We start from the raw sequence: 72,089 nt of genomic DNA on the forward strand, positions 1-72,089 counted from the left end.
AAAGGGCAAGGGTGCAAGTAAGAAGATGCAAGCCCACAAAGGGCAATGATTAGTAGATTAGGGGGTCTAGCCCCTTTAGAGTGGTTTTCTCTTTCCCTCTCTCTAAGCCTCTTCTCTAGAGCAGGTATTAGGGTCCCCCTCCATGTACCCCTTCTTTTATTTTCCCTCTCCTTGCTTGGGCCTTGTTTCCTGGGTATGATAATGTCTGTTTTACATTTTATGCACCTTACTGGGTCATACCCTTGGAACATTGGCAATGTCTTATTTACTTTCCCGTTCTGTGTAATTGCATTGTGCATGATGTATGTGTATATATATATATATATATATATATATATATATAAATGCCTGCACATGTGTGGGTGATTGTGCACTTTGTATGATGGACTCTTGTGGTTACGTGAGTGACCCTCTCTAGTCATGAGAGCTCTTGACCTTGTAGTGTGGGTATGCGCTCATGGCAATTGCTATAGGTGCATATTTATGCTATATTGTGTGCATGATCATCATGGTGTGATTATCTCGATCCATGTCACCAAGTGACATGGGTTTCCCCGTGTATGCAACACACATCAACATGCTTGATGCTTTAAAGGGCTTCGACTCGACACAGTACGAGCATGTTGATACGTGTTGTATACACAGATGCAAAACCTTGCCGATGCGCCATAGTGCACCAAACGCAAAACTCTGCTGGATTTTTGTCGTGAAAATGAGACATCGCCATTGCCATATTCTCATGTCAAAAGTTTGGTGAAAATAGCGTTTTGCGTGCTTTGATGAATCCGAGGAAAAGCGCTGCCGAATTTTAGCCACGAAAATAAGGCGAAATGCTGCTAGATTTTCGCTGCGAAAATTTGACGACGACTTCAAACACACTTAGAAAGCATCAATCAAGACCACACCCATTCCAAAATCAAACCTTGAAACCCAATACATTTAAAAGCGCTTGAAGCTAATGTCAATAGCCTATTTTCATTTGCCAATGTTTAAAAATTATGATTTTATCAAAACAAAGGACTGTCTACAGACAAGCGTTGTGGGGTGCTTAACACTTTCCCTACACGTAACCAAACTTTTGAACTCAAGAATCAAGATTTTTTTCCCATTCACATTAGATTAGGAAAAACGACATTTTTTCTTAACCTATAATCGGTAACAAAATCAAATAGAGTTAGGTGACCAATCACACCTTAGAAAAACTTAATGATTGGTAACAACTTCACTTACCCTTGGTAATATCCATAAAATCGACTTAAATTCTAGTCACACACCAAAGGTAAGACACACCTCCTTATCCATCCTCCACCGAAGGGAGGAAAGACGGGCAAGCATCGCCACGATGAGTGGTTGAGTAGCTGCAAGGCGTTGACACCTATCAACTAAATCCTTTAATAGACTAAGTTCTCCAAACTCTTTAACAATACCCAACTCCAAAATTTTCCTAAAAACGGCATTAGCTTTAGCTCTTCCCATACTCCAATCACAAGTGAATCAGCCAGGCAGAAACTATAAGGTAGCTTATTAAAATCATAACTCAGCCAGGCAGAAACTATAAACTAGGGGTTCTTTTAGAAGTCCCAGCAGGTGGTCAAAACCAAGTCACAACTCCTTCAAACTTAATTGTGATGCTACAGTTGAGCTGAGTTTCTCTTCTATTTTATACGTTTTTCAGAAATCGGAGAGAAAAACTGGTTTTTGCTAAAGCAACGAAGGAAAATACCAATGTCCCTCTTTAAGCAGAGACTGAGGCAATTATTTTGGCCCTTAATATTGCCACTACATGTCCAAAACATTGGACGTTTATACCTAACAGTGCGATTGATCATTCCCTCCCTATAATATAATGTAAACCACTATCATTGACTGAAGACAGTTTTCTTCAATAGTTTTAGAGTTTTGTTACAATTGTTACAGTCAGTTGAAGCCTTTATACTAATTCTTTATGTATTATTACAACAGATTGTAAAGCTATCAAGATTATATAGGTTTCAATATATAAATACAAATCAATGTACAACAGATTGGGTAGGTATTCGAATAAGATTGAATGCATTTTTCACTTCCTCAGTTTCTGGTGCATCCTTCTCCCTCACTCTGCATTGATTTCTTCCAACTCATTCCTTTAATGCTACAAACTTCATTTCAATCACATTTGCCATATGAACTGGTAAGTTGGCAAGTTCAAGAGAGTGCTCTTGATAAAGCATTTTTCAAACTACCACCTCTACCTCCATTTTAAAATTGCTTTAGCACAACCTCTAAATATAAACAAGGACCCTCAACAAACTCTTAAATAATATTTTTTTTGGATAAATAACAATATTTATTAACCAAAAAAAGGCGTGCAGCTGCTAATACAACCTAAGATATAGGCAACATTTCACCTTTCAACCAAGAATACCAGCCATCTCCACCTCCAACAACCTCCCCATTGAAACCATCTCATTCTTTACCCAAAATTCACTTTCAATCTTAACTATAGCCTCAAAGCAAGGCACATATTGAACATAATGTAGCAGATCAAGCTTCCCCCCCACACTCACACACACACCAAAAAACATGGTTTGGTCCGGGTTTTAAAACCAAGATTAACTGTCCTTGGACCAAATGACATATGCTCCCCTTGTAGGTGATGAGAGGAGGGTGAGGTTATATAGGTTCAATCCCATGTGGGTGCATGAGTTGTGCATTTACCCTTCCAGAACTAAAAATAAAAAATAAATAGAAGAAGAAGAATTACCTAAGCTGCTAAAGAAAGCCGGTATGACTACCAAATACAAGAGCAGCACGCGGATATATAGAGCTCCCTTCTAAAATTCAGAGATACTTATCCAAAAAAATCATAATAGAAAATCCAGTAAATCAGTAAAGGGCATTTACAAGCATCCATCACATGCACAAACGTCATAGAGAAAGAAGCTTCAACTCCAAACTAGATAATTCGTGATCTTCAAAAGTCCAAGCATTTTCTCCCCCAAAAATGCAGCAAACAACATAAAGGTTTCAATGTGGGCTACTAAAATTCATACCATCTGTCATCTGTTATATATTTGAGCCTTTAAGCTTGTTTTTGCAAGCCTCTTGTTGCCTCATCATTACGATATTAGTAAGAGAGCAGATTAGTTCAGCCATCAGGATGAAATTACTTTTAGTAAAATATACAATACTTGCAAACAATAAGTCAATTCATACTTGAGTTAAATATCCAAATTACACTGAAGTAAGTGCACACAAGTACAGAAAGTAATGCAATTTTTATTCTGCTAATTAGCAACCTAAAGTTTATAACTTATGGAATTTAATTAGCCGAGTTAACATTTTATTAGTGAAATCTAACTGATATTCAGGATACCATTATGTAATGGTCCTAATAAAGTTAGCATTCTCTGCAGTAAGTTCTAATAAACTTTCTCCAACTATAGTCAAGTGAAAGGCTGAAGCATTCACAAGTTTGACAACCTGTTTCAAGAATATAAAGCAGAATTAAATCATAACGTGGTGTTCTATAGGGCTGTAACTTCTCTCTTTCTGTAAACTAGCAGGAGCTACAATCCTCTTATCCTGCATTCAAGTGAACTACCATTCTCTTCTCCTAGGTTCAAGAGAATAATTTTCTTTGGCACTATCCCCTTTCTCCTGTCTATTATGTTCAACTCTCCTTTCTACCTTTTTCTTGCTTTGAGAGGACAAATTTATATTATCAATTTTTTATGGTTTGTGCTACATGTTTGACAAATATTCACGACGCTTTAATGCTCACCAGCATAGCCCTAAGATCAAGAAAATTAACACAATACAAGCAATTTTCGAGGTTTACTACCTTTTTTTTTTCGATTAGTAGTAATATCGCAAGCTCACAGATAAAAGAATGAAAAAGTACAAGTAGAGACCAACTGGTAAATAAGCACTACTCATGCATTCAGAGGTCTCTAAGTCAATGACCCATGGTGATGGTATGTAAATTGTTACGCAAGTAGTAGTAACTAGCAATAACATCAAGAACCATAAGCAGATGACAGCCTTTTTAAATATGTCTATTTTGAATTTGTTAGTAGTATAAACCATAGCATGTTTGTTTAGGATAAAGAACACAACAGTACTAACAAAAAAACATAATTTTAGCACCTAAACTTGTTCATTCACAGCAATTCACAGCCCGACAATAAACAAGTGATTAAGCAAGAGGCAATAGCGTTCCTTATCTAGATGCATCTTCTAACGGCCAAAGATAGAATGATCTAGCAAGATCACATATATTGGAACCAATTGTCTTTACTCTTTAGATCAAATTAGCTTCTTGTCGTCAATATTAAGGTTAAATGTAGTACACAAATCAATTTTATGCATTTCCACATAGCTAGAATATTACTCAAAACACCTAGCCACATTAACATAGTTTTTTTTTTTTTTTTTAAATCTCATTTGAGAAAACACACACAAGAATCCAAGCCTAGCTAAGTATTTTACAGTACAATCAACTTGTGAAATTAAGGTTGTCTTCCAACTTAATTTTAAACTAGTGCAGAAATCAAACATACGAGACCAATCAATTTCAGGTTACCAAGCACTAAGCACCACTCATGCAGCACACAAACCAACAAAGACCAAATCATTTTACCAAGAAACCACCATCAATATTAAGGTTTAATGTAGCACACAAACCAACAAAGACCAAGTAACTAAAATCAGGAAAGTAAGAACATGATATTGGAATGGTAACATGCTGACTAGACAAGCACTTGGCTGCTCCTTTTCAACATTCTCAGTTTTAGAGATTACATCTTCCAACCATAATTAGTTACGGAAACAGTAAATATATATATATATATATATATACATACCAAAATAGAGAGATATGGTTAATAAAAAACGGTCTTCCATTTACGGAAACTATTATATACCAGCTCTTCACTTTGAACCCAGCTCTTCAAACTAACCCAGCTCTTCAGCCTTTCACCTGCACCCAATCGCTCGCGGGAAATTTGGTACTGCGAAAATGAAGAATGATTTTCTCAAGCATTTGATGAAGAAATCTAAGGAAGGAAATGAAGGAGAGGCAAAGAGTGCTAGGGAAAGGGGCAAGCCACACCACAATTCCACTCAAAATCTGAACACTTCTTGCCGATCCTTTTCAGCCTTTCAAGTCTGCCTTTGGTCCTTCTCCTCGTGGGTAGATTGTGAACTTTTTCGACTACTCTAATCAAGGTAACAACCTCTTGCATCGATGAAATTTCGCAGCAATTCTGACGATATTATGGCTTGCCCCTTTCCCTATCACTCTTTGCCTCTCCAAGGGCTTCATTTCCTTCTTTAGATTTCTTCATCAAACGCTTGAGAAAATCATTCTTCATTTTCGCAGTACCAAATTTCCCGCGAGCGATTGGGAATTTGGGATTTGGGGATTTTTGGGGTTTCGGGTGTTTTAAGGTTTAAGGGTTTGACACTGAGATGGGGACTGTACCCTCTTTTATAGTTTTATTTGGGTTTAACCCTAAAACCCTAATGCAAAACTGTGGGTTTTTCTTTTTTTTTTTTTTTTTTTTTTTAAAATTTGGGTAGGGTCATCAACCTCAATTAATCCATAATGTGGGTTTTTCTTTTTTTTTTTTTTTTTTTTTTTTTAATTTGGGTAGGGTCATCAACCTCAATTAATCCATACTATTAATAAAAAGTATAAATGTATTTAAAATTTACAATTTGACTCAATCTTTTCTTTGTTATATATTCTTCCTAATTTGGAAAATCACATATTATTTTTCATTTTTTTAAAAAGTTTTTTATTAGTTTTTTTTTTAATTTACAAATTCAAAAATACCAAAACCACCTCATTTTGTGAGACTTACAGGCCGTTTGGTCAATGAGTTTAAATACTAGTGTTCAAAAATAAAAACACGCATTTAGCAATATATTTGCGTTCAGTGTTGCTTGAAAATTGTTGTTGAAAATGTGGTTTTTAAATGAGGCTTTTTGAAATCGCCTGTGACCGCTTTTTAAACAACAAACAACGTTTTTCAAACACTGTGGGGACCACCTGATGTGACATATCTCTTCCTCAAATCAGACTCTCTGCCCTCATCAAATAAAAAAAAAATTTATTTTTTATAAGTTGTCAGCTTTTTTTTAAATCAAACACACACATCCCAAATACATATTTATTTTTTTCGAACACTGAAATATGTTATTTAAATCATGATACCAAACACATTTTTTTTTTTGTTTTATAAACACTAAAACACGTTTTTCAACAATACTTTTTAAACCACAATTTTCATATCTTTTTAAACAATAATTTTTGAACTCTATGACCAAACGGGCCCTTAATAGCTATCTTTCTAAATTATGGTATTTTGAAAAGTGAGTACGCAAAATAGGGAGATAAAAAAGTAAATTTTTATAGATAAAAATGTAAATTTGGTCACTCACCTTATTACACATTCTTGTACATACTTCACTTAAAATTATGAGATGATGAAATCCCTTTTTTTTTTTTTTTTTTTCACAATTTTAGTTTTGACACAATATCAACCTGTATATATATATACCCCACACCGTGTGTGGGTGATGATCATTACCGAAATAGAATGCAACCACACATTTTTAGCAAACGACAATTTCCTTTTAGTACAGTAAAACCATACATTTTTAATGTGCAATGTGGTGGTGATCGTAGAACATGTTGGTGTTGTTGATTTTGCATAATGAAGATACCCAAACATTTTGTGAATAGCCAATTGGCGTTTCATCAATTTCACCGCATTTTGAGAAATAGTTACAATATTGGAGCTTTTAACTTCAGTGCACATTTGTATAATTTAGCCATAGCCTATAACTTACCACAGAAACACAACAAAAAATTTGAATATATATTTCATTAGGTAATTATTCTCTCTTTGTCCAAACAATTACATAAATCAGACTAAATTTACCATTTATTATATAGACAGGGTCCCTAATCCCCTCAGTACATCATAAGAAAAAAGTCAAAAACATAAATGCGACCAGCTAAGTAGTTACAATGCATTTAATGCGGAGGGAATGGCTACTCTGTCATTCCTTTTTCTTCTCTTCCTTGTTAAATACCAAGTTACCTTTGTTCCTCCTCAGATTGCACCGCCCCGCTTCTGACTCTACCCCTCGACCTTCTAAGGTTAGGCAAATGTCCTCAGCACCCTCGTCCATTATGGTTGTGCATGAACTTTGTTAGTCACTTGGATCCTCGTCCCCCCACACCAAGCTTTAAGGACCAAAGTGTACTTTAGTAAAAAAAAAAAAAAAAAAAAATTACATCCATATTTATAGAGACCGGAAAATTGGTTGCTTTCAAAAGAGACTCGTGAAATCTCTTTGGAGGTTAATTATTTTGTGGAATCGCTGCTTATTTTTAATTTACAAAAATAAGAAAAACTAAAATTTCATGAGAGTCCAATGTTTCACATTTAGAAAAAAAGAAAAAGAAAAAGATCACTGCACATCATTGGTGCGATGGTCACTCCATAAGTATAAGTGCTTGTGGGGAGTGGGGGGTAAGGGCCGATATTCAAGTTTCCAGAAGAGAGTTTCATACACATATACACTTAGATTAGGCTATTCATGAATTTTTATCTTGTATAAAAAAGAAAAGAAAAAGAAAAAAAAGTGGAATATGGATCTTGAAGAGTCAAATTTCATGAAATCTAACTCTTTAAGATCGTTAAAAATCCAAATTTCTCACTCTCCCAATTTGTTCCTTTCAAATCCTTTAACTTTAATTTATTATTTATTTTGTCGGTTCTAATTTTTTTACTGGCAAAGTTTCTTGCAATAAGAGATTTATGATTTGAGTTTCGCTTATGCAAAAGAGCAACATGTTTCTTGGCACCCTGCCAATATTAAAAATCAATTAAGGTTTGTTTGGTTGGGTGGATTTTAGGGAGGATTGAAAAGGGTGGGAGAGAAAATGATTTTTTGGGGTGTTTGGTTAGGTGGATTTTAAGAGGGAAAACTGGTAGGGCTCAGATGTTTTCATTTTATTTTTATTTTTTATAATTGGACATTGTTTTTTGATAATGGCATATGAGTAAATTTATACAAACTCTATTTTTTATACTCCCATTTTTCTCTCAACCAAATAATTTTTTTTTTTCATTCCTTTACTTTTCCACCTCTAACCAAATACAAATGAAAGAAACTAAAATCTTTTTTATTCTCCCACTTTTCTATCCCCTCCCAATTTTTTATTCTCCCATTTTTCTATCACTTTTTTATCCCTTAACCAAACGAAGACTTAGTGTTTTGACGTAATAATAGAAAACAATCATAATGGTGGGTTTAGTCAGCATAACTGATAAAGTCTTTTATAGTTGAATAAGAGATTCAATCTCCGTTTACATAAAAAACTAATTGGTGTCTTGATTTAATAATAAAAAACAATCATCATGGAGCACCATAGATTTGAAATACTATATATATATATATATATATGTATACAAGTTAATCATAATGGAGCAGGGGTCATAGGTGGAAAATCTATTGTATCTATTAAAAAAAACGAAATTATCATTTTGGATCACTGTTAACTCACAACAAAAATTAGTCCATGTTCTTTTTCGCTTGCAATAATTTGATCCATACTGTTGACTCACAATAAAAATTGGGGAAAAATGCCCACACTCCTAAACTTTGGACTAGTGACCAAGACATCCCTTTAACTTTTATATTGACCAATTTACTCCCTACACTTTGAACAACTACCAAACCAATACTTCAATTAGTTTACCATTTATGAGTTAACAGAATGGTCACTTGATGTTGTTTTTTAAAGTCTGTATGGGTCCCACATGACCATTTCGTTAGTGAATTAACAACGGATTGATTAAAATATTGATTTGGTAGTTGTAAAGTTTAGGTAGTAAATTGGTTAATATAAAAGTTCACATGTATCTAAGCTATTAGTACAAAGTTTAGGGGATGTACAAATATTTTTCCCTCAAAATAAAATGAAAGTTGAAAATAAGAGTGACCAAATTAACAAGACCAAGAATGGTATTTTGGTGATTTTGTTTTTTATTGGCAGTGTGCCTTCACAAACGTTTTTTTTTTTAAATTTTTTTTGGAAATTCATCACAAACGTTTTTAGCGCAACAACTGTAAGGGCAATATAATTATTTTAAAAAAATTTATTTATTTAAGGATATGGTTAAGCGGGCAATACAAAAGAAAGAAACAGAGAGTGAAGGAAGAGAGAGGACCAAATTAATTCAAGGTGGTGAACTGAAATGGCCGCAGGCCTCTCTTCTCGCGCGCTCTTCTTATCCATTAACAACAGCTATCATCAGCACCATTGCTCCCAAACCTTTCGCTTTAGTTTCGAAGAAAGAAGAAGAAGCAGAAGAAGAGTTAGTCGTAGACTCGTACACGCCCACTCCGTCCACTCCTTCGTAATAACACTTCTCCGACTTGTAAGGTAGACGGAGTGGGATATGGTCAGGAATTTGGTAGCGGTCCCTTATTGTGTTAAAGTGACCCTCCTTGATGGTCGACGTAAAAGCGTGGACCGTCCACTCTGGGGGCAAGATGAACTCCCTAAGTCCATCAACCCCTACGACGGACCCCACTATTTGTTCTTCGTCATCTGGAACCTCCTGGGCTTCAATCATCTCCAGGCCCTCATATGTTGAGGACGAGGAAGATGACGACGGACTACTCTCGCTCGAGACGCCGTGGTCTTTGGGACCTGACGGATATATCCCCTCGTAGTCCGCCCCGTCGGGAACGACCGACTGGTTACTTGACGCACTAGACATTTCCTACATATAATTAAAGAACCTAAGACTCTGACGGGTTGGAGATAACGACGGACTCATTAAAGTGCAAATAAAAGAAAAAAGGAAGGACGGATATAAAATAACTCACTAGGAGCTTGTAGTAGGATACGACGAATGACGGATGCTTGAGTGAACGGGTTGTGCTCTGACGGACTTAACGGACTCGCTCTGACAAATCTCTTCCAGCAGTAAGTGGAGAAATGAGAGGCGGAGGCCTGATATTTATACTGGAAGTGCACGGAAGACGAAGGGACGCCTCGTTCCAAAACAACAGCCACTAGCAGATTGACATTTGGCACAACGCATTAATGCGCCCGCTTCTGACTCAGCATCGTACGGATGAAAATTTGCAGACAGGCTACCTAGTTTTAAATCCGTCACCCCATGGGTCCGTTCATATGTGCTGACGGACCCATCGGGTGAGGGGGCAGCTGAAAGGGGAAAAATCTCTAAAGCCCGAATAGACGGATCCATCATTTGCACGGGCCCTATATGGACGGACCTGATGTGGACGGGCCGGACATGGACGGGCTGAATTATGGTGGGCTAGTTATCCATGGGCCTGCTGAGCCCCTAAGGAGGGATAATTTGGCCCATTCTCGTAAGAGCCCAAATAGAGTCCTTGCGCTAGTAGGACTTCGGGAATCTGGTATACTTGGTAAAAATCTTCCGCGTAAGGAGGAGACTTGTTCATCACGTCTTGGACTCCGCAAGAAGAGTCCTATAAGGAAAAGACTTCCGCATCAAGGAAGGGATGTCAATCTCAAGCCACTATAAAAGCCCCAATACCCTCACAAACCAAGGTACGCATAATTAACCCTCTCTAGCACTCTAGAGTTGTAAGCATACTTTCTAACTTGACCTTCGGAGGGTGTTTGGCCGGCACCACACCGGTGCTCTCTGTTAGGTCCTCTTTTCTCTGTGCAGGTGTAGTTTCGAGGGTGCGAGCATTGTGCAACTCACTGTTGATATTTTCGGCATCATCAATATTAATGTTCTATGCAGTCTGTTGAGGGAAGGATTGAGATGGATGCAAATTCGGGTGATGAAAAAAGTGAAGATCGAAGACATAGGACTGAGTTAAATGAGTTGGACATAAGTGGTGTTGATTTTCTACATTTGGTAGAGGAGATAAATTTTTGGCTAAAATGTAAATTACCCCCTCTAACTTTGACCAAAACTAAATTCAGATCTCTAACTTTACTTTTGTTCATTTGAATTGTCAAACTTTTAAACTTATTCAATTTAAACCTTCCGTTAGTATCTATTAAAAAAACACTGTTACACACCCTTAAAATTACTTTTTTACTCCGACGCTGCTCATCTCTTTATTAACCAGTCCTCCTTTCACTTGTCTCACAGAGCAACAACTTCTACACCATGGTACTCTCAATTCCAAAATTAATATCCGAAGGCCACCATCGGATCAACAATCTGAACATCTATTATGCGGTTGCGAAAGGATACAAAATTCCCCATTTAACTTTTTTTCTCCAACACTACTAAATATAGATAGACACTATAATACAAATGAGTTTAGAGGTTTAGTTACTTTTAAAGTAGATTGTAATGGAGAAGGAGTTGATTTAGGTCAGATGAAATCTGAAACGCATTTGAGGCCTCAAATGTTGCACAAGAGAAAGCTGTGGTTCATAATTATCCACAAGAACCCAAACCTAACGAAGACATGGATGCACTAGCTCAACAAAAATGAGCTAGATAGTGCTATGATTAGCATACTTGATCACTTTCATAACCCACCACCAACAAAATATTGGGCAAGTCAACATGATTACAAAACTTGTGTAAAAAACCATACTGACCAATAAAAAATGTCATTAGACTTCTAATATTGGTTTGAGCAAGTAAATAAATATATAAGGAAGCAAACCAAGGTTTAAACCCTCCTATCATTGGCCTTCTCAACCAAAATTCCCAAAAAAGAAACAGTGCTCAAGGCAGTTTCATACCTAAACACTTCTACCTTCTACATAACATTGATTATTATTATTTTTTTTTTCTGCTACTAAGCATGGTGCTCAAAAACTACAACATGGCAGAACAAAAGGATTGCGAGTAGGAAGGGGCAATCGCAAGTTTTAAAATAGTTGATTTCTAAGGACCATGTTATCAACAACTTATCAAGGAAAACTCATAACAAAATGAATTGCACGTAAGCAAAAAAACTTCTAATTAAAATTGTTCAAAATTAAATGTCCTGGTTTAGTGTAATTAGAAGACGCTTAGATCTAAAAGAAGAAACCAAAGATTCAATTTAACGAGACGTTAACTTCCACAACTCATAACTACAATTCAACCAATACAACACAACTATAATTTAGTAACGGTATACTACTATTACTTTGATATAACTTTATTTTTGTATGTGAGTGAGACTAACAATACACAAAGATTGAAAATTAAATCCTTCATGGTTAACATTAAGAATAAAGCTCAAATCTAACACTAACCCTAGTTTAGGGCTGTCCACAAGTCGGGTCGGGTCGGTTTTGGACCCAACCCAGACTTGGCCTGTCGGCATTGAGTGAAGGGCAGAGGAACCTGAAACCGACCTTTGAAAAAATCGGTCGAGTTAGTTTCGGGTGAGGGTGAGTGTCAGTCGGGTTGGGTCAGTTGCCAAAATAAAAAAGGCATCAAAATCTAGGAAAAAAAAAAGCGTTGCCGAAAACTGGAAATTTTCGCTAGAATCTGCATTTTATCACCAGAATCTGCATTTTTTTCGCTGGAATTTGCATTCTCGCCAAATCTGGTCGAGATCTCGCCGGATCTGGATTGTTTTTGCAGGATTTGACCAGATTTGTTTATAGCTCTAGTCGGGTTTGGGTTGCTCGGGTTTTGGAGATGCAAACACGTCACTCGACTCGCCGGTGTTGGTTTTTGAGAACGAAAACCCACCGCCGACTAATTGGACCATTGGTTCGGGCTAGAATCGGGTTGTCGTTGGGTGGTTTGGCCGGGTTGTCGGCTTTGGTTGGGTTTGGACAACCCTACCCTGGTCCCATAGGCCATAGATTCAATCATGTAGGCCATACCCTATAATTATCCTAACAAAGTTTTTTGTCTAATCTATCTTGAATTGCCTAGAAATGTCTGCAAGGACAACAAAATTGGTAAATTTTGGATTGTGCCATACATTTAAATCAGCACATATAGCTGACTATGTACACACTTTCAGATCAATACTCACATGGCCCAATTATACAAATATAAATGGCCACATTTCTCAGGCCACAAACTAAAGTGGACCTTGAGGCAACTTGTACAAAACTTGAACTTAAGTCCAATCTTAGGACCTAGTAGTTGCATCCACTGCAAAATGTCTAAGTTGGATAAATTTGATTGGATCGATTTCAAGCTTAGATTTTCTTCCAATCAAACACTAACAATCTATTACTGACCCACTAAGTAAGCATTTCATGCACATACTAATTTGATTTCAAAAAGTTCTAGAGAATTACTACAATAAGTAAACCATTAATACAATCTTTTTGAGGCACTTTATCAAACACACATCATGCATTATCGTTGCAACCACTCCTTCATATAATCTTATCAAAGAACTACCCACATATAATCAAAGAACCACCCACATATACATTTAACTCAAAACCCATTGTAGACACCGTATTTTGTCCACCCTCGATTTGCGTGCCAGACCTCAAAAATTTCAAAAATATTATATTTTCTCCATGTGGCCACAAAAGCATCTAGATTGACGTGGCACAACCCTTTCGAGCATCAAAGCACTTGAAGTGCATTTTTAGGTCAAATTGACCAAAATGCCTTTGGTCAACCCCGGGTTGACTGAAAATCATCACAAAATAACATTTTTCATGTTTCTACATCAAATCCAAGCTACTCGGTGATTTTCATAAACTTTGACCAGGTTTGACTTAAGGTTGACTCATAGGGGCATCAAAATTCCTAATTTTGATCCAACCATCAGAACAGGTTGGGACTAGTGCCATTGTGAAGATTATTAGATTTCCTTTCCAACGACTATTCATGGGTCAAAATTGGAGTTAAAACAGTTGAGATATTTAGAAAACCATGAAAAGCTCATTAGCACACTTCCCGAAGCCATAAATTTTGATTCGACTGTTTGATTTTCAATTTATTTAGTGTTCTAAAAACTAGACATCTAGAGCTTTCCAAGGACACCAAGATCAACTCAATCCAATACCGGAAACACTTTTAAATATGTGTCCAAAGTTGAACTGGGAAAAGGCCAAAACTGCTGATATCAGTTGGGTGGCCGATGGCCCTACAAGGTGCATGGGCAGCCAAAGAGTCACCTTTCAACTATAAATGCCTCCTGACCCCTCATTTTGCCAAAAAAAAAAAGTCTTTGGGAAAATTCTCTATCTTATCTCTCTCTAATTTCTCTCTCAAACACATCCAAACACCTCCAAACACCTTAGATTCTCCTCTTTTCTCTACAATCATCAAGGTAGTGTTCTTGCACACAATCTTCCTCTCCTAAGTTCTATACTTTGGATTTGAGGTTTAAAGGTGTGGATGTAGCCTTTTAGCTACAATCCACACCTTTTTCTTTTATTGCTTTTTCTTAGCTTTATCTTGTTTAGTAAAATGTTTTATTGCTTTTCCTAGTATGTTCTTGCTTCCTAGCATGTCTTTATAGTTTTTTATAGCATGTTTCCTTACTTATGTCATGTTTAACGCTTTAATGTTGTTGGCCTAGCCTTCTTGGGCTAGGATATGTCTAAATTTAATATTTGTAGTTAGATCCACATGCTTTTAGGCTTCTTGCCATGTTTACACTTAGATCTTCATGTCTATGTGTTCCGTGCCATGTTTTTACTTAGATCTACATGTTAGTGCTTAGATCTACATGTTTGTGTGCTCAGATCTATGTTGGTTGCTATGCCATGTGCTACTTTAGCCCCTTTTGTCTCTTGATATCTCTCTCTTTTGTGTTTTAGTCCTCCCATAGGGTGTAGATCTAGATCCTATGGTCTAGGCCTATGTCCATACACCTAGGCCTATATTAAAGGGTTTGGATAATTTCCTTTGCATGTCTATGTTTGCTTGCTTGCTTATATGTTTTATCTCCATGTTTGTCTTTCTAGATCTAGGTTTTGCCATACTTTGTGCCCTCTGTGGGCTTGTGCTTGTCGATCTCTAGGGTCACTTGCTTTTTGTGGTTGAATCCATCCTTTCTAGGGCTTGTTTGGGTGTAACCATTTGTGAGATACACCTCCGTGGTGTTGGTGTGCTTGATACACACCTTTCTCCACTCCATGCAATGTTGATATGCTTGCCTTGCATGCTTTGTGTCACCCGTTTGGATTTCTTTGCTTCTATGTATTCCTTTTACATGTTTGCCTACATGTTCATACATGAGTCTGTGTGTCGTCCATACTCAAATCCAATGGAACTATGGACATTCAATCCAAACCTACATTTGTCCTTCTAGGACACCCCCTTTTGGTTGATTTCATATTTGTTTGCCCCTTCTTGTGTTTCACATGTTTGTTTTCCCCCGTTTGGCATCTTTTCCTAGTTTGTCTTTAGCATGCTTCTCCTTTCATTTGTTTCTTTGCTTGTCTGCTGACTTGTTTCTTTTGTATTTGCATGTACATGCATGGAGCACAGACACTTAGAGCAAGGGTGAGACATCCTAGGCACGAGCAAAAAGGGCAAGGATGCAAGTAAGAAGATGCAAGCCCACAAAGGGCAATGATTAGTAGATTAGGGGGTCTAGCCCCTCTAGAGTGGTTTTCTCTTTCCCTCTCTCTAAGCCTCTTCTCTAGAGCAGGTATTAGGGTCCCCATCCATGTACCCCTTCTTTTATTTTCCCTCTCCTTGCTTGGGCCTCGTTTCCTGGGTATGATAATGTCTGTTTTACATTTTATGCACCTTACTAGGTCATACCCTTGGAACATTGGCAATGTCTTATTTACTTTCCCGCTCTGTGTAATTGCATTGTGCATGATGTATGTGTGTGTGTATATATATATATATATAAATGCCTGCACATGTGTGGGTGATTGTGCACTTTGTATGATGGACTCTTGTGGTTACGTGAGTGACCCTCTCTAGTCATGAGAGCTCTTAACCTTGTAGTGTGGGTATGCGCTCATGGCAACTGCTATAGGTGCATATTCATGCTATATTGTGTGCATGATCATCATGGTGTGATTGTCTCGATCCATGTCACCAAGTGACATGGGTTTCCCCGTGTATGCAACACACATCAACATGCTTGATGCTTTAAAGGGCTTCGGCTCGACACAGTACGAGCATGTTGATACGTGCTGTATACACAGATGCAAAACCTTGCTGATGCGCCATAGTGCACCAAACGCAAAACTCTGCTGGATTTTTGTCGTGAAAATGAGACATCGACATTGCCATATTCTCACGTCAAAAGTTTGGTGAAAATAGCGTTTTGCGTGCTTTGATGAATCCGAGGAGAAGCGCTGCCGAATTTTAGCCACGAAAATAAGGCGAAATGCTGCTAGATTTTCGCTTGGAAAATTTGACGACGACTTCAAACACACTTAGAAAGCATCAATCAAGACCACACCCATTCCAAAATCAAACCTTGAAACCCAATACATTTAAAAGCCCTTGAAGCTAATGTCAATAGCCTATTTTCATTTGCCAATGTTTAAAAATTATGATTTTACCAAAACAAAGAACTGTCTACAGACAAGCGTTGTGGGGTGCTTAACACCTTCCCTACACGTAACCAAACTTTTGAACTCAAGAATCAAGATTTTTTTTCCCATTCACATTAGATTAGGAAAAACGACATTTTTTCTTAACCTATGATCGGTAACAAAATCAAATAGAGTTAGGTGACCAATCACACCTTAGAAAAACTTAATGATTGGTAACAACTTCACTTACCCTTGGTAATATCCATAAAATCGACTTATATTCTAGTCACACACCTAAGGTAAGACACACCTCCTTATCCATCCTCCACCGAAGGGAGGAAAGACGGGCAAGCATCGCCACGATGAGTGGTTGAGTAGCTGCGAGGCGTTGACACCTATCAACTAAATCCTTTAATAGACTAAGTTCTCCAAACTCTTTAACAATACCCAACTCCAAAATTTTCCTAAAAACGGCATTAGCTTTAGCTCTTCCCATACTCCAATCACAAGTGAATCAGCCAGGCAGAAACTATAAGGTAGCTTATTAAAATCATAACTCAGCCAGGCAGAAACTATAAACTAGGGGTTCTTTTAGAAGTCCCAGCAGGTGGTCAAAACCAAGTCACAACTCCTTCAAACTTAATTGTGATGCTACAGTTGAGCTGAGTTTTTCTTCTATTTTATACGTTTTTCAGAAATCGGAGAGAAAAACTGGTTTTTGCTAAAGCAACGAAGGAAAATACCAATGTCCCTCTTTAAGCAGAGACTGAGGCAATTATTTTGGCCCTTAATATTGCCACTACATGTCCAAAATATTGGACGTTTATACCTAACAGTGCGATTGATCATTCCCTCCCTATAACATAATGTAAACCACTATCATTGACTGAAGACAGTTTTCTTCAATAGTTTTAGAGTTTTGTTACAATTGTTAGAGTCAGTTGAAGCCTATTATACTAATTCTTTATGTATTATTACAACAGATTGTAAAGCTATCAAGATTATATAGGTTTCAATATATAAATACAAATCAATGTACAACAGATTGGGTAGGTATTCGAATAAGATTGAATGCATTTTTCACTTCCTCAGTTTCTGGTGCATCCTTCTCCCTCACTCTGCATTGATTTCTTCCAACTCATTCCTTTAATGCTACAAACTTCATTTCAATCACATTATATTAAAAATCAATTAAGGTTTGTTTGGTTGGGTGGATTTTAGGGAGGATTGAAAAGGGAGGGAGAGAAAATGATTTTTTGGGGTGTTTGGTTAGGTGGATTTTAAGAGGGAAAACTGGTAGGGCTCAGATGTTTTCATTTTATTTTTATTTTTTATAATTGGACATTGTTTTTTGATAATGACATATGAGTAAATTTATACAAACTCTATTTTTTATACTCCCATTTTTCTCTCAACCAAATAATTTTTTTTTTCATTCCTTTACTTTTCCACCTCTAACCAAATACAAATGAAAGAAACTAAAATATTTTCTATTCTCCCACTTTTCTATCCCCTCCCAATTTTTTATTCTCCCACTTTTCTATCACTTTTTTATCCCGTAACCAAACGAAGACTTAGTGTTTTGACGTAATAATAGAAAACAATCATAATGATGGGTTTAGTCAGCATAACTGATAAAGTCTTTTATAGTTGAATAAGAGATTCAATCTCCGTTTACATAAAAAACTAATTGGTGTCTTGATTTAATAATAAAAAACAATCATCATGGAGCACCATAGATTTGAAATACTATATATATATATATATATGTATACAAGTTAATCATAATGGAGCAGGGGTCATAGGTGGAAAATCTATTGTATCTATTAAAAAAACGAAATTATCATTTTGGATCACTGTTAACTCACAACAAAAATTAGTCCATGTTCTTTTTCGCTTGCAATAATTTGATCCATACTGTTGACTCACAATAAAATTGGGGAAAAATGCCCACACTCCTAAACTTTGGACTAGTGACCAAGACATCCCTTTAACTTTTATATTGACCAATTTACTCCCTACACTTTGAACAACTACCAAACCAATACTTCAATTAGTTTACCATTAATGAGTTAACAGAATGGTCACTTGATGTTGTTTTTTAAAGTCTGTATGGGTCCCACATGACCATTTCGTTAGTGAATTAACAACGGATTGATTAAAATATTGATTTGGTAGTTGTAAAGTTTAGGCAGTAAATTGGTTAATATAAAAGTTCACATGTATCTAAGCTATTAGTACAAAGTTTAGGGGATGTACAAATATTTTTCCCTCAAAATAAAATGAAAGTTGAAAATAAGAGTGACCAAATTAACAAGACCAAGAATGGTATTTTGGTGATTTTGTTTTTTATTGGCAGTGTGCCTTCACAAACGTTTTTTTTTTTTTTTTTTTTTTTTGGAAATTCATCACAAACGTTTTTAGCGCAACAACTGTAAGGGCAATATAATTATTTTAAAAAAATTTATTTATTTAAGGATATGGTTAAGCGGGCAATACAAAAGAAAGAAACAGAGAGTGAAGGAAGAGAGAGGACCAAATTAATTCAAGGTGGTGAACTGAAATGGCCGCAGGCCTCTCTTCTCGCGCGCTCTTCTTATCCATTAACAACAGCTATCATCAGCACCATTGCTCCCAAACCTTTCGCTTTAGTTTCGAAGAAAGAAGAAGAAGCAGAAGAAGAGTTAGTCGTAGTAGAAGCTTCTCTTCGCTTCCACTCTCTCTCTCCACCAGCAACAGAGTCTCTTCTCTTCTTCTCGGCCAGTTCTTTGCCAATCCTCCTCCACCGACCTTGATGTCGCCGTCCAAGCCGGACAAGACCGTCTTCTCAAGGTAAGGTCAAACTTTTACTTTTTTTTTTTTTTTTCAATAGGATTGGGAGTATTTGCTTTGCTACTTCATTTTTGTTTTGCTTTTGAAATTGCAGGTTCCAGTGTCTAGAATAAGGAATTTCTGCATCATTGCGCATATTGACCATGGAAAATCAACTTTGGCCGATAAACTGCTTCAAATTACTGGAACTGTGCTGAAGCGAGAGATGAAGGAACAGTTTCTTGATAACATGGATTTGGAAAGAGAGAGAGGCATCACTATCAAACTACAGGTATATTGATTCATTTCTCAGTTTCTTTATTGAATTCTTTGTCAACTTTACTAATTCACTGTTACCTTAGCTTTGTTGATTAGTTCTTGAAGGTTTATTAGATTTAGGTTTGTTGATTAATTCTTGAAGGTTTATTAGACGCGATAAATTATTGTCAATTGTCCATAGAGTTTACACTCTAACAAGTTGAGTGTTGACAAGTTTCAAACTGAGGGCTACTTCTTTTAATACCATGATAAATTACCAATTGTCTCAAAAGTTCAGGCCGTTAGCAAGTTGTAAATTTAATTATTTAATCATTATTCTAACAAGTCGTAATTTGAGTTTGATCACTGTTTTGTATAGAAAGTGTGTGAAAGGAAGGGAAAGAAAGAGATAGTATATCTTTAGTGTTAGGCATGTGAGACATTGTATCATTAAATGTGGTGAGCCACATCATTCAATTATGTATTTTGAGATCTATTTATAATCGACGCCTTTAGTGTTTTGTGATCTATTTTTGGTTTCTTTGATATATCTTATAGCGTTTGAGAAATTGATTTAAGTTGTTTATCTATTTGTGACAGGCGGCTCGAATGCGTTATGTGTTTAAAGGTGAACCATATTGCCTGAATCTAATTGATACTCCAGGGCATGTGGACTTCTCTTATGAGGTATGCCAATGTTGCAAACTAGTTGGTCAATATATGGTGATCTTACTCACTTTAATATTGCAATGATTTATCTTTAAGTATTTCCTGTCTATCATCCTGCTAATTTCTATTACACTTATCACTGGACATTTTACCTTTGTGCTCTGACATTTTTCTCCAATGCTTGACTTAGTATTATAAGAATGTAATACCCCATGTTTTAGACTAAAGGCATAGATAGACATACTAAATTCAATTCACAGAAGTCTACATTCTTGGTCTTGTAAGCACTGTGTATCAATGCCCTTATGTGTCCTTATTTTACTAATCTTTAGTATCGTCCAAAGTTGTAGATCGTGCCACTTCCGGTGTATGGCTATTTTTCTTCTTGTTTCTCAGTTTCATTGTAGACAGATTGTGATGTAGTGTGTCATTGTTCAGGAATCCCTTTGCTTTAACATGAAAAGGATTAGATTTTTCCTGTACTCTTTTGCTTTATCAATGACTTTTGTGCACAGTTGTTGCTTCTCTTACATCTCTTCATGTTACTAATTGTCTTGCCTTTGCCTATGTTAGAGACTTATAGTTACTCATTATTATATTTACACTGACTTGTTTATCTTATATTAGCTAAACGGTAGTCTTGTAATAATGTCATATCATCCTTAACATAAATATCTGCTATGGTGAGGGACTAATCAATAAAGTGCTAAACCTATTTTCTTCAACTCTTTCTCTGCCCACTCTTCTCTCCCTCTTTCTTTGCATCTAACCTTAGTCTTCCATAATTTACAACTTAACTGCCTACTTGAGTGATGAATCAAATAATTAAGCATAGATTTTCACAGTTGTTTCAACAGTCACTCGTTATCTCCATTCTCTGATGTGTTTCAGCCTGAAATTTAGTAGCATTGCATAGAATTAAATGAATGTTTTGGATTTTTGTTTTATTCATTTATCTACATCTAGGTTTCTCGATCTCTTGCTGCATGTGAGGGAGCTCTCCTTGTTGTAGATGCTTCTCAGGTGAATCTTTATCCACTTACATTAGTTGTTTTAACTTAATCATTCATAACATTAAACATGCCACATATACTGTGGTATGATGAAACTTGAAATTAGCTATTTTTCTTCTAAAACTCTTTTGTTACTACATCCTCCACTGCTAGCATTATTGATTATGTTTATTATGTTGTAGGGAGTTGAAGCACAAACACTTGCAAATGTTTACTTGGCCTTGGAAAACAACCTAGAGATCATCCCTGTAAGTAGGTAGTTGTTCTCACTTATATTTTATTATTTAGTTTTTGTTGATCTTGGTGAGATTTTTTATTTTAGCGATTTTTTGTAATTTTTTTCACATTAATGAATTAAAGTTGCTTTAATTGTGAGTCAGTCATAAGCAGTTGGAAAGGCTTTTAAGCTCTTTGAATGCAGTGGTGATAATTCTTGAAAAGCATATTTATGGGATTGGCTTTAGTGGCACTTTTAGTTTGAGACTACTTAGAAAATATATAGAGATGAGTGAAATGTATTTGCTTTAATTGTGAGTCATTTATAAAAAGTAGGAAAGGCTTTTAAACTCCTTGAGTGCAGTGATGATACTTCTTAAAAGCATGTCATGGGATTGGCTTATATGGAACTTTTAGTTTGACATTGCTTAGACGATTTATATATTTAATCACCCTATTTGACGTAGAATAAAAGGGTCATGGGGTTGTTTTGGGAATTAAAAAATGATTTGATGAGAGTTTTGATGGCCTTTTGGTAGACGAAAGTGTGTGGGATTTAGGGTTTCGATAGGTAAAAGAAAAGGGTTTGATTTGGGGTTGCAAGGAAGAATGAAAAAAGAAGGTTTTATGTTGTTTTGGTGGGCCCCACACATTTGTGGGACCCACATGTTGTGAGAGGGGTGCTCCATGAGATGGCCTCATAAGATAATTTTCGGCTGTTTAGAGGCCATGAATAGTGCCACAAGAAGAGAAGAAGAAAAGAGAGAAAAGAAAGGGAGAATAAAACACACGTAGGCCAATATGCCTCAGTGCTTAAAGCACACAATATTTTCATTAATAAACTCCCTCTATTTATTACACTGTGTACAAATATATGTAAGGACTCTTTCTTGTACTAGTACTAGTAGGACTCCTCACTTGACTAGGAAACTAAAAACCTCCTAAAAGACTAATTGACTAAATTGAACTCAAAGTAAACAAAACCCAAGATACTTAGGATCTCCAAAAAATTATAGACTCAATTAAACTACTAAATACCTTTAATTCGCTGGGATTTTTTCCCCTTGAATACAAAATTAACCATAAATTTTAAAATAAAAACCCAAATTATTTTTTTGGATCGGTAAACAAAACTTTATTGAAAAATAATTTTTTTTCAAAATAAAGGTACATAAAAAATAGTTACCTGGGTACACAAGGAGTGTGTGCAAAGAAAAACAAAACTCTATACAAAACTACATGAATCTCGATTCTTGAAATTACAACAAAGAAGAAAAGGAAAGAGCACTAAAAGCAGTTATCCACTCAAATAGAGATAGAATGAAATTGTGCTTCAACTCAATGATGGACCACTCCTCCCCTTCAAAAGTTCTGTTGTTTCGCTCCCTCCATATAGTCCATATAATACAATGTGGAATAGCACCCCAAATAGAAGCTGCTGAATGCCGCCGAAACCCTCCATGCCAACAAGCTAGCAACTCAACCACCTAGTTAGGCATAACCCAGGGAACACCACCAAGTTGAACACAAATGACCATAAATTATAAGCATACGAACAATGAAAAAGTAGGTGATCCACCGATTCCCCATCACTCTTACACATACAACATTTGTTGACAATACAAATATTCCTCTTCCTTAAATTATCTAGCGCGAGGATCTTTCCCTTAGCAGCTGTCCAAGTGAAAAAAGCGACCTTCCAAGGAGCTTTCACCTTCCAGATACTTTTGCAGGGGAATCGGTTGCTACCATTACCCATTAAAGTTTATAGTATGACTTAACTTCAAAGGAACCACTCCGGGCAGCAAACCATGCTACTTTATCTTCCTCACTCTGACCCACCTCAATAGAATAAAGAAGAGCAAAGAAAGAATTCAAGCTCTCCAATTCCCAATCTTGAAGCAGTCTAATAAAAAGGACATCCCAATCAACAAACCCATTTTGCCAACACAAATGCTCAGCCACAAATGCCTCCTTGTTCTGGGCAATGCTATACAACAACGGGAATACCTCCTTAAGAGGTAACTCCCCGCACACACATCATCCCAAAAACGAATTCGGAAACCCTTCCCCACCTCAAAGCAGAGATTTTGGGAAAACTTCCCCCAACCACCTCTAATGTGCTTCCACAACAAAAACCCATGAGGTTTATTAGATACTTCAGAACACCATTAACCCCTAATACATGTATATTTATTAGCTATCACAACTCTCCTCATAGTATTTGTCTCCACAGCAAACCGCCATAACCACTTACCCAATAGGGCAGTGTTAAAGTGGCTGAAACTTTTGATACCCAAACTGCCTGCTTGTAGAGGCTGACATACAGTCTTCCAATTAACCAAATGCATTTTAACTTCATCACCCAAACCACCCCAAATTTAGCAATGTTTCAACCCACCCCAAATTTAGCAATGTTTCAACCCTAAGGCACAAGTAACTAGAGCTTTAAAACGCAACTTTTATTTCAATTGGACTTCACATGTGGGCTCCATTAAATAAATCTTGAATAGTGAATTTGCAAAGTAGTAACAAATTAATCTTCCATGGCTGCATCCCTATTCTTAATATTGAATTTTTTTTTATTTTTGCAAGAAAAAAAATNTTTTTTTTTTTTTTTTCAATAGGATTGGGAGTATTTGCTTTGCTACTTCATTTTTGTTTTGCTTTTGAAATTGCAGGTTCCAGTGTCTAGAATAAGGAATTTCTGCATCATTGCGCATATTGACCATGGAAAATCAACTTTGGCCGATAAACTGCTTCAAATTACTGGAACTGTGCTGAAGCGAGAGATGAAGGAACAGTTTCTTGATAACATGGATTTGGAAAGAGAGAGAGGCATCACTATCAAACTACAGGTATATTGATTCATTTCTCAGTTTCTTTATTGTATTCTTTGTCAACTTTACTAATTCACTGTTACCTTAGCTTTGTTGATTAGTTCTTGAAGGTTTATTAGATTTAGGTTTGTTGATTAATTCTTGAAGGTTTATTAGACGCGATAAATTATTGTCAATTGTCCATAGAGTTTACACTCTGACAAGTCGAGTGTTGACAAGTTTCAAACTGAGGGCTACTTCTTTTAATACCATGATAAATTACCAATTGTCTCAAAAGTTCAGGCCGTTAGCAAGTTGTGAATTTAATTATTTAACCATTATTCTAACAAGTCGTAATTTGAGTTTGATCACTGTTTTGTATAGGAAGTGTGTGAAAGGAAGGGAAAGAAAGAGATACTATATCTTTAGTGTTAGGCATGTGAGACATTGTATCATTAAATGTGGTGAGCCACATCATTCAATTATGTATTTTGAGATCTATTTATAATCGACGCCTTTAGTGTTTTGTGATCTATTTTTGGTTTCTTTGATATATCTTATAGCGTTTGAGAAATTGATTTAAGTTGTTTATCTATTTGTGACAGGCGGCTCGAATGCGTTATGTGTTTAAAGGTGAACCATATTGCCTGAATCTAATTGATACTCCAGGGCATGTGGACTTCTCTTATGAGGTATGCCAATGTTGCAAACTAGTTGGTCAATATATGGTGATCTTACTTGCTTTAATAATGCAATGATTTATCTTTAAGTATTTCCTGTCTATCATCCTGCTAATTTCTATTACACTTATCATTGGACATTTTACCTTTGTGCTCTGACATTTTTCTCCAATGCTTGACTTAGTATTATAAGAATGTAATACCCCATGTTTTAGACTAAGGGCATAGATAGACATACTAAATTCAATTCACAGAAGTCTACATTCTTGGTCTTGTAAGCACTGTGTATCAATGCCCTTATGTGTCCTCATTTTACTAATCTTTAGTATCGTCCAAAGTTGTAGATCATGCCACTTCTGGTGTATGGCTATTTTTCTTCTTGTTTCTCAGTTTCATTGTAGCCAGATTGTGATGTAGTGTGTCATTGTTCAGGAATCCCTTTGCTTTAACATGAAAAGGATTAAATTTTTCCTGTACTCTTTTGCTTTATCAATGACTTTTGTGCACAGTTGTTGCTTCTCTTACATCTCTTCATGTTACTAATTGTCTTGCTTGCTCATTATTATATTTACACTGACTTGTTTATCTTATATTAGCTAAACGGTAGTCTTGTAATAATGTCATATCATCCTTAACATAAATATCTGCTATGGTGAGGGACTAATCAATCAAGTGCTAAACCTATTTTCTTCAACTCTTTCTCTGCCCACTCTTCTCTCTCTCTTTCTTTGCATCTAACCTTAGTCTTCCATAATTTACAACTTAACTGCCTACTTGAGTGATGAATCAAATAATTAAGCATAGATTTTCACAGTTGTTTCAACAGTCACTCGTTATCTCCATTCTCTGATGTGTTTCAGCCTGAAATTTAGTAGCATTGCATAGAATTAAATGAACGTTTTGGATTTTTGTTTTATTCATTTATCTACATCTAGGTTTCTCGATCTCTTGCTGCATGTGAGGGAGCTCTCCTTGTTGTAGATGCTTCTCAGGTGAATCTTTATCCACTTACATTAGTTGTTTTAACTTAATCATTCATAACATTAAACATGCCACATATAAGGTGGTATGATGAAACTTGAAATTAGCTATTTTTCTTCTAAAACTCTTTTGGTACTACATCCTCCACTGTTAGCATTATTGATTATGTTTATTATGTTGTAGGGAGTTGAAGCACAAACACTTGCTAATGTTTACTTGGCCTTGGAAAACAACCTAGAGATCATCCCTGTAAGTAGGTAGTTGTTCTCACTTATATTTTATTATTTAGTTTTTGTTGATCTTGGTGAGATTTTTTATTTTAGCGAATTTTTGTAATTTTTTTCACATTAATGAATTAAAGTTGCTTTAATTGTGAGTCAGTCATAAGCAGTTGGAAAGGCTTTTAAGCTCTTTGAATGCAGTGGTGATAATTCTTGAAAAGCATATTTATGGGATTGGCTTTAGTTGCACTTTTAGTTTGAGACTACTTAGAAAATATATAGAGATTAGTGAAATGTAGTTGCTTTAATTGTGAGTCATTTATAAAAAGTAGGAAAGTCTTTTAAACTCCTTGAGTGCAGTGATGATTCTTCTTAAAAGCATATCATGGGATTGGCTTATGTGGAACTTTTAGTTTGACATTGCTTAGATGATTTATATATTTAATCACCCTATCTGACGTAGAACAAAAGGGTCATGGGGTTGTTTTGGGAATTAAAAAATGATTTGATGAGAGCTTTGATGGCTATTTGATAGAAGAAAGTGTGGGATTTAGGGTTTCGATAGGTAAAAGAAAAGGGTTTGATTTGGGGTTGCAAGGAAGAATGAAAAAAGAAGGTTTTATGTTGTTTTGGTTGGCCCCACTCATTTGTGGGACCCACATGTTGTGAGAGGGGTGCTCCATGAGATGGTCTCATAAGATAATTTTCGGGTGTTTAGAGGCCATGAATAGTACCACAAGAAGAGAAAAAGAAAGGGAGAATAAAACACACGTAGGCCAATATGCCTCAGTGCTCAAAGCACTCAGTATTTTCATTAATAAACTCCCTCTATTTATTACACTGTGTACAAATATATGTAAGGACTCTTTCTTGTACTAGTACTATTAGGACTCCTCACTTGACTAGGAAACTAAAAACCTCCTAAAAGACTAATTGACTAAATTGAACTCAAAGTAAACAAAACCCAAGATACTTAGGATCTCCAAAAAATTATAGACTCAATTAAACTACTAAAATACCTTTAATTCGCAGGGATTTTTTTTCCCTTGAATACAAAATTGACCATCAATTTTAAAATAAAAACCCAAATTATATTTTTTGGATCGGTAAACAAAACATTATTGAAAAATAAATTTTTTTTCAAAATAAAGGTACGACAAAAACAGTTACCTGGGTACACAAGGTGTGTGTACAAAGAAAAACAAAATTTTATACAAAACTACATAAATCTCAAAATTACAATGAAGAAGAAAAGGAAAGAGCACTAAAAGCAGTTATCCACTCAAATAGAGATAGAATGAAACTGTGCTTCAACTCAATGATAGACCGCTCCTCCCCTTCAAAAGTTCTGTTGTTCTGCTCCCTCCATATAGTCCATATAATACAATGCGGAATAGCACCCCAAATAGAAGCTGCTGAATGCCGCTGAAACCCTCCATGCCAACAAGCTAGCAACTCAACCACCCAGTTAGGCATAACCCAAGGAACACCACCATGTTGAACACAAATGACCATAAATTATAAGCATAAGAACAATGAAAAAGTAGGTGATCCACCGATTCCCCATCACTCTTACACATACAACATCTGTTGACAATACAAATATTCCTCTTCCTTAAATTATCTAGCACGAGGATCTTTCCCTTAGTAGCTGTCCAAGTGAAAAAGCAACCTTCCAAGGAGCTTTCACTTTCCAGATACTTTTGCAAGGGAATAGGTTGCTACCATTACCCATTAAAGTTTATAGTATGACTTAACTTCAAAGGAACCACTCCAGGCAGCAAACCATGCTACTTTATCTTCCTCACTCTGACCCACCTCAATAGAATAAAGAAGAGCAAAGATAGAATTCAAGCTCTCCAATTCCCAATCTTGAAGCAGTCTAATAAAAAGGACATCCCAATGAACAAACCCATTTTGCCAACACAAATGCTTAGCCACAAATGCCTCCTTGTTCCGAGCAATGCTATACAACAATGGGAATACCTCCTTAAGAGGTAACTCCCCGAACACACATCATCCCAAAAAAAAATTCGGAAACCCTTCCCCACCTCAAAGCAGAGATTTTGGGAAAACTTCCCCCAACCACCTCCAATGTGCTTCCACAACAAAAACCCATGAGGTTTATTAGATACTTCAGAACCCCATTAACCCCTAATACATGTATATTTATTAGCTATCACAACTCTCCTCATAGTATCTGTCTCCACAGCAAACTGCCACCACTTACCCAATAGGGCAGTGTTAAAGTGGCTGAAACTTTTGATACCCAAACTGCCTGCTTGTAGAGGCTGACATACAGTCTTCCAATTAACCAAATGCATTTTAACTTCATCACCCAAACCACCCTAAATTTAGCAATGTTTCAACCCTAAGACACAAGTAACTAGAGCTTTAAAACACACAACTTTTATTTCAATTGGACTTCACATGTGGGCTCCATTAAATAAATCTTGAATAGTGAATTTGCAAAGTAGTAACAAATTAATCTTCCATGGCTGCATCCCTATTATTAATATTGAACTTTTTTATTTTTGCAAGAAAAAAAATTCAAAATATGCTGCTGGAAACATGTATGCCAGCTGCTTGTTTATTGGTTTCCTTGTATGGCTAACTGCCCCTTTACAAAGATGCGTTGTTTAGATTACTAAGGTCCAATCCTAAAATACCACTTCTCTTAACTGCCTTTGGGCCTTCAAAGAGGGCATGCTCCAGCCATGTTATGGACCTTATGGCTGCTTAGGCTGCTGCATAGAAAAAAAAAAAAAACTATTGATTATCGTAAATATTAAATACCAAAAAAGAGCATACAGGAAGTATACAAAGAGGAAAATTAAAATAAAGCATGAAAAAGAAATGTAGAATGGGATGTAGGTGTGTTGTAAGAGTGGTTATGTAAAATAAAAAAAGTGGTTTTTTGTGATGCAAAATGCATTTTTTTTTTATGCATAAGCGGATGGGAATGCCCTAAAGCATAAGGACTCTAGGAACTCCATCAAAGAGTATTGTATAGGAGTAGAACAGTATGGTGCACATTCAAAGAGTGTCTTCAAAAAGAGAAACTTGAGATTTGGAAAAGATAGTTCCTTTCCCTCAAACGTGCATTGATTTTGTTCCATCTGGTTGCGCCACATTAGACAAACTGGAACTGCCCTTTAGAGTTTCACACTTCTGCTGCTGCATTATAAGCCTCTGAAGAGGAGTATTGGTTGAGAATATAAATGTAAATCGAATCTATAATGCTTAAATGGGTTATTCATCAATCATCATCAAATACTTAATAGTAAAGCTCTCAATTGGCCTGTAACAGTTCGTGCCGGGCATAAATTTTGACCTGATCGGTAAATCTTCTAAAATGGTTTTGGTGGCCATTAATATCATTGTGTGCCCATACTATCAGAAATAGCCTACTGTTTAGTACTGGCGAACAAAAGCGTGGAACCAAGTAATATTTGACTGTGGGGGATTGTCAGTTAGAACGTCTAATGAAATAGTACCATGCCGGTTTATCTGATCATCTAAACTTTATCAGATTTTTTTTTGGCTCTTGCATGTCACAACTCACTTGTACTGATGCCATAGAGAAATTCTTCTCAGTGGCCAGTGCTAATACTCATATGACATGCCACAGAAGCTCCAAAAAAAAATGTCCATGTAACTCTACATGAATTTTTAAAAGTTTGGGATTACTTGCAAACTTCTTGATATTTTTTTTTTCTTCATTTGTTGATGTTTGTTTCATTTTATAATCCTCAGTCCTGACAATGCATAGACAGGTGAAATTATATTTTTTTTGTGATATTATCATTGATAGACCATTTTGTTACAGGTTTTGAACAAAATAGATCTTCCAGGTGCTGAACCAGATCGTGTTGTTCGGGAGATTGAAGAGGTTGGTAAAATGAAAGATTCTATGTCTAACGGGTGTGTGGCATGTATTGATGCTTGTAATTTTATTGGGTGGCTGGGATGCTGGAAAAGAGAATCATATACTATATAGTTAAAGTCAGGTCTCAGAAGCTGTGCTTTTGTCTGGTGGATACCCTCCCCTTTAGCTAGGATAGTCCTCACTGCCATATAAATACGTTAAAATCATCAAGCTAATTCTACTTGAGATGAAATTCTATTATCAAATTTCAATAAGTTGAAATTAACATTTTGACCAAATTCTATTATTAAAAGTTTGAAAAAATTAACCTGTTAGGGTGCAGCCTAGTGGTGTGAGGCTTGGGATGAGCTGAAGACCCAAACATCCTTGGTTCAAATCCCCACTAAGAGTTCTATTGATTTCTTGATACATAGTTTTGGTAGGTGGGGTTATGTATCCAGGGTTGGCTCCAAATGGCCTTTGCCTTGGTGAGGTTCCAAGTCATAAAAAAATTATTTGAAATTTTTTTTTATTCATTAATTTAAGTTATTTTATTCATCTACGATAATTTTTAGTTCTAATAAAAAAATAATCTTACATGATAAGCAGTAGTCATATAACTTAAGGTGATTTTTTATTTTATTGTTTATTTTCACTAATATTTATGATCTTAACATGTGAATTTTAATTAATCTATGTATTGCAGGAGCATACTGCAGTGTGTATAATTTTTTAGGTCTATTCTCTATAAAATTTGGCTTTGCTAGTTAATTGAAGGGGAGCGAACCCTCCTAAATTTCCCATTTTAGTAGGACAAAAGGAAAAATATGAACCAAACTCAATTTTCACCACTGGCTTTTTAAAAAAAAAAAAAATTTTTTTTTTTTTTTTTAATTTTTTTTATCACTTGTATGGCATCTAGATTTTTTTTTTGATCAGTCATATAGCATTTCGATATATATGGAAGAGTAGTATGACCAAGACCAACTGTTCATAATGGGCTACCACTTGCAAGAACTTTATTTATTGGGTTAAAATATTTTTTTCTTCCTTGAAATATAGGTCAGGTTCTATTTTAAAAAAAATTTCTATATCCATCCATGAAAATTTAGAATATTCTATATTTTTTTCCTTCTGTCCACTCCCATTAAGTTTTTTGCTGAGATGTCTAATGAAAGAGACAAAAATAGAATTTGGACAATATTTTAGGGACAAAAATAGAACATAAACTGTATTCTTTTCATTCGTAAAATATAGGCTAAGTGCTATATTGGTCCCTAAAAGATGCATTCTGTCAGACACCAACAAAAAAATTAATGAAAGTGGATGAAAGAACAAAATGGGGAACATTTTAAATTTTCAGAGAATGAAATAGAAAATTTTAAAATTTAGGGAAGAAAATAGAACATGGACTTTCAGGGATGAAAAGAATATTTTTGGCTATTTATTTTCATTGTTCATTTACCACTACACCATTCTCCACTAGAAATTCTGTTTCACTTAGAAAATACTTGCACATCACGGTGAGCAATTAGCAAAACAGGGAATCAGCATGGTTCGCAATCTTGAAAAGGTGAATAAAGTGAAAAATGTAGAGCATTATGGCTTAAGGAAGGGGATAGGAATACAAATAAGTATTGAAGGTTATGTAGGGAGAAGACATCTGAGGAAGAGATAGGAAGAAGCATATCTGTTCCACATAGAAAATACTTGCACATCACGGTGAGCAATTAGCACAACAGGGAATCAGCATGGTTTGCAATCTTGAAAAAGGTGAATGAAGTGAAAAATCTAGAGCATTATGGCTAAGGAAGGGGATAGGAATACAAATAAGACTGAACATTATATGGGGTGAAGACATAGGAGGAAGAGATAGGAAGAAGAATAATCTTGTGGAGAGAGGGAAGCAGAGGTGGGTGAAAATAGAGATGGAGAGGTAGATATAGGGTAAGAAATGGAGAGAATGGGAAGGTAAGAAAGAGACTAGAGAGGACATGGTGAGAAAAGAAGACAGATAATGCTCTGCCAAAATTTTTAACATTAATTCATATCCATGGTCTTGATTTTCTTTTGTACAAAGGAGGTTAATGCGTTGGCATCTCAAAACCCAGGAAATGTTTCAAACTCATGTGAAACTAGCATTTTCCTTTGAATGATCTTTGGTGTGGGGGTATCCTTTTAGGATAGTGTTTGCTAATTTTTCCAATAGGGCTAAGGATGAGAATGCAATGGTGACTGAAAAATTACTCCTCTTTTACACTTATGAAAAGAATTTACCCTTTATTTGTATTCTTGTCTTGTTGATGGGGTGAAATAGTTGAACTTTTGAATGAGTGGAATGTTCCACTTGTGAGCCTAAGGCAGCGTTTCTTTAATAGGTAGTTCTATCTCTTTCAATCTATTAATATATGTTGCTTCCTGGCCCGCTTAAAAAAATCAGTACTAATATTCTTTAGTTTTATTGTTATTGTTGTTGTTATCATCATTATTATTATTATTATGATGATGAAGAAATGCTACTAGAAGTTATGTTAAAACTTTGGCCCCTCCTTAATAATAACTTGATTTTTTTTTGTTCTTTTTTGTTTCATGAATTTATTTTATGTATTTTTTATATTAAGTTTTTTTAACATCAATATACTGTAGTCTCTTTTACAAAGAAAATCAAAAAACAAAGAAAATCTTGTCTATTTTATAAATGTTGGGGAACACTAACCGGATGTGATCCAATGGCTGTTGCCTCAGCCTATTTTAGACCACTATCCAATTCTTTTGGAGGCAGGGGGAATGGCAAGGGGGAAAAGCCCATTCAGGTTTGAGAATATGTGGTTGAAGACAGATGAGTTTGTTGATAGAATTCAATCATGGTGGAATCAGTGTTCATTCTATGGTACTCCTAGTTTTGTATTAGTCAAGAAGTTGAAGGCGTCAAAAGAAGATACCATACAGTGGAACTGTAGGGAGTTTGGAAATGTAGGCATAAATAAGAAAAAAATTGCTGGAGGAATTGAAGAGGTTGGATGCTAAAGAAGGGGTGCGGGACTCTCAGACGTGGAGAAGTACGAAAGAGAAGAATTGAGGTCCCAGGTAGTGTGACTTGTATCCTTGGAAGAAATTTCTTAGAGATAGAAATTAGAAATCGAGGATGTTATGCATTAACGAAGGCGACTATCATACAAAGTTTTTCCACAAGATAGCAAACCTTTACTCAAGGTACAATCATTTGGGTATTTTGGAGGTGGATGGGGTGTGTATGAGGAGGAATCTGAAGTGGCTTCTCTGATAGTACAGTTTTATCAAAAACTATACCAGGAGACTGAGGTTTGGCGACCTATGGTGGAGGGTTTAGATTTTGAGCAAATAGGGGAGCTGGATAGGGGATGGCTTGAAAGGCATCCCTTTGTTCATTAGTTCTCTGCTTTTTTGTAATTAACTTTATGTTTTCTGTATTTCTTTTCTCTTTTTGTACTTTTTAACTACTTTGTGCTATCCATGCATATTGTAGTATTTTCAATATACTTTTTCTTACCTATCAAAAAAGAAAAAAAAGAAAAAAGATCGGGGAAATAGCTAGCTATAGGCTAAAAATCATAGTTATCTTTCAAAAGTGATAAAAAAACTAATAAGACCCTAAATTCTTTGTCTCTAGGACAGGACACTAAAAATACTAAAAGTTACTAACTTATTGTTTAAGGTATATTATTTTAAATACAAACACACATACTATCATCTCTTTTATATGCCAAATTTTATTTAAAAAAGAAAGAAAATAGTTTGTATTTTACAAATGTCTTTTAAGGTTCAAAACCTATTGAAAGAATATGAAGATTAGAGAAAATAATGAAGCTAGAATTTTAATAGAAGGGAAAATATTATAGTTATCTTTCAAAGTGATATAAAAAAAAAAACTAATATGACCCTAAACTTTTGGACTTTAGGTGTCATTCTCTGACTCATCATTGGCATGATATTGTCTGCATTGGATTGTCCCTCACTAATTAGAGTCCAAAGTAGGACCTCCCTCTACCTTGCTGATGTGGGACTCAACCAAGATTTGGTTCTACCTCACCTCACCTCACTTAAGAGGTCTTTTGGCCTTTTGGATCAACACAATCCACCCCCCTTAATTGCCACATGTCCCCGTGTGGGATCTACCCCCCATCCCGTCTGCATAAGGGATAGCTTTGATACCATTCTGTCATGCCCTTACTCATCATTGGCATGATATTGCCTCTTTGTTGAGTGACACAGCCTTATCCCTCAAGGTTTTAAAAGGCCTCAATAGTAATTAGAGTCCAAAGCTTTCATATAAGGTGCAGGCCTCTGAGGCCAAAAGACCTCTTAAGTGGGGTGAGGTGAGGGAGAACCAAATCTTGGTTAAGTCCCACATCACCTAGGTAGGGGGAGGCCCTACACCTTATATGGAATCCTTGGACTCTAATTGGTATTGAGACCTTTTAACACCTTGAGGGATGAAGCTATGTGTCACTCAACAAAGAGGAGAATATCATGCCAATGATGAGTTGGGCATGATAGAATGTTGAGGCCTTTTAAAACCTTGAGGGATGAGGCTGTGTCATTCCCAAAGAGGACAATGTTATGCCAATGATGAGTTGGAGTGTGACATTAGGACTCTAAAAACACTGATTGTTATCCTTCATAAGTAGAGTTTTGACTTTGAAAAAGAAAAAATAATCAAAAAATGGCTTTGTCATTCAAAAAATCCTTCACAAATTAAGAAAATATAATAAATATGCTATTATTTTGTGGGTTTTCTTACATTAAGTATTAATTTAAAGCCACATGTTCGTATTAAACCTTTGCCCCCATATTTGGAATTTATTGATTCAGTACACTTTTGGTGGGTTTATTTATTTATTTTTATTTTTTTAAGTCAGAGGAGCATCTCACTGTATACTTCTTGTATACTTGGATGAACCCCTTCAGTATCTTTTTTCCATGAATTTACATATCAAGTTAAAAAAATGGCCAACCGTTACTGCTATAGCCTCATTGTAGTATTCCTGCCCAAAGGTTTACAATTAGAAAGACATCATTTCTAGTGGGTTAATTTCTTAACTGGTTCTAAGTCAACACATTTTCAATGTAGGTTGTTGGGTTAGACTGTAGCAATGCCATACGCTGTTCTGCTAAGGTCAGTTTTGATCATTTTTTCTTTTTGTTGAACACATAGCATGCATCTTTACTCATCCAAACGTATAGTAAAGAGTCTATATATATATATTTGGTGTTCCTTCTCTTATGTAGGAGGGAATAGGTATAACTGAAATTCTTGATGCGATTGTTGAACGGATTCCCCCACCCAAGGATACTGCTGAAAGGCCTTTGAGGGCTTTAATATTTGATAGGTATATATTTGACTTGACCACATATTTTTGATGGAAATCAACTCGATTTTTCATTATGCTCTTGTTTTTTGTTTCTTATACCTATGTTCATACTTGTTGCATTGTTTGTGTGCCTGAATGTTCCCTGTACATTTTTCTTCCTTCACTTGCTATTATTACTTTTACTCTATTTTGAATGCTAGCACAGGAATATTTTGCAAACTAATATTATATAAGTTAAAATAAGTTTACGTTCTTGAAGTCATTGAATTTAATATGCTTGACAAACTATTTTAGTCACAATTTTAAAACCGTAACATCTTTCAAAGTAAGGGGAAACTGTATAGAGTTACATGACAACCCAAGCCCCCCCACCCAAATAGTAGTACAATACTCCAAAAATAATATCAGAAAACTATTCTTGGGGGGAGCCTAATAATCGTACATTTGAGGATTTGCAGAGCTTGGGGGATCAGCTTCTAGCCTCTTTTGTAGGCACTTTATTTGATTGGTCTCAAGCTTGGGGATTCACATCTAGTGATTTAAAACAACAAGTCTATTACCTGCCTAGGTATTACCGGTTACCCATAACACTCTAAAGGGTGTAAAAGCAAGAGACCACAGCTCTTGAGCTGTAGGACAGTGAAGTAGCAAATGCTCTACTGTTGATGATTGTTTGGCAAAAAAAAAAAAAAATATATATATATATTATTATTTTTTTGTGGAGAAGCAATTTAAGGTTTCAATTTGGTTGGGTTTCTATTGGCTATTAATTTTTGAGATAGGTGGGGCCTTAGGCCTAGGCCTAGAGTTGAGCCTATCTTTGACACAAGTTTTGTCACATGGAATTTGCCAAAATTTACAACCTAACTCAATTGTTATTATTGTGTCAATAAACCACAAAGATAAAGTTGGACCAGCTGGTTTCCATCAATTTCTATAATTTCTTCTCCATGTTACATGGTAGTAGCGAAGAAGCAGAGGTACTTGGTAGCAAACCTTTGCAGTAGGACTTAATAATGCCCTATTTTTTGGAGTTTCAATTAGTGGATAGGCTTAATGCAATTTGGGACTATATTTACAGTTTAATGCTGCTAGAGTCTGGTGGTGGTTGGAAACCCCAAAAAGCTGCACATGTTTCTTATTTTTTAAATTTTATTGGAGTTTTCCCCTTCTAACAATTACCGCCATTAGTATTTTCTCTTAATGTGTCCACATGTGTGTTAGTCCTGTCTCCCTATTTGATTAAAACCATTGTATTATGATTAGACATGCAACTGGTGTTTCACCCAGGACTGCTCTTTGAGAAATTTTTTGGTCATGCCCGGAGCCCCTCTAAATGTGTGTCTGATATAGAAAACAATAACATCAAATGATGATCCAGACATATGCAAATGTGATGTAATACATGCACAAAGAAGAGATCTTTTGACCGGTTACATGACCATTGATAGGTGGGACTATAGAGTGGGGATCTATGCTCCCAATTTCTGATAGTTGGCATGATTTGCAGCTGTCACTGATATATCAATTTTCTTTGGATTTTCAGAGATAGTTGGGATGAAAAAATGGGGGACATGGCCCTAAAGAGGGCCCATTAGAGTGAAAGAATCCATGTAGCTGACCCCAGTTAGTTGGGGTGATTAAAATTTTGCAACCAATGGCTTTGAATCTTTGGTGAACTGACCAAAGTTGTAAACATGAGAATTTGAACTAGAATTGCCTTAGAATTAAGAATAAAAGCTGGAATTACGGAGAAAAACTAGAGAAACAGAGTTTCTGTCTAGGTCTGAAACTAAGTTAAGTTACATAAAAAGAAACTAATTATACTCTTACATAACAAGCTTATTTATAATCTTTAACTATTAGGAAATAAACTAGCTAATTGTTACTGTTAAATCACCGATTGTTCCAAAAGTTTAAGCTATTAGGATATAGTAAATTCAATCATTAAACCACACAAGTCTAACAATTACATCTAGGTAGGCTATGACAATATAAGTCAAAGCTGAAATTAATGAGAATATATGGCAGATCTGAGATGTCAAAATAAGGAGGCTGACTGGCTGCTCTAAGAGGTCCAAAAGAGTGGCTGGCTGTTTGGCTTGTAGAGGGTGGCTGGTTGTCAGTCTTAAGAGTAGAGGGGTTGGTTGGTTGGCCTAAGGGTAGAGGGTGGCTACATCAACATGGGTGCACATCTATAGAATAATGATATGCATCACCAAACCGGTCTCTTTGTTTCTACTGTCTTGAACATTTTAATCTCAAAACATAGGTGCACATCTCCAGAATAATGATATACATGTTTCACATATTCTATCATGTCATTATATTCTTCGTATTAATACTATCATCCATCTGTTTTTAAAAGAAAGAGCAGTTCTGCCCTTATGCATGTAGTTGCCTTAAATGTTCTGAAAAAATATTCTTCTTTTGGTCAATTGATTGCCTTTGTGCTTATAGTACTTACATATGGCATTGAACTTCATCCTGAGTCATATATTTTGCTTCCTTGAATCTATATGCAGTTACTATGATCCATATAGGGGTGTTATAGTATATTTTCGGGTCATCGATGGGACCATAAAGAAAGGTGACAGAATTTATTTTATGGCCAGTGGGAAGGTGAAATACTTGTTCTAGTCTTCTATCCCCCAATTTTTATATTGATGGGATTATCTTCTGATTTGAGACCTTTATTCATTGTTTTGTACACTACTTGTTGCTTTATTGCCATACTTGACTCAAAATTTATCTAAAGTAGTGCTAATTTTTATACCATTTCTTCATGAAACGACAGGATTATTTTGCTGATGAAGTTGGAGTTTTGTCTCCTAATCAGTTGCAAGTTGAAGAACTGTTTGCTGGTGAGGTAAATTAATACATCTCGATAATTTGTTATAGTGTGATATGTATCTGCATGGCTTCAAGTAATTTGTTCTTGTTGCTACTGCTCTCTCTCTCTCATATCCTCACATGAGCACGCTTGTGCGTGAGAACACACACACACAGTGACATGGAGCTGATATGGGTACTAAACTATTTGAATAGGCAGTCCTATTTTGGTGTGCTAATGAAATTAGGTCAGTAGTGGAATTATTATGGTTGTCCAAAGAAGTCTTCCTCTTTAGATTTCCAATTTCATATTTATAGATTAAACATAATTCTTACCTAATACACCTACATCTCCTGTTTATGAAGCAGAACTCGTGATAAACAAACAGGTAAAGAAGTTTAATTTTTCTAGCTATAAGTGTCAATTTTTATTTCGATCAAAGCCTAAGTTTCTTACTTATATTAAAAAATAAAATAAAAATCAAAGCCTAAGTTTCTTTGAGGAAAAAACCTCTGTGGGGTGGGATTGTGGAGGCATATTAGGAGGGGTTGGCATATTTTTGTGCAGTTCAAAATTCCATGGTCTATTAGAATCCCCTCCTTTCCAATATGTAGCCTTTAAATCTTAATCAGAGCTAACATCACTCTCTCTCCCTCCCTCCCTTTTACCACTATTCTGTGGTCTTTTTCAAATTGCAGTTAACAAACATGCTATGGTGAGTGACTTTTTGATATTAGGGATGGAGTAGTGCATTGGACCAGTCTTTGTGAGGCCAGTGCAGGATTGAGATTGGAATCTTTTAACAAGTCATTTGACGTACTGTATACTGAACAGATTCAGTTTGAGACAAAGGATAAAGCATGTTGGAGTCTAAATATTGTATGTTGATAGCGCGGACAAAACTTGGAGTGATGGTGGTTAGGGTTGCTGTGATCTCTTGTGCGACAATGATGGTGACTTAGATAGAAAACATCTTATTTTATTTCTTTCAAAAACACAATGGCAAATTATTTTTTGGGGAGGTTTTGGATGTTTGGATACAAGTTTATGGTGGTCGAGTTGTTGTGAATGGTGGATTTTGGAAGTCAACAGGAAAACTATGTCAAATTTTTCTACGATACAAAAATTGATGCAAAATAATGAGTTCTGATACAAAAATTGATGCACATATTCTCAAAGGAATTGAGAATCAACAAAGATATACAAATAAAATAAACCTAGAACCAGCATTTAGGATTGGTTGGAATTAGCACCAAGCAAGAAAAACAAGACCTAGGAATCAACACTTGGTTGGTTGGAGTAAGCACCAGAGCATAGAAAAATTTTCAACTGAAATTTATTTATCATGAGCTTGTCTTCATAGGAGTACAGTAGCAGGTTTTATAGACTACTAGGACTAAACCCTAATCCTAATTGACTTGGGTCAAAGCCCAATTATTGAATTATGAAAATAACCTTGACTCTAGGAAATAAAATAAAATACTAATTAGCTAATAGATGTAGAGTAAAATCCAATGTACCAATAGTGAAGATACAATTGACATCTAAAATTAAATAAACTAAATTAAAATAGAATTTTCTTTGCGCTCCCTGCATCATAGACACTTTAACCTTCTTGTCTGGAGTTTTTTCAAAGCAATAATCCTTGGTTTCACATTTTCTAATGAAAATATTGTTGCCAATGCTGTGGAAAGACATTGATAAATCTGTATAACTATGTCTCATTCTACCTTTTCAGGTAGGCTATCTTTCAGCTTCTATAAGATCAGTTGCAGATGCTAGGGTGGGTGACACAATTACACACTACAGTAGAAAGGCAGGAAACTCACTTCCTGGATACGAGGAAGCCACTCCTATGGTGTTCTGTGGCCTGTTTCCTGTTGATGCAGACCAGTATTGATCTATTGCTTGTTCTTATTGGTTTTCCGAATTCTGGAATGGAATTTTTGTGCCCCCTTGGCTCTGGATTCATTCTATTTCTTCCTATGTTGCCAGGTTCCCTGAGTTGCGTGATGCACTTGAGAAACTGCAACTCAACGATGCTGCGTTGAAGGTGCAGTAGTATATGACCAATATGCTATATAAACTAAGTACCTCTTTTTTGAGTTTCCAGCCATGAAATGCATCTAATAATCATGTAAAAGCTTATGTTGAAGTTTGGTAGGCAAGCTTGATGTGAAAAGACTCAAATTTCCAATACTCTTGGCTAATTTATCCTTGTTAAAAATGGATTACCTACTAAAAAAAAAAGTAAGTGTTAGAATTGTGTGGTTAAATGATTAAATTTACCCTATCCAAATAGCTTAAACTTTTGAGACAATTGGTAATTTAACAATAAGCATTTCTAAAGAAATTGATTTTAATTTTGTGATTAAAAAATATACATCTTTCTTTAAGGCATTAAGTCCTTATCTTATACAAAATGAGTCTTATAAGTTATAAGATAAAAGATTGGCCCTAGATGCTCTAAGGGTAACTTTTGGTCCAAACATCCCTCTATATAAAATCAAATGTTGATACATACATATGTAAATTTGGTTGGAAACACTTGAATTGTCAGGATGATCTAAAGGAGTTGACATCTTGCTTGCACACTTACTAATCAAAGTGAAGTACCCATGTTGGATATTCTAGAATGGCATTTTACTTTTACAATTTCAACAAGCATTTCAATAAATGTTTGGTTTTATAAATTGGGTTACGATAAAAGGGAAATTGACATTTGAGTGGAGTTTTAACATGTTCTAGTGAACAATGTGACTCATGCTTTTTTGAAGGATGTGCTCTTTTGAAACACATGGGTTTAATTGAAAAGATTGAAAATTAAGTTTCATTTTGCACTTTTTTCCACTTTTTCTTGCCCTCTATAAAAGAACTTATTAAATTTTCTTAAATGTCCTTGGTCAATCTTTATGGTTAAGTCTAAGGTGGCTTATTGTTTGAAATTTAATTGATTGCTATGCCAAGGGATAAGCTTTACATGATTATCAAACTACAAAACATAAATTCTTTATTTGCTATCTGGCTTAAGTTTCTGCAATATGACTACCCCATATATGTTAAGTTGTTATACCTCAAGCGTTTGACATTGACAGAGAGTGAGCCGATATTGATAAACTGAATTTAAGCTGCTTTCCTTGATTTGATAACATTTATGCAGTTTGAGCCAGAGACCTCAAGTGCCATGGGTTTTGGCTTCAGATGTGGGTTCTTGGGTCTTCTCCATATGGAAATAGTTCAGGTATGCTTTCTTTTCTATGAAACATCTACCATTTTCCTCTAGTGATCTTTCACCAATAATTTAAAATGTGTCTGAACCTTTCAAGTCTTGTATATGCCCTTACAACTTTTTCTGTATACAGGAGAGGCTCGAGAGGGAATACAATCTGAGCCTGATCACTACAGCGCCAAGTGTTGTATATAGAGTGACTTGTGTAAATGGTGATACTGTAATTTCGTCTCGATCCTAAACTCATTGCATTTGTTTTTATTTACATATTCTAAGAATATGAGATGAATGTTTATATTTATCTATTACTAACTGCCATCTATGCGTAGGATCCAAAATCTTAGGGACAGGAGAACTTGAAATTTTGATTAGGACAAAGTTTGGCTTCAAATGTGTAGGATCCAAAATCTTAGGGACAGGAAAACTTGAAATTTTGATTAGGACAAAGTTTGGCTTCAAAGTTTGAAGCCATCCTCCAATTCATTATGTAACAATTTATAAGACTATCCATGTGTATTATTTAAATGTGTCACATGACTCATTAAAAAATTCGTGACTAAAACTACACATGGATAGTCTCTTCAATCGCCACATTATGGGTTGAAGCAAATTAAAATTTTTCCTTTTGATTAATTGGCAACATATTTCTCATTTTCTTATCAAAATTAACCCTGCATCAATAATTTGTAAGAATGATGCATTTTTAAGGTTTTAGTATGGTTGTCATGTTCTCACACCTTAGCCTACACTGACCATAATGATATATTCATTTGGCTTGGGAATTCAAGAGCAATAGGTAAGTTTATTGGCAAACTAACCCTTCAGCCAACAAGTTTTCCTTTCCTTTTTCTCCATGCTAGTATGGAAAAATACCATTAGATAGGTAAGTGAGGACAATTTTAGTGGGATGCACTTTTGGCGTAATCTTCAATTTAAAATCTATATTGGGGATTTGTTACACTGTCACAAATATTTATCTTGTGTCTTTGTTAATAAGTAATTTTCATAACATTACTGACATAGGAAAAACTGGAGAATTTTCTATGTTTGTTTGTGGTGGGTTAGATAGGAAAAATTGGAGAATTTTTCTATGTTTGCTTGTGGTGGGTTATGGTTTAGGAGGATTTGTGGATGTAGGGTTTAGACTTTAGAACCTTTTAAAAGAAGGGTGTTGTAGGAGAGGGCAAAGATTAGATTGAGGTATGAAAAGAGGGAAGAGGAAACAAAATCAAATTCTCCACAATATGTTAGTAGTGTGGTTGTGGTGGGTTTAGGTTTTAGAAGATTTGGGGATATTGGGTTTAGAACCCCTCGAGAAGAATGGTTAGGGTTCAAAACACAATATTTAATTGATGGTTGAAAAGAGAAGAAAATGAAATGAAATAGGATGTTTTCTAAAATCTGTGAATGGTAATGTGAATAGTACACGGTGAGCAGTGCTGCTGAACACTAATGTTAAAAGTAATTCATTTATAGTACCAATAAACAGTAACCGAAAGAAAGATTAGAGGAAGAGAAGAAAGAAAGAAGAGAACGGGAGGAGAAAATAACCCTAATGCAACGTGCTCCAATACTCAAAACACTCAATAATTTTATCAATCAACTCTCATTTGTTTGAGTACAATAAAGCACTTACATAGACCCTATTCTTAACTTCTAGGAGGACTAGGACTTCTACTTTAACTAGTAAACCAATACTATTTGAATTAAACCATAGCCCATACATAAACACCCATAAACAAAATAAGACTTACTGATAAAAGAAAACTCATGACCCATACCCAACATTGTTAGATTACTAAAATACCCTTAACTCTATAATAGCAAATACAATATAAAAACCTAATTAACTACCATAGACACTTATTCTTGGGCTTTTCCTTAACCTTAGGCTTCTAAAGAGGATAATCTTTCTCAAACCATGCTATGGTTGCACCATCAGGGGGCATTTGGCTAGTGCTTAGTCGAGATCAGGGGACTTTTGGCTAGTGCTTATTTCATAGAAATTTACGGAAGAAAAAAGGTATTGAGCTTGAGGGAAACATAGGGGCTGAACTGGGACTTGATATAAAGGATTCAGGATCTTGATCAGCGTGGTTTTAGCAGATATTTTGCCAAGAATAATAGCTAACAACCTATCCAGTGTTTCTTTAATAGGTGATAAATATTTGAGCATTTCTTCTATGATTTCACCTTCTCACTTAATTGATTCAAAATCTTCTTTGTTCCTTCATATTCTTCAAAGAAAGCCTTAAACACTCTAATTCCACATTAGTCATCATTATCTTTGATGAGAATATTTGTTGAGAAGTTGGTGAAAGCAAAATTTCAACAAAGAACTTGTAATATTTCAGCTCTAATACCAAATTAATGTAGGGAAAATTGGAGACATTGTCTACATGTGCCTGTGGTCAATTATGGTTTAAGATGATTTGTGGATTTAGGGTTTAGTATCTTTTAAAAGAAGGGTTTCATAGTGAAGGGACACTATTTGATTTATGGTTTTTTTTTTTTTTTTTTTGATAAGTGACGTTATTTGATTTATGGTTAAAATGATGGAAAGAGAAACGGAAATCGAATTTCTCCACAACCTATGAACAATGTGCATGAACTATGTGGGTGAGCAATACTCGTGAACACTTTTACAAGAGAGAGAAGAAGAAAAAGAATAAAAGAGAGAAAATAAGAGACGAAGAAGAACAATAAGGCCAACATGCCTCAATACTCAAAACATTGGATATTTTATTAATCAACTCCTCCTTGTTTGAGTACAACAACATATTGATATAAGCCCTATGTCTTAACTTCTCCTAGACTCCTACTTTTACTAGAAAACCAAACCCTAATGGACACAAACCAAAGCTCACACATAAAATCCCAACTAAATAAGACTTAATCATAAAATAAAACCCAAGGCCCTCAACTATGGCCATTGGCCCGCACCCAACAATTGCAGAATTACTAAATACCCTTGACTCTAGAATAACCAAATATATAAAATATAAAAACCTAATTAACTATAATGGACACTTACTCTTGAGTTTTGTCTTAACCTTAGGCTTCCAAAGAGGGCATTGTTTCTCTAACCACGCTTTAGTTGCACCATCACCATCATCTATTACTTCATAGCAATGCTGACATCCTTTTATTTCTTTTCATTGATTTGATGTCCATATTTTCTGACTGTAGATTGATGATGTTATATTCCCCATTTGCAAATAAACCTATTTTATTTAAACTAGATGTCATGTTGACCTCATTGCCAATTTCAATCTCAATATTCTTAAAGGTTGAATGCTCAAACCCATCTATACTTCCTGAACCTGGAAAGAGGAGGTTGATTGAGGAGCCATTTGTTAAGGTTATTTCTTGTACCTTAAGATATTTATTGCAACTTGAGATATTTATTGCTTTCGTTAGAACTATGGTTAAATGATTAAATTCATAATTTCCTAATAGCTTAAACTTTTGGGAGAATCAGTAATTTAACATGGTATTAGAGCAGGAGATCTTGAGTTTGATCCCTGACTCCACTCTACCTCCCATTTAAAATATTAAAAATACCACATGTTGGGCCCCACTACCATCTCCTAATAGCTTAAGTTTTTGGGAGAATCGGTAATTTAATAGCTTCATTTAAATGTTAAATTAATCAAAGATAAAAACGTATTCGTTTTTTGGCTTGAAAAATTATGTGTTATTTCATTTTGAAGTAATACTTACAGATTGAGATGCTTACGCCAAAAGACTATATTGGTCCACTTATGGAGCTGGCCCAAGACAGAAGGGGAGAGTTTAAGGAAATGAAATATATTACTGAGATTAGAGCATCACTCACCTATGAGTTACCTCTAGCGGAGGTAATGTTTTGCATTATTGTATTCAAGTTGCCTTGATCAACTCCCTTGTAGATCTCTATTTAGCTAATGTTTTCTTTTCTTATAGCATCCTGTTCCATTTTATTCTTGTTTTACCTTATCTGTTTTGTAATCTTTATATTACAGATGGTAGGTGATTTCTTTGACCAGCTGAAGTCCAGAAGTAAGGGTTATGCCAGCATGGAATACACATTTGTTGGGTAAATGGATATAATTCTTGTCTTCTCTATTATATGGAATTGATAGTATAGATTTTTTTTTTGTGCAATATGAATAAAAAATTTCATTCTAAAAACTTGACATTTATTCTAACCTTTTGATTTACAGGTACAAGGCAAGTGAATTAATAAAACTTGACATTCAGATTAATGGTGATAATGTGGAACCATTGGCTACTATCGTGCACAGGGATAAGGTGATTCTAGTTTTGTTTAAATCATGGTAGTTATATATAGATTCTTAGGAAAAGTGTATATATATAGTATGTACATCTTTGTGTGTGTGTGTGTGAGAGAGAGAGAGAGAGAGAGAGAGAGAGAGAGATGTTACTTATATTGTAGTGTCCAACATGTATGTTCTGAGCTGGACAGTTTACTACGTGTTTGTCAAAATTTAACATTTAGAAAGGTGTTATGAAATCAACTCTAGCTGCCTTTTTTCAGGCATATGCTGTGGGAAGAGCTTTGACTCAAAAGCTGAAGGAGCTTATACCTAGACAAATGTTTAAAGTACCCATCCAAGTAAGATATTCTCTTTTTGTAGTTTATGCAACATTAATTCTAAGTAATGCAAAAGCCTCGGTGTGATAATGTTTACTGCTTTATTATTGAAACAATTGCTTAAATGCCATCCTAAAAGTGCTACATGAACCTCCAACCAAAAATGCCTTGTTCATTCTTTTTCCTTTTTTGCAAACATGGATTGGAAATTTTTGATAGCAAATGAGCTCTAGCTAATGGCAGTTAATTCTCTCACAATAATGGGAGTGCATTGTAACTTACCAAATTTGAATTTGTGCTTTGGAGTTTGGATTCTAACATCTCCTGTAAACATTCCCAAACCATCTAGTTAACAAAAAAAATCAATAATAAAACTTGACCCAAATTATTACTCATGCAGTAGAAATTTTGCTATAGCTTATTTTGAGAAACATTGAGACTTCCAAATCTACCTCTTAACATTGTGATGGATGTCTTCTCTTACTGGATAGGGATGCATGGAAGGCATCTTGAATTACTAATAGACTTTGTTATTACTTATTTTTTATAAAAAAACAAAAAACCCAATAGATCCAGGAATTCACTTATGTACCATTTTTGGCTCCTAGTTTTCTACAAGTTCTTGGAGAAGATTGGCTACATCTGCTTCAGCAGCGAAGTTGCACCAAAACCATGATTACCTAATATATGTGTGTGTGTGTGTGTGTGTGTGTGTGTGGAGGACATACCACAATCTATAGTTGGTGTCTTTGTATTATGAAGTTTCCTACAATTGACTTGACCTGTTATAGCTCCAAACAATTCACTCGGTATCCTGGTTGTCTTAGTGTCTTAAACCACTAAAATATTTTCTTACTTGTGTTCAATTTTTCCTCCTCACTGATATCCTATTCTAGTATCATCCATATACACAGAACACAATTCTGGGCTTCACTTTGTTAACTCTTATTAGCCAGTAATGCTAACTTGGTTGCAACATTTATGTCCTATATCCATTACAGGCTTGCATAGGTTCAAAAGTGATTGCTAGTGAATCTTTATCAGCAATTAGGAAGGATGTTTTATCTAAATGCTATGGTAAGATGTTCTTTCTTTTAAGAATGTTTGGATATATTTGAAGTCTAGTCTTCTCACTCATGTAGGATCTTCTGTGCATTTACTTTGCTCAAACATCTCTTAAGGAAGTAGAAATGTTTATCATAGGATATACAGCTGTCAGATTGTAATTATGAATCAAAACCTCTAGCCAGCATCTTGGGGCCATCCCCAAGGGATTTTTCCCTATAATCCGTCCCACACACACCCGTGGGAATAGTCAAGTGCTCGAAGAGCTTTGAACACCCTCGTTAGTAGGGGGAAAATAAGGATTGTAATTCTGGAGGAGCACAATTCCATTCTCTTGCCTTCATCTATCAGCTTTGTATATATTCTGTAATGCAAGGGCTTACAAAACCTTTTTTCTCTAATAAATAGAAAATGTTAATTTTTACTTTTTCTGAGTTAACATTTCCTTCCTTTTGTCCCTCATGTGACTGGTGTTTATAACTAAATTACATGAATGTTTTTCATTCTTGTTAATTCTTGTAGGTGGGGATATTTCAAGGAAGAAGAAACTGCTTAAAAAACAGGTGCTGCACTTGCCAAAATTTATTGGATTTGTTAACAAATTTATATTTTGTATTGATGTTGCAAGGATGCAAGTACAGCAGAAAAGCATATAATCTTATTAATTGGTGGTCATTTGATGAAGGGCTAACTACGAACCCCTGCTCGGGGCTACACTTGAATAATTAATATTTTAGATTTTGGTTGAAGAGTCAATTACTCAAAGTTGGAAACCTTTTTTCAAAAGATGAAATAATATGTTCAAAGGGCCGGGTATGCTCCATGGATGTGCTTCGAATTATGTCAGCTCCTTGACCTGAAAGTACTGAAATATAAGACATAGGTATATAATAAGAATATTGGTGGCATGTTTCATTATCTATGAATCCCAATCTAGGGGGCATGTTGCATCTCCTATTGTTCCTCAAGCATTTTGCTTCAGTCTTTTCAGAACTGCTTTCTGCGTGAAATTTTCATTTGTATTTCTTGTAATGCTGTTCTTTCCACATTTTCCATGGTCAGACTTTGATTGGCAACCATTATTCTGTGAGTTCTAGATCAAATAGATAGGCTTTTAATGAGTTCAGAGCTGCGTCAATCTGAGATCTCAAGTGTCAATCAAGACAAGTAAATTGTGATTACTATATACTTGCTGCAACAAAGAAAGAACGTAGAAAAGAAAAGTCATTGAAAATTATAGCAATATAATGGAAAAAAGTCACTTACATCCTAGAATTGCCTTCGGAATTAGCAATACAGTTGTAGGGTTGAGATAGTCCCTGGGTTACCCATTGTGATGATGATGTGTATGTCTTTCATTTGTAGATTCGTCTTGTTATGTCTAAGCTGAGAAGCATATATGAGGTGAAATATGCCCTATGTGGAAGGTTGATTATAATACTAGCTTAAAGATTGGGGGTAATGCTGTTAAAAATGCTCACTTGCTTTACTTTACTGTCTCAACATTAAGTGCCAATAGAAGATGGTTATTCAAGAAATTGATCTGCTTTGTAATTGTTTCCTTACAGACATGTTCACCTTTATTTTATTTTATTTATCTTTCTAGGGGTGGTGTGTTGATACGTGTACTAACACGTACTTAGACTGGCTTAGACTGGTCTTGAAGACCATTGTATTTCAGAGGATTCCTATGTAGATAAATTTTGTTTGAAAGGACCATGGAATGTCGTGTTTGAAGAAAATTTAAAACCTATGTACTTTAATATGTGCAAACAAATATGTGCTTTAGGTACAACTCATCTTACATTGTCAGACAACACGGGAAGAGTTACCACTATTGGTAGTTCAATATTGGAAATTTGCAATGTCACTAGCATCTGTATTTGTTATTGTGGAACGGGAGGAGTATTCGTTATCTAATAGATCAGAGGAAACAAATACTTTCAAATTTGTTAGTAAATTGTACCTGTAATCATTAAAAGTTTCCAATACAGTTTTATTGTATTTCACTGACTGTAGCAAAGTGAAAGGTCTTTTAGTTTGTAGTAGTTAGTATTGTACTTAGGCTTTATATATTTAACTGACTATTCCTATAATGTAAAATCCGTGATTTGCAGTTAGTATTGTGCATAAGTGTTTCCTTTTTTGTTACCAGGCTGAGGGAAAGAAAAGAATGAAGGCAATTGGTAAAGTTGATGTACCTCAAGAAGCCTTCATGGCTGTCTTAAAACTTGAAAAGGAGGTATTGTGATCATAATTCTTTGTAGCAAGAAATGATGTGAAATTATTGTGAAATTACAGTTATTGTGGGAAATATGAGAAGCTTTTGCAATATTTTCTTCTTTGTTTTCGTGCTGTTAGTTTAGGTCCTCATTGGGGTAAGTATTAAGTTTTTTAATTTTAAATTCAGTTATGATGAAGTGCATGTGGGAAAGAAACACTGCCCTTTTAAGAATTTTTTTCACCATTGAGACCAACGATGGCTTACCAATCTAGTACTTTATATTTGTCTTGTGTGTATGGATGAGGGGTCCAATCAAGGACGTCAATACTGTACCGGCCATAAAACCTATATTGGTACTCCAAAATGTCCTGGATAAAATACCGGTTTATACTTTGTACTAGAGATTTTTCTCTGTTTTGATCGGGATTGATATCTAGGCAAGTACAATAAAAAATAGTTAAAAAATATTTAAAATTAAAAAAAAAGGTATTTAAGTTAATATCTTGGCTTATTAAATATGTGGATTTTAACTCTCTCTCTCTCTCTCTCTCTCTCACACACACACACAGACACAACCCTAAAATGGTACACTAGTATCAACTAGTACTAAAATATTTTATTTTCCTATACAAATCAAAACGACTTTTAGTACGAAATTGACTCCCTTTGCTCCAGTATAAATTAGGAAACATTTGGGTTAGACCAAAAATACAGGACAAATTAGAGAACATAATTAATTTCAATTTTTTTGGCCAACTCATCAATTTGTAGGCATATAAATTATGACAATTCATAGATTAACTAATGTGTCCCCAAATTAGAATCCAACATGTTAGCCAGGAGTCTTGTAACTATTGCCTCTTGTCCTTTATAAAGTGAATCAAGGTTTAGATCTCCGCTCCTTTTAACTATCAATTTTTTTTTTTTTAAATATCCATATTAAAATTGTTGAAATGTAATTCTGATACAACGTTAAAAAAAAGTGAAACATAACTTTGATTATGTTTAAAAAGGTAAGATATAGCTCTTATACCATGTTATAATTGATGAAGCGTGAAATATAATGTTATATTTAAGCTAAATTACACTTTACTACCTCCAAATTTGAGGTTACTTTTGCATAGGTTTCTCGACATTCAAAACTTTCAATGTACATATATGCACCTTCTTTTATAATATGTCGTATTTTTGCCATTAACCTAGTTTAAAACAAAAGGACAGGAAAACAAAATTTGTCCCAACCAATGTTGTCAGGGTGGGTTGACAGTAAGATTTTAATGGATGATGAAGGGACACATTGTTATTGTTGTAGTACTTGAGGGTGTAAATTGTAAATTTCCAAAAGGGTGTAAATAGATTTTAGCCTAGAATTTATGTTGACATTGGGATTAAGATTTGAGAGTGAATAAGAGAGAGAAAGTAGAAGCACAAAGTAATCAACATGGTTCAACTTGATAGCCTATGTCAATAATAGAAAGCTTTAGAGTTGCTATATCTTTAATGTTTTAAATTTTTTGTTATAATAAACCCATTGAAAGGTAAATAATAGACGAAACTAGGAACTTAACATAGGATTACTTTGTTTGTATTACAAGTAAAGTTATTGCAAGTAGGATTATAATTAACTACCAGATGTCCCGCACAATGTGTGTGTTCATTATTAGTTATTTTATAATACTCAAATGTGTTACAATGTTTGGAAAATTAATTTCGATTATATATTATATGTCACTAAAATAATGAAGAAAAAAAAATTGTAATATATACAATATATCCATATATAAGTAACCATAATTAATTAGACCCTAAAAATGTCACTACATGCACATGCCTATTGATTTTTTTTTATCAAGTGTACATGTATATTCGGTTCTTATATTTGACAATTTCAATATAAAAATTCTTATTATCTCTTTTTTTTTTTAAGGATTTTTTTTAGGATTAAAAAAAAAAAATAATAATAAAGAAAACACATGAACTTTTGAAGGCTGAACATCTAAGATTTAAGGTTGATAATTTTTAATTTGCAAAACTAAATATACATATCAAGAGATTAAAAATATAACAACAATTGAATAGAGAAATATAAATTATACTATTTCATATCTTAAGTTTAATTTTACTTATATCTAAGTACCTCAATCACTTACAAAGATTAAGTACTTCCCAAAAATATAAATAAAAACAAATTACACATATAAATGCTCTGTCTTCCATAAACATACCTTTTAGAAACCTATACGTCGCTAAAGCACTGTATCAAGTTTTGATAGTGTTGTTGACAGGTTTAGATCATATGCACCTAAAATGAAAGCCAATGTCAGACTCTTCTCTCTCTCTCTCTCTCTCTCTCTCTCTCTCTCTCTCTCTCCTACTTTTTTTTTTGGTAAGCCAGAACTTAATATTAAAAACTACACAGGAACAATTCTATTACAAAAAGAAGCCTCCTTATCAACAAGGAGGAGATCAACCATCACAGGTGGTGGATACAAAAAAACAACAAAATTAGAAATGGAGCTCCCCCCAAATCTTGCCAGCATGTCAGTACACTGATTAGACTCACGGTATGTGTGCACCACCCTTTTGTTGGGAATGGCATCTAGCAACTTCCTGCAATCAGAAAGCAAGGGTTCCATTAAGAGATTTGCCTTACTGTTATTCATGAGTAGAACAATGCTTAAGGCGTCCATCTCAACAATGAGGTTGTTTAGACCAAGCTCTATTGCAATTTCAAGGCCATCACAGAGAGCCCATAATTCAGCTGTGGAGCTGCTGGTGTTGTTGTGAGCCCTGGCATAACCTCTGACCCAATTTACCTGATGATCCCGAATTAAATCCCCTCCCCCTGCCTTGCCTGGGTTCCCCAAAGCAGACCTGTCAGAATTGAGCTTCATCCAGCCCAGAGGAGGCTTTTCCCAAGCCACACGAATAACCTTTTTCATTTTATTACACTGGTCCTTGGTCCCAATGGAGTAAAATTCCGCACTTTCTTTAATGCACTTCGTATGGATCAGCTTATCAACAACACCTGTTTTGAAAAGAAAATTGTTACGGGCTAACCATAGCTGCCAAATTCCCATGGGAAACACAATTAGCCACAGAATGCCCATATGCACAGAGGCAACCCCAGTAGAACAGTTCGTCTCCAGCCACTTCTCTAGAGGTTGATCAAAAGAGAATAAGAGATCACAAGGCACCTTAAGTTTTCTCCACACTTCCTACGCCACGATACACCTTCTTAGTAGGTGGTCCACCGATTCATTTTCCTGGTGGCACATAGTACATAAAGGGTTGAGGTTTAAACCTCTTGAACCCAGAATTTCTCCAGTAGGCAGGCTGTTATGCACGCACAGCCATATAAAGAAGTGAATCCATGGATGTGTCTCGGTCTTCCAAATCCACGCCGTGGAAGAAAAATCCAGGTTCAAAGGGTTTGAACCCCTTGCTAACAAATAAGCAGCTTGGAGAGAAAAATAGCCATCCTTAGAAAAAGCCCAAGTGAGTGAGTCTTCGCAATCATGGTTGAGCGCAATATTTTGGCCTTCAATATTTTGTGAATTTGGAATATATAAAATAGCAGATGTTATAACATGAAAAACTAACATTGAATGGAGAAAACCTTTCATTTTTTTAAATTAATGAAATATAAAGTGGAAGAGTTCAAGAAGTTGGAAAATGGGGTAGAACCAAATCTCTTAATTTTCTGCATTTATGGCTTAGTCTGGTCATTGATAAGAAGATGTGGTGAAGTGAAACACTAAATGAAATACTACTCATACAACGCGCCACATGGCAGAATTTTATGCTCTCCCACATGAAGTCTTATTTTATATATATATATATATATATTTATATATTTATATTGATTGCTTGTAATAAAAGTAGTAAAAAAGAGTAAGCGTATTATTGGGTGTGCGAATCTTTCATTTTGCCAATTTCTTTATTTAACGTATCCTTTCTTAATAGGATCTTAATTAATATTCTCAACTTTCTCGACTTTAACTTTTTGATAATATCATCTTCAGCCTTCAATTTCATCAAACAGCTGCTATAAAAAAATCGATCTTGTTCACTATCTCAAATAATTTCTTCAAAATTGGCTTCAATTTTAGAATTTTCAATTTTTGGTGAATTGATGTCTGTGGCAATTCATGTTCGCGTGTCGAGTTCGTATCATGTCAACTCATGAGTATCCGACTATATGAGTCAACACTAACCCAACATGTTTATTATATGGGTCAAGATTCTTGAATCCTAATACAACCCATTTATTAAATTGGTCAATCGTGTCGAATTGTTTATCTGATTTTATTAAAATGAAAAAAATATGAAAAAACAAACAAATAAATATTTTTAATATAAAATTCAGAACTAGCAAGTACCATCACAAATAGTCATTTAAAACTAAAACATATCTCAATATTACAAATATTCAATCACAATATGTTAAAGAAAATAAATCATAACAACTAATAAGTTTATATACCTAGGGTTTGAAGGGTATATTGATAAAATATCATTTAATTAAACAGGTTGGACAGGTTCCATAACGGGTCAGTCGTGTCAATCCGAATATGATACGAACCTATTAAGGCTGCGTTTGGTTCGATGTAAATCGAATTTTGAGGGTAAAATGAATGCAGGGGAAAATGATTTTTCGTAAGGAAATTAAAATCTGGGTGTTTGGGTGTGCAACGAAAAATAGTTCAAAAAACGATTTCCAGTGTTTGGTTATATTCTGAAAATGCTATTTTCCTACAAATTTTTCACATTTTCTTAGCCATTTTCCCAGCTTCCAAACAAATTTTACATCAGAAAATCCATCATCACCCACACACTAGCACCCATACACCAGCATCCACAGAAAATCCACCACTATCCACACAAAACCCACCACCACACAACACAAAAACCACCAAAACACCAGAGTGCTCATATTTGACAACCGACTCACCCAAGACCGATCTGGTCACCACCAGAGTACAGAGTACTCATATTTGAAATGCCTTGTGATCTTTAACCAATTATGTGCCTCAGTATAAGCGTCATAGCTTGTTTCCAATACTCAGCGGCTTGATCAAACCAAGCTTCATCAATTTCAAAATTTCCCTGTTGAATGGCCTGTTCTCCCCGATCAAAATAGGTAGGAAAATTCCTTTAGAAGTTGTCATTAAAAAAATATTTTCTCACATAAAAAAATCTATAAAATTAATAAAAATATTTATAGATTTTTATGGGAGAAATTTTTTTTTTTTTTTTTTCCATTAGTTAACTATATACTAAATGGAAATTTTTAATGGAATTGGATGAAAACACCAGAATTGAATAAATTTAAAACTTAGAGGACTCAATTGAACAAAAGTAAAGTTAGAGGACTGAAATGAACTTCAGTCAAATTTAAAATGTTCAATTTGCATTTTATCCTATTTTCTAATATATATTAAAAAAAATTATAGTAAATTTACTATCATGTAAAGATTCAAATTTGACTAATATACTTTCCAAAGCAAGGAAATAAAACATTAATATAGAAATTTTCAAAAATTACAAAATTTAAAGACATTGAGGATGGTGGTTGATGAGGGAGAGTTAGTGGAGAAGATGATAAGGTAAAGGGGGAAAGAGTAAGAATTGAAGCTCAAGCTATGTACATAATTGTCAAACCATGAATAGTATCTTGAATTGATTTTTAATTAATTTGTATCATGTGTTATAAGATATATACAAAAACTTTATAAATTTCATATAAAACAATTATACGTATACTTAAAGAAAAGGCATATTTATCATATATTTAGAATACATTCAATATTCACTAACTTGATTATCAAATAATATATTAATATTAAACAAAACAAACTAAATTAGTTAATATAAAACATATATATTTATAAGGTCCCCATTTATATCAGTCAAACTCAAAAGTAACAATTCATGATATATATAAAGCTAAAATAATAATTTGTCTCATATTATTAATCATTTTGCTCAATTAATTTCATATCTATAATCCAAGTTAATGTTATCATCATTTTTCATCATCTTCTAAAATCATTTTATCGTTGACATCTTCTTCATTAGCTCTAACATTTATTGTCTATTATTGTTCATCTATTTCAATGACATTTTCTTTATATTTGTTGTTGGCATTTAAGTTTCTCGGAATATGTGTGTGTGTGGGGGGGGGGGGGAGTAATTGTTTAATATAGCAAATAAATTTGTAAATGTGAAAGTAAAATGTCAAGGGGGTGATCCAAAAATTTTAAGGGCGAGTAGGAAAAAAAACTCATAGACATGCTCTTTTAATGGCTTCATCCAAGTAATCCAATAATTTTTGTCATTTTTGGACTTAAGCCCAAGTACAAATTTTAATAAATGAAAAAAAAAAAAACCCAAATTAAACCCATATATCTATGTACCATCTAATATATACAATACGATATGAGCATGGTTGATATGTATATATGATATGATGCTTAATAGTCATATGAGTATCCCGTATAGTTTTAATTACATATCTTATTTAGTAGTCATGTGATTTGTTAATAGGGAGACAACATATGTCTACTTACTAAATAAGTTATGTGTATTGCACATGATATGAACACATATCATCCTTTTATTATTGGTTGTAGCAAGTTTTTAACCAAAATTTGTTCTTTAATAAATCATATGATTTAATATAGGTAAATTTTTTATGAACCAATTAATCACACAATGGGTTAGTGAAAAATCATCCGTTCAACATTATATATATATATATATATATATACACAATCAAATAATCATTGTTTATAAATTTTGAAATTGTGTAGTAAAAAGAATGATTCTAAAAATTCATATTGTCTATATCCTAAAAAGTTTGGAAAGTTATTATTGTAGGGTTAAGATTTGTAGCCCAAGCCCAAAAGATTTGGAGCACGAGCCCAATGAACCCAAAACAATGAATTTGTAGAGAGTGGGTGAAAAAACTGGGCCGATTGTGAATTAAACAACGTTCAACTAAGGTTTTACAGATGAATCAGTATCAAAACAGACTTGAAACTTAAATTAATTCATGTCTGAAGAGACAAACTTTTGTATATATTACTCTTAGAGCCACTATAGATTTTTCTCCCTCTCCCTTCTATGGGAGACCTTTTACATTATATAGTCTCTTTTTAGATCATCTTGATCGTACATTTGTTAGTCATCTGAGTTTTCACTTAAGTATATGCCTCATTTGGCATCTTCTATGGTTCTCTGTGAGTGGTGGTTGAGAATGCACTGTTCAGGGGTCTTCTCCACATTAATGCGACCAGAAAAGTTGCTGTAGTGCATTTAATGTGGTGGTAGCAGCTTTTCCTCTAGATATTTATCCATTCTTATCATCTCTGTGCATGTTTGATGTTTATCCTTATCATTGGAACCATCAGGAAGGTCACTCGAGCCTCCCAGGTACTTGCTTGACTGAGACTCTTTATATCCGAGGAGAACACACTCTTTAGACTACTGACGCTCTCTTTGGACTATACTCATCGTTCATCTCCAGGTATATTTCTCTCACCTGGGTTCCTTCTCAATCATTTTCTTCTCTACGGACACACTTTAGTCTTCAAGTAGGGCTCTAGGCCCAATACATAATCTTGGGCTTTTACCTCCACAATTATAATTTCATCAACAGAAATCACATTTGGAACCAGCTTGAGTCTAATTGCCACGTGTCTACGTCTCAAGTCCAATGCTCTTGTGAACACTAGACCCAACCTTTGCTTATTAAACTTACAATTTTCTTCACAAAAGTCTCACCATTCAAAAAGTTTGTAGTCATTAACTCATTATTTTCCATGAAAAAATTGGAACTCATGTACTTCATGAGGTAGTTCGGAAGTCTCTTGGTTTATGGAATTGATGGAATATTCCATATAAATAATATTATAAACTCCTTTTTTTTATTTTTGAAGGAAAAAAAAAAAAAAAAACGAAAACAAACAAACAAACAAAACTGATTAAGCATTCCGTTTCCTTCGTTGAGTTGGAAACCTTGTAAAAAGCCTTTTATGACTATATTTGTTATATATACGTGATTAACCCAAACTCACATACCAATAACCGAAACAGAAAAAAACCCTAAACCTCTCTGAAACTGTCACTACTTTACAGCATAATGGAAGAAGTTGAAGAAAAGAACAAGTTTGAATTGGAGGGTCCTTCTGAGAAATACGAGCCAGCAAACTCAGGGGAAGAAACTTTGATGGAGAAAGAGAGTATGGAATTCAAGAAAGAAGGGTTTGTGATAGAGAAGAGTTTCAGGAAGGCTGAGACAAACCCATATGGTGGATTGACTAAGCTAGAACGTTTGTTGAGAGAAAAAGCACTCAAGAAGCCTACGTTAAAGTTGGTGGATAAATCCAAGAAAGGTGTCAAGGGAGAAAAGTTGATGGGTTCTGCTATGAAAGGCCAAATATATTTTAGAGGAAAAAGAAGAAACAAACTACATGAAATCAAGAGTGATGAGATTGGAGAATCGAGTGTGAAATTCATAGATTATGAAAGAGAACCCAGAAGAGAACTAGAGGAGTTTGGATCAAAGAAAAAGATGAATAACCCTATGGACCGGTACCTAAATAGAATCTACACATATGAAGGTGACAGTGACAGTGACTTGCCTGAAATATTCAAGGAGCTCATCGAGTTTGTTGAGGGTAAGAACACTAAATTGGTTATGCAAAAGAGATTGTCCTATGATGATTTATCCATGAGCTGTTACAATAGCTTCTCGATCCAAGTAGAGGAGTCTTTCTTAACAAGGGAAGAGAAGGAGGCATTGAACTATGGAGAAGAGATAGAGGTGGTGTTTATCGAGCCAATCATAACGGTGAGTCATGTAACTTTGAGGAAGCATCCAGGGACAACTTTTAGATGGGGCACGAACTGGAACAAGTTAGTGATTGAGGATGAACTGAGAGCAGAGACAACTTATCTATTGGTCTTGCAATGGAACAGGGTTGCGAGTGAGAATGATCTGAGAGTGGGAACACAAGTGCAACTATGGTCGTTCAGGATCCATGAGAAGCTGTGTTTCGTGCTTGTTAAGGTCGCGAGAGATGATGATTGGTTGGACATAGATGCTATTTAATTTCTAGAAGTGTGGTAACATGCATGGTTTTGAGTTGTTAGTTCATCTTGAAGATTATTGATTTCATTATTTATTTTTTCCCTTTCTAGAACGTAGATTCTGTTTAATTTTCTGACTCTATTTCATGGAAATTAATTTTGACGAATTGTATGAATTCTTCTTTTGGTGGTAATCTAGCATTCTTGTTATAGATTCTTATAATTCGATTTTGTATAACTTGAATGAAGTGATTCTAGTTCTGATGATCAATATGCATGTTTCATAGTTTTATTTTTGAGTATGATAGTGTTTTAAACTTAAAATTTAAGTAGGATATATGCTATATCTTTTAGGACCGCTCCCAATTAATAGTTCACATCTATACTTCCTACTTTACACCTCTTTAATTAATTTCTTTTCACCTTCTTCTCAGAAAAATAAAAGTCTAATATTTTCTCGAAAAAAATCTATGATTGTAAAAGAATTTAATCTCTTTAATAGATAATGTCGTTGGATTGCAACAAACAATATACATTCTTTCAATAGATGATGCGACTATATTATTTATTTATGTTGTGAATTATAGCAAATGATGTTGAGTTGTGATTGATCAAGTTGCTAGATCGTAGCAGCTATTGTTGTTGGATAATATTAGTGATTTTGGGGATGTTTAGTTTGGGATAGTAGAGTGGGAAAGCGAATGTCCAGGATGGCACTGTTCATGATGATAGTGGCCACTGGCCATGTACCTAGCTAAGGTCATACTTACTCCAACTTAGGCGGACCAATGGTGTGTTGAGCTTAGAAGTTTTGTAAATGATAGTCGAGTGTTCCTTGTCAACGAGGATGGAGCAAGAACATAAAGTTAGAGGGTGACTTTGCTGGTTGTGTACTGTGATTCTGGCCTCTAATTCTACTCCTTATCTACTAAGGGGTTTTTATTTATTTATTTATTAACAAAATTAATTTGTTTACAATTTTTAAGGGTCAGGTTGTTTGTTTTTGATAAAATTGATTGATTAAGCTTAATTGTTTTTAACTTTATTATTAGTAATTTTTGTTGTTGGAGTAATTTTTTTGAGTTTGTATATATTGTTTTAGATTTATAAATTTTTTATGGCCTTTAAAATGAGGAAAATGTTAGAGTATATAAACTTTTTAAAAAATTGTTAATGTCATGAGAGGTTGTTAGTAAGTAAAAAAAGTGATGCAAGTGTCGAGGCTCAAATGCAAACTAATAAGAATTTACTACCTTAATAGTTTGTAAAAATATTATATAAAAGTTTGTGACTATAGCATTACTCTTAAAAGAATCAATGATATTGTTGGAGAGGGGGGGGGGGGAGATTAATTTTGATATTAAGTGAGTTTGTGATGTTGTTTGAAACATTGTAATTTGTTTTGTGTTGTTTAGGTGAGAAAGTAGATATTGACATTGTTATTTACTTTGAGTTGTTTATACTTTATATCATCTCTCTCTCTTTCCTCACTACAACAAAGATGACTTTTTTCAAGGGTCAAAATTGTTGAAAAATATATTAAAAAATCTCAAGAAAAATTATTTAAGAGTCTAATCGACCCTTGATAATCTTTGAAACTTATATTGTTGAAAAGGAAATTTTGAAGGCCTTCGTGGCCCTCAAAACAAGTGCTCTATCTTATTTTGAGAGTCAAGAGACCCTTAATAACCCTATTTACCAAGGCTTAAAAGATTTACATGGACAACTCTTGATAAATAAGGTTATTTACGAGTCTCTTGACCCTCAAAATAGGATTTTCCTTTATTTAAAAAAAAAAAAAAAAAAAAAACCACATGGTACAACCAAATACATCAAAAGTCCAATGTATACAACCAAATACATAAAGTTCAATGTATTATAACTAAATACAAATATAGAAGATAAATCCATTTAGCTAAAAAACTGAATTAATAGTTTTCTAAGCCACAATTTACCATCCTTATTATAAACACAAGATATTGCCCCAAGTGCTTTGGTTCGAACAATCACATCAGGGTAAGTAAAATTAGAAAGGAGAGATTCTAAACCATTTGCTTCCATGACTAGTTGTTGACTATGGGGATTGTTCTGGACAATAGTTGTTACAACTTTTGCAACCTTTGCTCGAAGATTTGAGTGGGAGCATTAGCCAAGTACACAATCTGTCATTTTGGTTGTTGCTGTTTCTGCTGTCATAACTTCAAGCAACCCAGGCAATTCGAGAAGCTCTCTCAATGAGTAGAGACACCAGGGTGGACGTATTGAGGGATGGCCAGAACCAACATATTTCAATGCACTTGTTGGTATTGTCACTGCCTTAGGGGTGTCAATGTTCGACCCAACCCGCGAACACGATACAAACCTGACATGGGTTTTTTCAGGTTAGGGTTGAGCCTTAATGGGTTTGGGTCATAAACGGATCGACCCGAAAGCGACACAATAAGAAACGTGTCATAAGTGGGTCAACCCGCGTAACCCGCAATAGACACGTTTGACACGCTAATTTATTTGGGTCAAACCCGAAATGACCCGCTTAACACAACCCATTTAACTCGTATAACAAATAAATATTTATTTTATTTTAGATTTGTCAAATACCTTTTATATCCAACATATATTTTAAATTTAAAAAGAAAAGTGAGTAATTACAAAAATTTACAAGGGATATAATTGAAAATTAAAACTTTATAAACCCTAAATCTCTAAACCCTACAAACTCTAAACCTCTAAACCTTCTTATAAATATCTAATTTTTTTATTATTTCAGCCGTACTATTCTTCTCACGCCAATTCTTAGACTCAAGTGGAAACTCTCAAGCCAGTTATCTCTCTTTCTTTGTAGTGTGTTTATTTTTTTCTGCATAATGCTTTTTAGCTTTTGTACAATAAACTTTGAAGTTTGAACCCATGTGCCTTGTTTTACTTTTCAGCCGTACTATCTCTCTTTTGTACAATACTTGTTTTAGTTTCTTTGGATAATAATAAGATAACTTGACATTATAATAAGAGAGATATATGCTTGTTGGCCATCTTATAAACATGTGTTAATTCCCTTGGATCCGTATATTATTTTTTGAAGTGTGTTTCATATGTTGTGGATTATAGAATTAACAAGTCAGAATTAACAAGTGTTTGTGACGGAAAATAATAATAAAACGTCAAGAACAGTGTTTATATTTGTATTGTAATGTGTTGTTTATTTGCATTTTGTGAACTGTGTAGGTATAGACGAAGGAAACTAATAGCAATAACGTGGAAAATACAAATGATGTGGAGATTATAACTGAGGAAGAAGTTGATGACTTGGAAGATGTAACAGTTCAAATGGAGGGTCAAAAGAAGAAAAGGTGTAGGAAAACTTCACTAGTTTGGCCACACTTTGAAATGGTTTCTCCTGGACTAGACAAGAAGCCAAGATGCAAATGTAAGAGATGTGGACTTGTTTACTTGGTTCCAGGTAATTACGGAACTGGAAACTTAAAGCGTCATTTGGAAAATTGTGTGAGAAGAGATACACGAGATGTGGGTCAATTACTTTTAAGTAAAAATGGTGGGGCTGTATCTAAATTTGAACCCAATAAATTTAGGGAGTTGCTAGTTGTTGCTATTGTTATGCATGACTTACCATTTCGTTTTGTTGAGTATACTGCCATAAGAACTATATTTGCTTATTTATGCCTTGAAGCTACCATTATTACTAGAAATACTGCTAGGGCTGATTTGATTAAGATGCATGGAAGGGAGAAAGAAAAGATTAAATTCATGTTAAAAGATGCTCCAAGTAGAATTAGTTTAACATTTGATTTGTGGACTTCTGTAATCACTGATAGATATATGTGTATTAATGCACATTTCATTAATAGAAACTGGGTTTTACAAAAAAAAAAAGGTGTTGAATTTTTGCTTTATGCCTCCACCACACAATGGAGTTTTTTTGTCTGAGAAAATGTATAATTTGCTTTGTGAGTGGGAAATCGAGAACAAGGTATTCTATGTGACATTAGATAATGCCTCCTCTAATGATGTTTCTGTTGACATCTTGAGAACTCAGTTGAGTATTAGGAAAGCACTTGTTTGTAATGGTGATTTTTTTCATCTTCGTTGTTGTGCTCATATTCTTAATTTAATAATACAAGATGGCTTAAAGGAGATTGATATTGCTATCCAAAAAATTCGAGAAAGTGTTAAATATGTGAAAGGTTCACAAGTAAGGAAGCAAAAACTTTTAGAGTTGGTGAATCAAATGTCTTTAGATGGTAAGAGAGGCTTAAGACAAGATGTTCCCACTAGGTGGAATTATACCTTTCTTATGATTGAGAATGCTCTTTACTACAGGCATGCTTTTTGTCACTTAGAATTGATGGACTCTAATTATAAGAATTGTCCCACTGTTGATGAGTGGAGTAGGGTAGAAAAGATTGACAAATTCTTGGCTGTTTTTTATGATGCTACTTGTGCATTTTCTGGAACCAAATATCCTGCTGCCAATTTATACTTTCCATCAGTGTTCATGATTTATTTAACCTTGAGGCAACAAATGGAGAATGAAGATGAGTACATGAGAAGAATGGCAATCCAAATGCTTGCCAAGTTTGAGAAGTATTGGTTGGACTTCAATGTACTACTAGCTATAGCAGTTACGTTGGACCCTCGTTATAAGCTTCAGTTTGTGGATTTTTGCTATAAGAAGTTTTATGGATATAGTGGTTCCCCTACATATTTGAATGTGCGTGAGAAATTATTTTCTCTTTCCTTGGAATATGCAAGTAATGCTCCTACAACATCAGCATCTACTGGAAAACGTGGTGGAAAGGTTGTTCATGTGAGTCCAATTCAATCTTTTAGCAAAGAGACTAGAGCAGTTATGCAGGTAAAAAATTATTTTAATTTAATATGTTATTTTATATTGCTATTTTTTATTTTAATTTAATAAGTTATTTGCTATTTTGTAAGAGTGATATTTATTGACATTGTTGTTTATTTAGGAATTTGATTCATTTGAAATTGATGAAGAGTCTGCCCATTCACAAAAAAAGTCAATTAGAACTCTACTTGGATGAGCCAAGAGTGGACAGGAATGCAAACTTAGATATTCTCTCATTTTGGAAAGCAAATCAGTTCTGATTCCCTGAATTAGCTTCCATGGCTCGTGATGTTTTGAGTGTTCCTATTTCTACTATTGCCTCAGAGTCTACTTTTAGTGTTGGTGGGAGAGTGATTGATCAATTTAGGAGTTCATTGAGGCCAGACACTGTTGAGGCATTGGTTTGCACTAGAGATTGGCTGTATGGAGAGAAAGGTAATTTTATTTGTTTCATTAGTTATTATTACTCTTACATTATTATTATTTAGTTCTTGTAAAACTGTTGAGGCATGATCATATTTTGTAAATACTAATACTTATTTATTTTTATTTTTTTGGCATAGAACTTGCACAAATGAAATTGGATGAGCTTGTGGAAGATGTTATGAATTTAGACATCAACAAAGAATCTATGGATGATAATCGTGGTCATAGTCAGAAGTAGTCTACTGTTTGCTCAAATTCTTTCAATATTGATATTTAGCATTTGGCGAGTTCTAAGGATATTATATTTTTGTTGAACTATGTTATTTTATTTTTGTTAAACTATGTTATTTTGAATTTGGGTTGAAGTGTTGCACTTCTTTTGGAGTGTAAAGAACTTATTTCTAGATGAATGTTATATTTTTGTTGAACTATATTATTTTGAATGTGGGTTGAAGATTTGAAGTGTATGCACTGCTTTTTGGGATGTAAAAAATTATTTCTAGATGGATGTTATATTTAATATTATGCAGGTTGAAATGGGTTGGGTTACATTCATGTTAATCCAATACGACTCGTTTATTAAGCGTGTTAAATGGGTTGAATCAGGTCAACCCGCGTTATTAATTGGTCGGGTCAAGGTTGAAGGATCCTGACACAATTATTAAATGGGTCGGGTTAGGGATGAGCCACTTAGTTGAATACTCCTATTTCGACACGACACGAACCCGACACACTAACCCAAATTGACACCCCTACTGCCTGTTACCCTACTTTGGCTTATTCTATGAAATGCATGATGGTTGATTATGTGTGGCTAGTCACAATTTGGGTCAAACATAACGATTGATACTGACAAAACAGGCACCCTTACATTAGATGAGCTTCTCAGAATACTCTTTTGCTAGTATTTTGGACACAATTACCCAAGTACAAAAGAAAGGGATTCACCTCATTAGAATGAATATATGCTATATTGCTATCTACATCTGCTTCATGTCAATTGGATTTGGGACTAAAAGATAAGATCCACATCCACTCCAAATGACATGATCGTATTGTATACTACATACAATACAACAACAAAAATTACCATTCTGCCCTTCCAATCTTTCTTTGTAACAATAATAGTCACATTCTCCGTCTCTTCAATTCACTCTATTATCTTTTCGGGTCGTGGAACAAACATGATGATAAGTCAAATCACAACTTGCCGTTCGAATCCTCATCCTCATCCTCCTTGAAGTAAAAAACGTCATCGTTTACCAACTTGATTTCTTTACTAAACCAAGCAAGGATCTTGAACGATCTCGTTGATGGTGATTTGCATATTGGAATTTGTGTCTAGCAATCATAAGATGAATTGGCGGAGATCCATTTCGGGCACCGAAATTTGCCTTTGTAAATTTTTCGATACATGACCCATGAGAGAGATTTGGATCAAACCCGTACACCATAGGACCAAACATCGACTTTTGCTCCTCTCTAATGCCACGTAAGCAAAGTCATTACTTGACTTGAAAGCCTACTCCACATAACATAACATAATCCAATTTATTTTTTCTTATATATTTTCTTTCTACCACAGTGGGCCCCCACTGACAACATATATAATCTAAAAAAAAAACATCTTTGGTTTCATCAAACCTCACAATTTGGTCTTCAAAAAATAAAAATAAAAAAACCCCACAATTCGCCGCCTTTCTAAAATTTATAATAAATTAATTAATTAAAACTAACGCCCACTATCAGTGACTGTTGGAACTTTTAGAATAAAAGTAGTCTCACTTTTTTATACTTCATTCCTTACTTTTTCATCATAATTCCATATTTCTTCTTCTTCTTCTTCTATTCTTTGACCTGAGCCGCCTCACTCACTCTCCATTGCTCTTCCTCTGTAGTTGAACCCTACCTATTACCCATTTATTCTTTCTTTTTTTTCAAAGAATTCTTTTTTACCCATTGCCATGGAGGACAAGGGGATCGTGTATACGAGCATGGGGTTACCACCGGGTTACATCTTTTGCCCTCATCAAAGGGATTTTTTCAAATACTAACGTCTTAAGAGGGTCACTGGTAAACCCATGCCTTCAAATAATCTTGTGAAGGACGTTGATGTGTACGGTGACCCCAAGATCTAGACCAAACTCTTTCAAACTACTGGAATGCAAACCCTTTATTTTTACACTAAGCTAACTAAGAAGAATAAGGGTAAAAGGGTTGTTAGAGCAATTGAGTTTGGCACATGGAGGGCTCAAAAGGATGTCAAAGTGTTTGATCATAGTGATGAGGATGATGATGAAGAGATGCATGATGGCTTCAACCAAAAAGAAAAGAGACATATTGGGTCTAAGAGATGCATAAGTACAGACTTGATGGGATCTACGGAAACATTACTAATAATGTAAGTTGTTTTCTTGTTTTATGTTCTTAGACTTCATTCATTACCTTTTTCATCAAAATTCCTTTATTTCTTCTTCTTCTTCTAATCTCTGAGCCGAGTCGTTGACTCACACATTTTTTTTTTGAATTTTGATCCTTACTCACTCCCCATTACTCTTGCTCTTACTACAACCAAAAAAAAAAAAAAAGAGCCTATAGTAGCGTTTTCTTGAGTGGCGTTTGTCAAAAACGACAGTATAGGTACCTTATATTGGTGTTTTCTAAAACGCTGCTATAGGCAAATCTATAGCAGGGTATCGTTTTAAAACATTGGGCCTATAACAGCATTTCCAAGGGCCTATAGCATCATTTTAAAAATCCCACTATAGGTCTTGGTCTTACAAGGGCCTATAGTGGCGTTTGTAAAACGCTGCCATAGGTCTTTAAAAAAAAAAAAAAAAAAAAAAAAAAAAATTAAAAACAATAAAATACATCAATTCAGATCTAATTCATTTTGAACAAGAACGCAATCACAGATTTAAACATCAACACAAGAACATACAAACATCAATTCAGATCTAATTAATTTCTCAATTTTAATTTTAATTGAAAAAAAAATACAAACAAAAAAATAAAATAAAATATAATCTAGTTAAAAAGAGTAATTAAATTTTTTTTTTCATTATTTTCGGAAGAACAAAGTAACATGTTCTTCGGGAAAGAACATAAAGGTTGTCCAAAAAATTAAAATAATTAATATTTTCTTTTCTTTTATTACATTTTCTCAGCAAATAAACATGCAAAAATTCATTCAAAATCCATTTTCTCCACCGAATCCTCCAACAAATTAAACCCATAAACCCAGAAAAATAATAAAATCCACATAAAAAAACAAGCCCAGAAATTTAAAATAAACACAACAGCAACCCAAAACCCAGCCTGACATTGTTGTGCTCAGCGGTTTTGGTCAATTGCCGCATCGAAACCTAGAAAATACCTTGCAATTTGAAGCCCAAACCAACAACAACCCCAACCAATGATCACTGATCTGACCAACCAACCAACTACTCCAGCAATCTGAAACCCACATGAATAGATTAGACCATTAGTCACCACCATTGTCACCGATCAGTCCATCAAGTCACTGCAACCCACACCAACGTCAAAACCATCCAACGATCCACCCCCACCGACCACCGGACCAACCACCACTTCACAACCATTGATCCGAGAGAGAGCTTTAGAGATTTTTCCAAATCCACGATCTGAGAGAGAGACTTTAGAGCTTTAGAGCTTTAGAAAGATGAATGAGAGAGGGAGATTTTGGTCTGAGAAAGAGATCTTTAGAGATTTTTGTTTGGGTAAGCAAACCTAGATCTACGATGTCTTTCTCTTCACCCAACCTCCAACCCAATCGGCTCCCTCCAACCATTTCTTGAGAGTAAATGGTTTATGTTTGTTATTGTGTTCTTTGTGTTTGTGATCTTGTGTTAACGTTTAAATTTGAGTTTGTGTTTTTTGTGTTTGGTTCTAGGTTTGTGCCTTCTTATGTTCTTGTGTTGATGTTTAAATTTGTGATTGTGTTCTTGTGTGTTCTTGTTCAAAATGAGTTAGATCTGAATTGATGTATTTTATTGTTTTTAATTTTGTTTTTTCTTTTTTAATTTTGTTAAAATTGATTAATAAATTTTTTTTATATTTAGAAGTTGACATGGCAATTTTTTTTAATGCTAATTAAAATTTTTTTTTTAAATTTTTTAATTGACCACTCAGCATTTAATGTGTTAGCAATGCACTCAGTTTGCCACCTAAGTAATTTCCGTTAGTGGGCTAACGGGAAGGACCAAAATGGAGTGCATTAATTGATTTAGGAACTAAAAGTGGTAAACCATAATGCCTTTTTTACTTTCTCATATAGCTTAAATGCCTTTTTCATAATTTTATGCCAAAACAAAATAGAAATCTGGAATAGAAAATTTCATATGCTTGAAGAGATCTCCGACCACTCTTAACGTGCTTCTAGACTCACTGCATGAGCACCCTTAACCTCAGCATAACACCAGTGGCCCCATCTCTCAATATTTTGCCCCTGCAATCCTATTCAAAAGATCCCTTTATATAGCATAATGCAAAACCCATTTTCCCAAGAAAGCTGGGTTTGAAGTACCAAGCTTCCTAATACCCAAACCTCAATATTGAATTTGGGAACAAACCACCAAGTGGTATTTCACATTGTCCCGTACACCACCCCACAAAAAAATACCTATGTAACCTCTCGAACTTATTAGCACGCATGGAATTTGGCATAAAATAACTGGGCTAATTAGAAGAGTGCACATATATGAAACTTCTAATTTGGAGAGTGCACTTTTTGCCGGCTTATATTGTTAATTACAATAGGTTTTAGATCACCTGATTAATTATAACACATATGGAACTGAATCTCAGTTACTTTGGTAATTTTTCTTTTCACATGAGTTTTATTAATTATACAATCCCTTTTTATGTCACAGATTATAATGGCAAAACCAGCAGGTGGTCCAAAGAGAGATCAGCCTGCAGGGATGGATGAGGACTAGTTGAAATGGCAATTGATATTTTGGTCATGCTTTTAGTTCTCATAAGCAGGTTCTTGGACTTCGTTAGGCATCTGTTGTTTTCTTTCAGATGCCAAAAACTTCGTTTGTAAGAAAATTTTGTTTAGTGTAGTAAAAGTGTCCTATTTTTTGCTTTGTATATTGTGCTATGGTTGGGATTGATGGCGGTTTTACATAGAAAGTCCAAATCATTTTGTTGAGAACCTGAATCATGTTAATTGTAAAGGTTGTAAATGAATAAACAATCCCTGACATGGTTTAAACTTGATGTTCTGGCAAAAGGAAATATAAATGTCACAGGCAGAGAACTGGCAGGGCAAATTAGGAAAGATATCAACATGTAAAAATCAAGAATTGTGATATATAACAGGGTAAATGAGCATAAGGGACTGACTTCTATAATAGATTGGCACCCATGATTGTGAGACAAGCTTCAAGTTAGCATGGTTTCTCTTGTGGACAGAGACAGTGGGTTAACTCTTGATGTGGCTCATATGTATTTTTCTTTGTGCAGTATCCGACTGAGTACATTTTGCTTAGGGTTTTTAATCTCCATTATGTCCATGGATTTAGTGCTTGTCGAGTGAACCATGCAAATTATTACATTCTGTTCTGTGATTGAAATACACAGACAGTGCCCTTGAAGTACTTCAATAATTATACATTTATACATGTCAAAAGTAGTACTTTTCGCACGTCCTAGGTTTTTCTACGTTTTAGCATTCATCGTGATCTATGGTGGTGTCATGACATGTCAAACATTATATTCTAGTCCAAAAAACTTTACTGGAGCATTTTAACCAGCATAGAGCTAAACGATTATTATTATTTTTTTGGTAAGAAAATGTATAATTGCTAAATGTATAACCTACGTCAAAAATTTTCATTTGATGTTGCATTTACGTCGTACCACTACCCTGAAGTAAATGGTACCAAGAGAGGTGCGAGTGATAAAAGACAGTTCCTTGCAGGCCTCGATGTTCTTGAGAATGGCTTCGTTGAGACCAGAGAGGTGCCGACTCAGTCTCCAGAAACACAAACACAAGAAACTGCTTCTCTCTCTCTCTCTCTCTCTCTCTCTCTAAAATATTTATGCGCTTTTTGAATGCCCTAGAAGGTCTAGAATTCGATCAAGTTAAGGTCCAAGATTCATCTGAAGAAAAACCCAAAGGCCTATATAATAAGAACGTCTTATTGGTCTCTCCGTCAAAGTTTATTTCTTTTTCTTCATATACTAGCAATGGAACCTTTACACTAACATCTAATTGAAGAAAGGTTTATTAGGACCAATGTTGCAAGCATTTGAATTACAATGGAATCTTCAGCAAGAAAATAGAAGAAAAGAAAAATGGAAATTGTACCTTACTCGTTTGGAAACAATACATGTTGTATNGACCACCACCAGGAAAAAAAAAAAAGATTCACAATTTCAACCCACCAGATCAGAGATAGAAAAGTTTGAAAGGCAACAAGCAGCTGCCGATGTCACTACTAGAATCACACCGCTGAGATCCAACTACGCTGACACGCCGTCAACACCGCTCCCACCATGCCGATGCCAGATGCTAACATATGTCTACCAGATCCAAATCCAAACGCCGTCAACAGACAGTATTCAACAAGAAAACACCTCATCTGTTCTTCAAGAACTCACTGCCATAGCTCAAGACTTAAGAAAAATGATGGTTTTGCTAGATTCTTCTACTTAGAAAAAGGATGCTTAGGTTCCACCAAAGACTAATGTTGAAATAGAGGTACAAGTGCCAATAGATGATGTTTCAACATTCATGCAGCAAGAAGAACCTATTATAGAGTCTACACAAGAAGAGAAATTTCAACAAGTGTGCGAAGATTTAGAGGGTGCACTTGATGTGGAGGTTGATTCTGATGAAAGTGGTACTGAACCCTTCATGATCCATGAGGTTGATGAACATCTACAAGCTGTTGAAGTCCAAAAGGTTGATACTATGGTTCAAGATAAAATTGTGCCTATTCAACACATTGATTTTGTGTTTCTAGAGGAGTTCTATGGTGTCATGGAATTGAAGGTTATTCTACTCTCAGTGCGATCTAGGGTCATTTCTGATTTGAAGGAAGTATTAATCACCAAAGTCTTAATTCTTCATCACTACAAAACTCGGGGTCGAGTTTTCTTAAACCAGGGGAGTATAATGCAAGAGTATAACCAAAAGTTATTTCAATATTTCATTTTAGATTTTCAGTGGATAATTTCATATTGTAACATAGTTATTTGTTTAGTTTGGATTGGTATTTGAGTTTGGTTAGGATTAATAGTTTATTATTATCATTTGTTTAGGATTATTAGATTAGTTTTGAGATTGTTTAGGATTATCAGATTAGTATTTGAAATTGTTTAGGAGAGTTTATCCTTATCTTTGTGATTCTTGGAAGCTGCGTATAAAGCTCCAAATGATTTCTTTTGTAGGACAGACTATTATTATTATTTGTAGAGATTATTTGCAGAGATTGCATAGTATTTTTTTTGTGGTGATTCCAAACACCTTAGGTGGGAAGCCTAAGGTTCTTCGGTAGGACTAATCTAGGTGGGAAGCCTAGGTTGTCCTGCATCAGGAAGGCCCTCTGCTTGTTCTTCTCTTGCTCTTGGTCAAGTCCTGGGAGCTTGTCCTCCAGATGGAACAATCTCATACTTTATTTTTTCTTTTTATCTTACATGAGAGAAAATATATTGTATTGTTTTTTTTATTATTTATCTTTTTTACTATTTAGATTTTGTTTGGAGGGCATATATAAGATAGTTAAATTTGCGCATGTTTAATAAGTTGAACTGGAAACTAATGGACAGGAAAGATCCATTACACAAGCAATGTACTAAAGGATCACCATAGAACTACAAATTAACAGTGTAACCAGCTGGAAATAGAAAGAAATAGGGAGAAAGAATATTTAACATTTTTGCCAATGATAAGAAAAGATGTAACCAAATTACACACTGCAATCGATAATTGATAAATACCTTTTTCTATTTGCTCCTATTTGAAAGACAGAATGAAATGATCCTCCACATTAGCCTCGAGCTGGATTAAACAATAAACCTACGTTAATGACTTTAGAATGCCCAATATTACCACTAGAAAAGTGATACTAATTGAGGAAATTAAAATAAATACATTACTGAGGCCTTTCTGTTTATTATTATATGATCAAAAGCAAGGTTATCAGACTATAGAATAGTAGGATACTCCCTATCTTAAAGCACAAGGGATGCATTACAGAAAAATTGAAACTGATAGTGACAGCAAATTTGGCATCATGTTTCTTTACCTTTCCGGCTTTACTTCTCTGTATTCTTCTTCCAAAGAACTAGGCTTTCCACGTAATTATCCAAATAGAAAGATCTTGATAAGCCAGAGATGTAAAGATCAGTATAAGGTCTTCCGCGGCGGCTATTTGGCGCGTA

At 34.8% G+C, this 72,089-nt stretch overlaps 2 protein-coding genes across 2 annotated transcripts in view; one reads left to right on the top strand and one right to left on the bottom strand.

The window, feature by feature from the left end:
• Positions 1 to 18,924: 18,924 nt before the first annotated feature.
• Positions 18,925 to 49,406, top strand: LOC112002391 (translation factor GUF1 homolog, chloroplastic). Its single transcript, XM_065775315.1, is given in 23 exon segments — positions 18,925 to 19,182; positions 19,185 to 19,285; positions 19,380 to 19,556; positions 20,123 to 20,209; positions 21,158 to 21,214; positions 21,387 to 21,452; positions 29,951 to 30,013; positions 35,100 to 35,144; positions 35,258 to 35,358; positions 37,866 to 37,962; positions 38,138 to 38,209; positions 39,912 to 40,066; positions 40,169 to 40,226; positions 41,334 to 41,414; positions 41,536 to 41,622; positions 44,692 to 44,763; positions 45,128 to 45,262; positions 45,407 to 45,480; positions 45,608 to 45,695; positions 45,943 to 46,020; positions 47,001 to 47,076; positions 47,587 to 47,627; positions 49,220 to 49,406. Coding segments are annotated over 23 exon segments (2,073 nt in total). The 5' UTR covers positions 18,925 to 19,016; the 3' UTR covers positions 49,316 to 49,406.
• A 22,138-nt stretch (positions 49,407 to 71,544) lies between these two features.
• Positions 71,545 to 72,089, bottom strand: part of LOC111998182 (F-box/kelch-repeat protein At3g06240) — a 1,688-nt gene continuing 1,143 nt past the window's right edge. The window contains exons 1-2 of the mRNA XM_024030291.2: positions 71,954 to 72,089; positions 71,545 to 71,706 (exon numbers count right to left, since the gene is read on the bottom strand). The exon at positions 71,954 to 72,089 is cut by the window's right edge and continues 1,143 nt beyond it. Of these exons, the coding sequence (XP_023886059.1) occupies positions 71,964 to 72,089 (126 nt within the window). The 3' untranslated portion in view covers positions 71,545 to 71,706; positions 71,954 to 71,963. The remainder of the gene's footprint in view (positions 71,707 to 71,953) is intronic.

Source organism: Quercus suber, unplaced genomic scaffold, assembly GCF_002906115.3.
Source record: "Quercus suber isolate HL8 unplaced genomic scaffold, Cork oak 2.0 scaffold_109, whole genome shotgun sequence".
Taxonomy (NCBI): domain Eukaryota; kingdom Viridiplantae; phylum Streptophyta; class Magnoliopsida; order Fagales; family Fagaceae; genus Quercus; species Quercus suber.